We start from the raw sequence: 67,260 nt of genomic DNA on the forward strand, positions 1-67,260 counted from the left end.
CCATACTTCATTATATGCAATGGGGCCCACGCCATGTTTTACATAAATCTCATAAGTTGGAGTTCCAATTGGAGGAACCGGACATGAATCCTCTAACTGGAAATCCCTTCCACAACCCAAACAAAATAATCTTCCAAATACACTAGCACCAGGCATCTTCGCTCACTAGTCTAGTTCCAAACTTCAAAGGATTATCGATTACGATAGTCTCGTGAATACACGAGTCCTCTGGCTTTGGGGTTTGCAAACTCCAAATAAACCGAAATTATCCCGAAGGATACCAAACAAATTGGGAGACGCTCCACTTATACTTAACTGAATATCGATGATCAATGGCGTCACCAGAAGACTCTCTCGATTGTTTCGCTCTACCAAAATCGTCAAGGGTCCAAAACAGGGCGATTAATCAGGGCAGCAGTCCTTCGTAGCCGTCGGGACGCGGAGAACCTCGCAGAAAAGACTTTCGGACCACGTCGACATGCAGGGGTCGATGAAGTGGCGGCCTTCCTCCAGAATTTCCACACGAAGCTCCTCACGAACCTCTGGCTTGGACCGGTACCGCTGAAATCGCCCCACGTGGGGCGCCAACTGAAGTACTGGGAATTTTAAGCCCAGTGGTGCAGGGGAACACACCCATGACTTCGGGTTCTTCCTGTTTCAGACCTACAGAAACACAGAGTCTTCTGGGTGAAGTCAAAGATCAGTTTATTGGCTGCAGACCAATTACAGGCGTCCTAGAAGTACAACAGCGTGTATGTTCTCAGGAGACTGCTGAAAAGCACAGAAACGGGCTTCTCCTTAAATACAAAATATCCTGCTTCAGGCACACATTCCTTGGTTTACGATATGGCCATTACATGTATACATTACAAACGAAAAGGCAGAGTCATGATGACCATCCCACATTCCAGTTAAGCCAGCCCGCAATTATTTACCCAGCAAGGCTCAGATCCCACATCAGATATCGATAGGCCCCAATAAACATGAGCATCTCCTGTTTGGAAAACAAGCCATAAAGCAGGAACAGTCAGGTGAGAAAGAGATTAGCTGGAGGCTCGTGTTTAATGTAAAGGCTTTATGGTGTGTCAAGCCCTGATGCTAATCACAGGTGGCGAGAGGACGGGGAACTCGTGAGACCGGACTGACCTGGGGCAGCGGAGCCAAGCTGCCCAGGTCAAAGAAAAGTCAAAGAAAGGCACATGTGCTCTAAAAGGCCCGTATTTGCTTCATGCTATGTAGCCTATGTGAGGGCAACCATAAGATGGCCACCGCTCTAAAATGGAACCCACGTAGTGATGTATAATAGCATATACACAGTGCATTCATAGCTAAAATGTTACACAAAGCACTTGTACATACCGCATTAACCATTCGCGGTTCGCTAATACCGGGATAGACAGGGGTAGGGCCCTGCCTCCTACGCGGTCCCAAATTCTAAAGTACGACAAAAGAAGGAGGTTAAACAGCGAGAGAGGACTGTCTGTACCTAAGGGAGCCGTGATTGGATGATGGAACAGGGGACACTCTAGACGTGGACACTCTATTGTTTTCTGTCATTCCCGATGTACCATGGGAATACTTGTTGTTGACTTTAAAATGGCTGCTACCTTGAAAGTAAAGAAAGTTACAGCATAATCCTCGCCTCCGGTCCTGACATAGAATCACAATTCTAATTGTATTGAAATAGTTAATCAAATGCTTCATCGCTCATATTTTTGTTGTGATTATCGGTTTGAACGCTAGATGCATGATCTTACTCCTTTGCTTTAACCCTTGTATAGTTTTTATAACAAGATGCATGATAATGGGCTTCTGCAGCCACTGAGTCCCTACTACAAACTACAAAAATATTTGAATCACAAGTAATGGTTTCACACTCTCAAAGCCTTTTGTCAACTCTAAGGTCCGTGACCTTGATTAATTTCTCATGTGTTTATGTTCTCACTGTAGCATTTTAGCTAGCCACAAAATATACATTCTTCAGCATACACATTTGATTTTAATGATCTTCTTCTGTTTCAGCATTTACCCCTGCACTCACTTGTTCCAGCATAATCACTGACACTTGCTTCAGCTTTTCGCTTAATAGTCTGTAAATCTCTATTCATAGTAAACAGGCTCCTGCACTTCCTGTGGTAAAATACTTGGGGAACCGTGTTGCTTTCCACATTTCTCGCAATTACTAACAATGGAATGTAAGTCCTTACATGAGCTGCCTCTAACAAAGTTTTCCATGATGAGTAGACCTGTGGGCTTGTCAGCAAAACTCCCTGTTGGACATTAGACCATAAATGATTTATACACTGGGGCTCAGAGGGACAGGATGTGCTTGTTTCAGTCTTCTTCATGATGCTGCACGGTCATTCACCACTAGTTCTCGAATAAGAAATTAATTAAAACCTTTATATATTTTACTTGGTGTACTTTATATAATCATAATTACTATTATGATTATTACCAATTTATATAATCACATTTACTGTAATTGTATTTTTTAAAAAAAATAAAATTTGCAATAATAAAATTTATGAAAAAAAATCCATGTACATAAAGGTATCTTGGGAGTGGAGTGGTAGCACACAAAAGCAAAGAGTTAAGACTTGCTATCACTTATTTCCCATCTCTAGCATCCATACCTTGCCAATAAATCATATTAGAACCCATAACCCCAAGTGGTACCAAATAACCTCAAGGCCTACTAGTAAGTTAAGTTACTAATGGAAATGTGCTCGTTATTCAGGTAAAGTAGATGGTGTCCAGGACAGATCTAGTTTTATGCTGTCTTAGTGGCAGTGTGCAAAGTATAACTCCTACTGATGACTGTAACAGCAGGTGCACATTGGGAGTGTATTCTGCATGACAAAATACTGTACTAGTGTATTTAAATGTAAAAGATGGTGACAATTTAGTATTAGCACCACCAATTGAAAAAGATGCACTTCTATTAGGTTAGCAATGATCATAAGTAAAGTAGATAAAATCACTGTTACAGCCCAGTTGTCCAGTGGTGATTGTGAAAATAGCATGTAGTGATCTCTTCACTGCACGTCAATGCTTGTGATCGGACTTCCAGTTACCCACCCACATCCTCCACCACAAAAAAATAAAAATGCTTGAGGAGTAAGGTGCGCAACCCCATATTGAAATCCCAAAAATTATGAGATTGCGGCAGCAGAGTTACTCCCATGAAATAAGAAAACAACAATGGGACAGGGCTAAAGAGGCAACCGATAACACGGTGAAGGGCCTTCATTGCAAACACAGTTTGTTTCCAGGTCAAAACATGCCTCCAACACAGCATGATGTGCCCTATTAACTCTGATCCCTTTTGCCAATCTTTCCTGCAATAGATGAGTACTGGCAGTGTTGTGTAGGTCCTACTAATCCAAAGGACCTGCGTGTTTGTTTTGGACAACATAAACTTTGGGTGAGGTGCATTCTGGGCACCCCCACAGGATATGTTGGCCTAGAGACCAGCTAGCTCACAGTGCCACTGTAGCTAGCCCCCCTAACCTTACCACGAAGAGAATGGTTTCTGGCAACCACTAAACATGACAAACCTGAGCCCATCAGGCATCTTGGAAACAGATCCGAACCTTTCGCTCAGTCACTCATACTTACTTATCCTCAGAGAAATATACAGAATACACAGTGGGACATTTTCAATATATTTATTTAACCCTTGTTATTCTGGTATAAATTACATGTGCTCCGATAATCAGTAGACAGAAACAGATGAAAGTGCTTACCAGTACCAAAAGAGTAAATAGTAGGTACAGCCCAACTTTGGTGCTAAAAGAGTGTATATATGCAGGCATATAAACAAGGCAGTAACCAGGCGTACACCTACTATGCAAACCCTACTCTAGAGTACCTTGAGTGTGTGTAGGTGAAGAGCCAAGAATCTCCCCTAGGGACGATCCAAACCCAGGTCAATTTTTTTAGCAGCAGCAAATGGCCATGGTTTAGATGATACATTTGACTCTAATTAAAGAAAAATTCAATACTAGTTTTCTATATCTTGAATGTGCACGCCCTCTCAAACAATCAATACTGCACTCACAAATCTGAATACTCTCCATTGATATTTGCTGCTGGGAGGGTTAGTGATCATTCAATGTTTCCACAATCATGGATGTCAATTCACCATAATGCCAGGGTTAGCCTAAGTGACAACACGGATCCTTTGACTTTAATTACCTCATAGGAAGTGATATCATATGACCTTTGACCCTGGAAATTTCCAGGAAGTATCACATGACCTTAACCCTGCTGCCATCACACTACTTGACATCGCTGAAGTTCCCTAATAACTGCATGATTAACGTAGCAACACAGGTAAATATCTATTTTAGATCACATATATCAGGATGCTGACATGATATGCCAGCAGAGCATTGCTTGTTAATCTTTTTATTGCATGAAAAATTATGTGTTCACAGGAGCATATAATGCCACAAAACAAAGAAGTGCTGTGGCTACACATGATGGACGGAATGCTGAATCAATCAAACATTCACCCCCAGCCAAGAGATCTGAGTTAAATCCATCGTTCTTTTGCTCACTACGCCACCCCAGTTTCGCCACAGCCATATGCTAATGTAAATGTAAATGTAAATTGATACTTGTATAGCGCACTACTCACCCGCAAGGGTCTCAAGGCGCTTGTACGAATACCGCTGTGGAACCCATCCTGGCTTTCCCTGTGAGGCGTCCACTCCTGGGCACCCCCAAGGTGGAGGCCAGGCATCCTTAGCGTTGTGGGGGCCGTTGTGGAGATTAAGCAAGCTATTGCCCAGAGTTGCAGAGTGGGACTCCCTGATTGGAATGGCACCGAGGCGAGAATTATCAGGTCCGTGGAATTTTTGAGCCCAAGACCCGCCGAGGCGGGGAATTGAACCCTGGTCCCGGGCTAGACCTCTGCATCAGGGTCTGGCGCTCACATGTGTGAAACCTACGGTTTTTTCAGTGAATATATATACATATACATATATATATCACTGAAAAAACCATAGGTTTCACACATGTTATAGTTAGCGGAAATTTTACTGATAAAAAACCAGTGAAATTGCCCCGTTATAGTTAGTGCTGGCAACTATAACTCACGCGACCGCAATCCTCTGCTGATGCTAATACTGTATTTAGACACTTATTTGCCCATGTCTTCTTCCATACATTTTTAGCTATACATATATTACAAATATTTTTTTTTCATAAAGACACATATGTCATCAGCAGAAGATTGCGGTCGCGTGAGTTATAGTTGCCAGCACTAACTATAACGGGGCAATTTCACTGGTTTTTTATCAGTAAAATTTCCGCTAACTATAACATGTGTGAAACCTATGGTTTTTTCAGTGAATTTGCAAGGTTTTTTAAATGCTAATTCCTAACTATAACGTGTGTGAAACCTATGGTTTTTTCAGTGAATTTGTACGGTTTTTTAAATGCTAAGTTACTTTACGCCATTCGAGGCGTGCGCGCCCACTTAACGCAGTTCGTTCCGTGCACGGTTTTTATCAACCTTAATAAGCCCTGTACATTTGGTGGCCTTCGGCCACCAAAAGCACAGGGGGTGGGGTCAATGTGGATAGTGTTTTTTTTATTTCGATTTTATAATTTCATGTTGCCAAAATTTAGTTTTTTTTACCTATTAATAAGCCCTGTACATTTGGTGGCCTACGGCCACCAAAAGCACAGGGGGTGGGGTAAGTGTGGATAGTGTTTTTTTTTTTTTTTTACCGTACGCTTACGGTAAGCGTACGGTAAGCGTACTCGGCGAAATTGCCGAAAAAAAAATAAAACCGTTTTTGCTCTTGGGGGATGTTTGGGGACTCCCTCAACATGACTATGTGGGAGGGAGTTGTCAAAACAGCCCCGTAACATGTTTTTGGCCATGTTGTTTGATAAACAACACTCAGTGCGAGAGACAAAATGGCGGCCGCCGCTTCCTGGTTTCGGCCGATTCGAATGTTTACTAAGATCTAAGAGCCAATCAGAATCGCGCTCGCGCACGCCACCGTACGCTTACGGTAAGCGTACGGTAAGCGTACCGTAAGCGGGCTCAGATATATATATTGATTTAAAGGCTATTTTCTCAGAATCTACTGAACGGATTTACACCAAACCTACAAAAGGCACTTCCTTGACCTAGGGACTACCTCTCTGCCAAATTTCTAGTAATTCTGTTCAGCCGTTCGGGCTGTAGCTCGTTCTAAAGGTCCTATGGAAAAATGCATGGGAAAAACGCGTTTTGGGACCCCCCTTTTATCTCAGCCCCCGCTTGACGAATCCCCCCGAGACTTTCAGGGTAGGAGCGGAGCGTAGCGCCCCACCTATTTTGAGAAATTCGCGAGGATTCATCGACCGGCGCCAAAGTTATTCAAAATAGAATGTTGAGGTTTTCCTATGGAAAAGGGGTCCTAACTATAACTACCTACTGGCGACCGCCAGTAGGTAATATGTATATATATATATATATATATATATATATATATATATATATATATATATATTCACTGAAAAAACCATAGGTTTCACACACGTTATAGTTAGGAATTAGCATTTAAAAAACCTTGCAAATTCAATGAAAAAACCATAGGTTTCACAAATGTTATAGTTAGCTGGACATTTCGTTCGTAAAAAACCAATGAAATTCCCCCGTTATAGTTAGTTCAGCTAACTATAACTCGCGCACCCGCAATCCACTGCTGATGACCTCACATATTACATTTTTCAGTGAATTTGGAAGGTTTTTTAAAAGCTAATTTCTAAATATAACGCGTGTGAAAGCTATATACTTTTTTTTTTGCATGGTTTTTTGAATTTTATTTGCTAACTATAATGTGTGTGAAACCTATGTTTTTTTATTGATTTTTTTTCTTTTTTACATCATTTTTTTCCTTTTTATTTTTTCCTTTAAACACTATTCTACCTATGTATATATTCATGGTTTTAATTAATTCTTCAATTTATAAAGAATCACCTTTTTTAAATAATTGGTTAGATATAGTTGTATAACATAGTTAATATCTTCAACAAACCTTTTTTTTTTTTTGTAATTTTTTTTTTTACCGTGCGCGTATGGTAAGCTTACCGTAAGCGCACGGGTCGCTTTATGTACGGTGATTGTACGTAATATTTCTACGCTGTTTGCGTATGCTTACGCATTTTGCATAGGTGTCCGTACTTCCTACGCGACGCGTAAGCGCATGCTTTACACGCGCACGTGCGCGCGCACGTTACGCGGAAGTGTACGAGCGTGCCTGTAATGCGCATGCGCGCGTGCGCGTGTCTTTCGTACGTGCATGCGTACTTTTACCGTACGCGCACGGTAAGCTTAACGTGCGCGTACGGTTGGTCATGTGATCAAGAAACAACACTTTTGAGTTTTCAGTTCTGGAATCTTCCTACACCACACCCATTCCCCTCATTACTGCTTGTGATTTCTTAGGAGAAGGAGCTGAATTGTCTTTGGGATACAATGGCAGAGCAGCAGACCTCTTCTGAGAGTGAGCAGGGCAGCAGCATCATCAGGCAGAGAAGGAGGAAACAAAAGAATTCTTTTGTTTGGGAGTATTTTACTTTTCCAGAGGGGCAGAAAAAGGTAAATGCTCCATTAGTCACTTGCAGACTTTGTGAGCGTGTCTTATCTTGAGGTAACCCTAGGAAGAAGTATTCCTTTGGTAACCACACTATGCTGAGACACATTAGGGATGTACATCCCAGGACTTTTGCTCGACATTCTGAAGCAAATCCTTCAGAAAGTCACCCGAGCACACCCGCAGAAGCTCAGCCGAGTACATCTTCGGCAGCTCAGCCGAGCCCTTCCTCTGCGGTGGGAGCATCACCCTCTTCTGCTCCTCTGGAAATGAACCCTCGATTTCTGAAGGTACAAATGAGGTGCACCAGATGTTATGGTCTAATTGTTCATGGGGAGAGCAGTGTTTCCCTAATAAACAATAAGATAGACCAGCACATCTGTGGTCCTTGTTAATATTCCCATTCTTTCTTTCCTCTGTCCTTGTATTAACCCAACGGCTCTTTTAAGAGCCAACCTTACCTCACAACTTTTTTAAAAAAAATGTAATACATTCTTTTTTTTTTTTTTTTTACCCTACAAGGTCCTTGAGGGAGTACAACAGAAATGAGAAAAGCAGAGAGAGGAGAAGTGAAAAAAAGGGAGCATGAAAATAAATGTGTAATAAATACAGAAATTTCACACTTACCTGACCAAAAAAATAACATATTTATTAATAAATGCTTCATTTAAATTGCTAGAAAAAACGTTTAAAAAAAAAACCAAAATTCTCAATCTGAAAAAAAAGAAAAAAGTATTAATATTTAATAATACATTTTAGAATACAGTACACATAATTTCATATTTTAAAACAATTTTTTGCCCTTTTTTTGCTGTTTTCAGAATATATTGAATTTCACTGTAAATCGTGAAAGCAATAGCATTCATCACTTAACAGCGGGCAAAAAAAAAAACAATCTGAAAGATTGTTTAAAAAAAGCCCAGAATCTCTTCTCACTAAAACATACCTTTATAGAAATGTTACATATTTTTAAAAAAAATATCATCTAAGAACAATAACTTTTTGCACTAAATATCGTCTTAAAATTTTTGTTGTATAAGCATAATCTGACCAAAGTAATATGTGTCAAAGAAGTCCACAATACAAATTGTTACCTTTCCTTTAGGCCAAATGGTAATTTTTAAAACCTTTTTTGATTAAATTTCCAATGGTAATCCAATAAAATTGCAAAAATGATTTGTACAGATGCTGCAAATTCTATCTAAAATTTTGGTTTCAGAAAAATTAAATAGGAATTTGCCAAATCAAAAGGCAAACGTTGCTTAAAAACCAATTGAGAATCATTACACAGTGTCCAGCCTTTTTCACATTTAAGATAAACTGTGTAATGACCAGAAGTTATCGTAGGTCCATCATGGAAAATTATTGCAACTGTAACAAAAGTTTTTCCTGAAATTGATAATTGCTGTCCTATAAACTTCTTTATTAAAGTGTCCAATTTTGAACCATCAGCTCTACAACGTTGCATCATTAAAATTACATACTGTCCATATTTCTTTAAAAATAACGTTGAAAACATGTCAGATTTACATTCACAGCATTCCATGCTATGATTGGCATCTTTAACTAATTTACTAAAACTCACTGATTTACTTTCTGGCAATGTTAAATAGATAAACCTTTCTGAATCAACATTAGAGCTGCATGTGTAGAAACAGTTTTCACAAGTATGTTCCCATTTATAAGAGAGACCGAACATATTCTCAATATCTATGCCTTCATCTTCCAGTACCATAAGGACATACATCAAGAATTCCTATGCATCTTGCTGGACATTTTGAGTAAACTGTGTACGTCCTGAACATACGTCTAAAAGATTTCTAATTTCATTAGCACTTTCTATTTTATTTTTATCAATACTCAGTTTCTCATAAAGGAGACTTAGCACAGAACAGAATCTTTTATCATGATTTACTATTATCTGCTCTTGCAAACTTTCAAGATAAAATACAACATTTAGCACTACATTAGCGTAGCAGTTGACACCAGAGCTATTTTCAAAATGACAACCAACAACCTCTTCAACATTATCCTTTTTGTTTTTGCTTGCAATCACATGAGTCTCTTTTTGTTTTCTCTTCTCTACATCCTCATTACAGATATTCTCAAATCTCCTTTTCCGAGAAACAACACGTTTCTCCAACACAGGATACTGACCTAAATGAGGAGCATAGGTTCTTCTTAATCTATTATACTCCTTTACACAATTTGCATCTGCACTAACTTTTGAGTCATCAAAGTCTATCATGAATAAACCAGATAATGTTTTCAGTCGTGACAAAGCAACATATGCCATACCTTCTTTGAACACAGTAGATCCAATGTTTACAAAAGCACTATCTACAGTTAATCCTTGAGACTTGTGAATAGTTACAGCATATGCTAGAGAAAATGGAAACTGCTTCCTACGTACATATAAGTCTTTTACAAGCAAAAAACGGACTGAACAATGACTAATATCTTTAATCTCTGCAATCTGATCAAATTTTATTTTTAAAAATTCAATTCCATCTTTTTTCTGGTATTTCACAAAACCCACAACTTTACCCATAGCTCCATTCACTAAACCTTTTTCAACATCCAAATTCTCCTTAAAAATACTCGACAGTTCATGCAAAGATATAGATTTTTTTCTAATCCAGCTGTTTTCGAAATGTTCTTCTCTAGAGAATCCAATTTATTTTGCAGTTTGCCTGTTAACGTAATAGTAATTCCTTCATGCTGAATTTTATCAACTGCTTATATTTTCTTAATCTCTTCCTTTTCCAATTTCAAAAGTTCCTCATTGAATATCGAGCATTCACGTAGTGTTGGCATTAAGCAGATTACAGTATTATTTTCTGCAATATTCTTGTATATTTTCTCTGCAACTATTTCTTCCTTTGGAAATAAATTATGTAGCAACCGACTCTGTAATGCTTTTCTACCAACTTCTGTCAGTAGTCCAATTCTGATATCTTTCAGAATACTTGCATAATCTTCATCGTTTGCTTGCCTCATATTGGTAGTAAGTTCTTTGTACTCAAAGAACGACCAAATATTCGCATTACCAATGCTTCCTAATGACTTCTTCGTGTCTTCATGTGTCACAGTATTAAACACTGGTTGTCCTTTAACTGGAGTAAGCTGTAGAAGATCCCCAAAAACTATAACATGTTTTCCTCCAAATAACACGTCATAGTCTCTCTTTAGAATTTGCTGCATTCTTAAATGCCCAAAGGCAAGCATTAAGTTTGATACCATGCTTACCTCATCAATAATGAGAACTTGCATCTTCTTCAACACTCTTGAAACTTCGAAGCATGCTTCTCCTGTAAGCTTGTGATATTCTATTTTGTTCTCATGCTCCACTGGTAACATTAGCAAGCGATGTAAGGTAATTCCTTTTATATTATATGCTGCTAACCCAGTTGGAGCAGTAACAACACAAGACAAAGTTGAATCTGTTTTTTGCTGTAGGTAGCTTCTGATGACTTTAATTAGGAAACTTTTTCCAGTTCCAGCTTGTCCACTCACATACATCCTGATTGGTTCAAATGATGTGCATGTGCACTCTTTATTTTCATGTAGTATTCCGTGATCAATATTTTTTCTGACTTCTTCATAAATTTGTTGTTGTTCTTCATTCAGTTGTTGTTCCAAATTTGGTAAGTCTATTAAATCTTCTTGAGCTTGATTCATAGCTGTTTCAACTTCATTCATGGCTATTGCAGCTTCATTTTCTACAATTGGTTGTCCTAGAGGATCTTGACTGAGCGTTTCAGAACTTTGGCTGTCTTGAGAACTGTCTCTAGCTACTTCAGCTGCAATTGTTGCTTCCTGTTCAATTTCTTCATTTAACATTTGGACATAATTTATGAAAGTACTGCATTCAATCGTATCTTTACATGCATTAAAGGAATCTTCATAGCTTTCAAATTCTCCAAGTAGTTCGTCCTCTGTACGCCATGGTTTAAACAGCTGTAAAAGTGCCAAGTAGTAAAATTCCTTTTTGTCAGTAGTGTCGCAACTCAGCTTCCTATGATTAATCAAACTTCCTTTTGTTTGCTTCACCAAACATCCTTCTTCACCAATGACTTTATATTTTCCATTTTTGATGTCTTCTGTGGCTTTCCGTGAAAAAATGTAGTTCTGCAGCACTTCATAGAGACACATGTTCTCAAGATGACAACTTCTTTTTGGGTAATACGTGTCCAACATGTTGGTTTTCAAAATATCTGTACTTTCCGGGTCGTTCTCGGCCAAATATTCAATTTCTGCAACAGATTTCAGTACCCGATTTCGCATTGCTGCAAGGCCTAAACGTACCCAAATTATTCTTCTGGATTTTGAGTACAGACTTGCAGATGATAACCTATCTGAGCATTCGTAGGATCCAATTTCTCGATGCGATAACATCTTTAAACTGAAACTGTATAGTTTCTTACTGACAGTTTTCTCGTGAGAAATCTCTTCCCACATTTCCTTCAATTCCGTTTTCTCAGATTTAGTAATTTACGATGTGACATACCGAGCAACAGCAATAGAATTGTCTGCCACATACTGAATATCCATGTTAGCATTCCACATGGATAAAATGACTGGGTTGTAGTCATTTATATATTTTGACTCTTCTTTTCTTCTTAGGTTGTACGTATTTTTTGGAGATTTTCTTGTAATGGTATGTCGCACAGCTGACATAAAACTGTTGACTCTTCCTTTTGAAAGAACAGGTCGTGGAAATCCAAATCGACATTTTGTGTAGGATTTATCTTTACTCTTGTACTTCCGTCGACAGTATTTTCCACACCGATGACTTTGGAAACGTAAAACTTGGTCTTTTAACTTTTTCTCTTCTGTGCTTTTAGGTATAGCACATGTTGCATATTCTTCGATGAAAGATAAAACTGCTTCATCAGCATCTGTTCCAAATTTTGGGGCATCCTTGATCCACAACAGCATATGAATATGAGGAGCACCTCTTGCTTGGTACTCTTTTCTCCAAAAGAAATCCACAACTTCTCCAAGAGGTGGATTTTTTTTATTGCAGATAAAGGACATCATAGCCTCAAATCTATGATTGAAATATCTGCAAACATTAACCGGATCCAATGAGCACAGTTCTCCTGCTGTCTTGTATTCGATGTTTTTAATGTTTGCATTTGCCTCTCGAAGAAAATCCAGAAGATCATCCCAAGCGTACTCAGCACAGCTTAGGGTGAGAAACCATGTAGGAGTTCCTAAATTCCGTAACATGCACTTCAATTCTCCATGGCGTCGGTACCAATATTCATTTGTCCCACGCTGACAAGCCATCAGATTGATCAATTGTGATTCCAAATGATCATCTCGCTGCTGCACTTTGTTCATAAAATCCTTAGCAGACACATTATGTAGATGTACTCCACTTTTTAAAATGTGATTTACTGCATAAGATAGTGCAGACAAGTCACTTTCAAATAAAAGATGGAACAAATAAGGAATACTTTGACGAAATCTGGGATCTTCTGCATATAATCTTGTAGTCCGATACTCCGAAGCAGGAATCTGGACTGGACGTTCATCATATCGTCCACCTTCTCCTGTAGGAAACAGCTGGGGAAAACAACGAGCTTCCAAACTCTCCTCCCATACACTTACAGGAGTTCCTTTGGCTTTTTTCATCTGAAATAGATCAATGGTGTTTGCCATAACTTCTTTTGAATGAAGAGGATGTATGCTGAAATGTTCATAAATTTCTTCTTCTTTTGACTTGTCCACTTTTTCAATTTGCCCAGTTGGTGTGTCTGTGTCTCCTACTAAATCTTCTTCATCTTCATCTATATAAATTGATTCATACCATTTATTATTCCTTTTCAAATATAAATTTGCTCTTTGTACTTTCCGTACATCTACCAGCTCCTGCCAAATTTTCTGACTCTTTGTAGGTACACCATTAACCAGAATAACTAATGGTTCAGTTTCCAAAGTATCTGTATCAATAGTTTCCATATTTTTTTTCAAATCCAACGGCAAATAGACAACTCTTCCTTTTAAACCTCTCTGTAAATCTGAAGGAGGTAATTTGCCTGTTTTTGGCTCCATACGTACTATGGTCTGGAACGGATGAACACATTGAATGAGTATAGACTCATACGTATTTAAATCCGAAAGTTCTGCAGGAACTTCAACTAATTCTAAATTATTATGTACAGCTCTAGCTGGCATTTTATTTTCTTCTAACTTGTGTAACAGTATTTACAAATACGATGATCTTCACCCAAAACAAAACAATTTTCAAGAAATATATATGTTGCAAAATCCTTCCACTTATAATTATCTTCTTCTTCACTTTTTTTGTGGAGATCAACATTCCTTGTTTGGATTTTATAATGGCTTCTCCGGCAACAAATACAAGTAATATTTGGTCTTTCATTAGAGATGATAGCAAATTTTGTTATTTAATCTTCAAATTTCTTATTTACGGAGGGTTCTACATTCTCTTCCACATTTTCCTCAATAACTGTATCATTCCCTGCACTTTCTTGTTCCGGACCAAAGTAACTTAACTGAATTTCATCAGTAACCTTCTCAACATCTGCTACAGTTCCACGGAACAGAGCCTTATTCAACTCATTTAACTTTAGTGCTGGACTTTTAGCAAAATACAATCTTCTCACAAATTTTCTAATTTGATGAACTGCCAGCATCCTAAAATGGTGAAAAACACTTTGACAAACTTTTCTAGATAGACAAGCCAGAGAGTGTCCTTGCAAACCAGTATTCTCTCTCACTCTGCATGGATCTAGTCCTTGAAGCACCTTAATCTTCTGTTTAACACTCTTTTTACTATATTCTCTTAAAAACTCACGTAATTTATCAATAGATTCCTGTCGCAAAGTACAAATACTACTACAATTCCAAGTATACACTGGGGCTTTAGGACGTCTCCCCATAACCTCATCCGCAATCACTTCTTCCTCATTTCTTGGAACCATTTTCTCCTTTTCCATTATACAACCATCTTTTACTTCATAAGCTCGTCCAGTGGTGTCAACTGCATGCAGCAAACTATTACTTTGAAGATAACTCTCTTCATTAAAAAATGGTTCAGTACTTGAACTATGCATCCATTCTCCTAAAAACACTTTACAAAAGTTATTTCTTTTCACTACTCTTTTCGTTTTGCTTTGTGACTTCATTACATTGACTATTTTTTCTAATGTACGCATCCTGTTCAAAATTAAAATGAATAGTTTTCTTTTTAATTCTAAAGCCTTAGCTACAATGGCTTCAATATCTTTTTTTCTCTTGTAGAATTTCGCTATTTTCTTATATTTTTTCACATCCTTTAGCAAATTGGACATCACTCTTCTCTGAAACATTTTCCTACGGATCTCTTTAAATGCTGATGCAATTTTTATTGCTTCTGCTTGTACATTAGCATTTAGTACATTCTTACTTTTGTCCTGTTGTTTTCTACTTGAAACAGTTTTTCCAATGGGGATATTTTTTAAATTTTTCCTTTTTTTGAATATATTTTTAACGAATTCCTTTGTCTGCTTACCAGAAGACTTTTTCTTTTTTCCAACATGAGCATCTTCAACTAACTTGGGTCCTCCAGTTGTCTTCAAATATACATGTTTTTTCTGTTGTTTTCGCTTTCTTGATTTTATAGGCATCTTATATTTCCTTCACTGCTCTGCAGCAATACCTGAAAGAAACTAAAAATAAATACCTTTTTGTAATTTAAATATATTACTATATTTTTTATGATCTTTTCTAATCTTATAATACTATCTACCCCTTTCCTACAAGTGAAAAACACAACAAAACCAACACAAATTAAATCTGTAAGAACAATTCCTGTGTGCACACAGACTCTTGGTGTGATTCTAGGCAGAACACGATATTTGATTTGCAATTCAAAAGCACACTTACTTTTTTTTTTTTGCAACTGTTAATTACTCTAACAGTCTGACACATTATCCTTATAGTTTAGAGAGGCAGAAAAGAGCACATGTCCAAACAGCTTTTTCAGAGCATGTACATGTGTAACCTGGCTGAATGACTACACTCCAGCAAAGGTAATGAGCCTTGGTGATGTTCAATGCATTAGCGTTCCTCACTCCTACCTAAAACACCACGCAGTGCTGATTATTAAGCATGAGTGTACAGGAAAAAGAGCTAGCTCTCTGCTAAGAGTGTGGTTCTGGAGACTGTCTACTGTCAGGTGCAAGAGAGACTTGAATGGACCCTTACATAACTGCTTAAACACTGTAAACATGTATGTAAGACTACATGTGTGGTAAGGGTTAATATGAGTTTTTAGCATGTAGCAACTACATGACCCATTGCAAGAGTGGAAGAAAAATCTACCATGTTGATTTCAAATATGTTAGCATTTGCCTCTTATTTGAGATACTGTTTTGGGCTGAATGCTAACCATCACATTTCCAGAAAACAAGCTTCCCCTTTCATACGAATGCAATTCTAAATGAAGCAGAGTGTCACGAAATAGATCTCTGAGAACAATTCCTGTGTGCTCACAGACTCATGGTGTGATTCTAGGCAGAAAACGAAATTTGCTTGCCAATTTCAAAGCACACTTACTACTGTTTTTTTCTGCAAGTGTTAAGTACTCTAACAGTCTGATACATTTTCATTACAGTTTTCAGATACAGATAACAGCACATGTGCAAACAGCTTTTTGAGACCATGAACATGTGTGACCTTGGTGACTGACTACACTCCAGCAAAAGAAATCAGCCTTAGTGATGTTGAATGTATTAGCGTTACTCACTGCTACCTGAAACACCACTCACTTGTGAATACTAAGCATGATTCTACAGGATAAACTGCTGGGTGTGTGCTAAGAGTCTGCTTATGCAGACTGTGTATTTTCAGTTACAAGAGACATATGCATGGATACATCCAAAAAGAACCAGAGTGACACGAAATACATCTCTGACAACAATTCCTGTGTGCTCACAGACTCATGGTGTGATTCTAGGCAGAAAATGAAATTTGCTTGCCAATTTCAAAGCACACTTACTACTGTTTTTTTCTGCAAGTGTTAAGTACTCTAACAGTCTGATACATTTTCATTACAGTTTTCAGATACAGATAACAGCACATGTGCAAACAGCTTTTTGAGACCATGAACATGTGTGACCTTGGTGACTAACTACACTCCAGCAAAAGAAATCAGCCTTAGTGATGTTGAATGTATTAGCGTTACTCACTGCTACCTGAAACACCACTCACTTGTGAATACTAAGCATGATTCTACTGGATAAACTGCTGGGTGTGTGCTAAGAGTCTGCTTATGCAGACTGTGTATTTTCAGTTACAAGAGACATATGCATGGATACATCCATAACAGCATAAACATTGTAGTAATGTATGTAAAAGTACACGTGTGGCAAGGTTTAATTGGAGTTTTGTATATGTAGGACCAACCTCACCCATTCCATGTTTAGTAGCAAAATCTGCTATATCTATTTCAAATGTGTTATCATTTGCCTCCTATTTGTGTGATACTGATTTATAGTGAATGGAAACCATCACAGTACCCAAAAAAAAGCTGACCCTTTCATACAAATGGCATTCTTACAGAACCAGGCCAACAGAAATAAAATCTCTGACAACATTCAAAACCTCCCCTTTACTACCAATGCAATTCTAAAAGAACCAGAGTGACACGAAATACATCTCTGACAACAATTCCTGTGTGCTCACAGACTCATGCTGTGATTCTTGTCAGAAAACGAAATTTGCTTGTCAATTTGAAAGCACACTTACTGTGCTGTTTTTTTCTGCAAGTGATAAGTACTCTAATAGTCTGATACATTTTCATTACAGTTTTCAGAAACAGAAAACAGCACATGTGCAAACAGCTTTTTGAGACCATGAACATGTGTGACCTTGGTGACTGACTACACTCCAGCAAAAGAAATCAGCCTTAGTAATGTTGAATGTATTAGTGTTACTCACTGCTACCTGAAACACCACTCACTTGTGAATACTAAGCATGATTCTACAGGATAAACTGCTGGGTGTGTGCTAAGAGTCTGCTTATGCAGACTGTGTATTTTCAGTTACAAGAGACATATGCATGGATTCATCCAAAAAGAACCAGAGTGACACGAAATACATCTCTGACAACAATTCCTGTGTGCTCACAGACTCATTGTGTGATTCTAGGCTGAAAACGAAATTTGCTTGCCAATTTCAAAGCACACTTACTACTGTTTTTTTCTGCAAGTATTAAGTACTCTAACAATCTGATACATTTTCATTACAGTTTTCAGAAACAGAAAAGAGCACGTGTGCAAACAGCTTTTTGAGACCATGAACATGTGTGACCTTGGTGACTGACTACACCCCAGCAAAAGAAATCAGCCTTAGTGATGTTGAATGTATTTGCGTTACTCACTGCTACCTGAAACACCACTCACTTGTGAATACTAAGCATGATTCTACAGGATAAACTGCTGGGTGTGTGCTAACAGTCTGCTTATGCAGACTGTGTATTTTCAGTTGCAAGAGACATATTCATGCATGCATCCATAACAGCTTAAACATTGTAGTAATGTCTGTAAAAGTACATGTGTGGCAAGGTTTAATTGCAGTTTTGTATATGTATGACAAAGCTCAGCAATTGCATGATTAGAAGCAAAATCTGCGATATCAATTTCAAATGTGTTAGCATTTGCCTCCCATTTGTGTGTTACTGATTTATGCTGAATGGAAACCATCATATTTACAAAAAGAAAGCTGCCCCTTTCCTACAAATGCCATTCTTACAGAACTGGACCATCACTAATAAAATCTCTAACAACAATTCCTGTGTGCACACAGACTCATGGGTTGATTCTAGGCACAAAACAGTATTCCTCAGTGATACCAGTACACCTTAACTTATGGTAAAAACACACTCCATAATATTTAACTAGTTAAAGACAGTTAAATATCTCCCAAACCACAAAATGTAAAACATAACTTTTAAAGAAGAATCACAATTCTAATATTTATATCAAAAATCACCACATACATCCTCTCTCAAACTCATATCTCACCTTTAAAATTACTTAGTTGAGAAAGAAATGTGGCACTCAAACAGCAGACTATCAGAGTCACAATATCAGAGCTCTACACCTCTCTCCTCTCTCCAGAACCAGTAAATGGCAATGTTTCCCTCTCTTTTTTCACACATATACATGGTAATTACAAATCTCAGTGCTTCCCACATTTTTTCAAATGAAATCACACATTTCTATTGGTTGAAAACTTCAACCCTTTTCCAAATGTACCCTTCCCCCAACTTGACTTCTGCCTGCTACCATAGCAACAGCTCATGGAACACTGCTGTGAGCAGAGAGGTCAGAAGTTCAGCACACAATGTTTCAAATCCAAAGAGCAAGAGTGCTTCACCTGTCAAACCTAACAGCAAATCCAAATTAATCTTCTGTGGGAACACAATTTTCTGAACCAATACAAAACATGCTTCTAAAAATGTACACATACAGCCTACTTTTTACTGTAAAAAGATTTGAATCAGCCAATGAGTTCTTTTTATTTTAAAAAAATATGTATGCCTCCATTTTACAACTGTCTTTCATTTCATATTGCCATTCTACTGAAAGACACCTCCTGAGTGCATCCAGATCTCCTTGAAAGATGTTCACAGTGTGGATTGTAGGTCACAGCTATGTCTTCTAGAGTGAAAAGTATGCAGAAAAAAGAGGTATGGTGAGAGACCTTGCTTTGCCAAATGTAGACATTAAATGGATTGGTCAGAGAGGGTTAAAGTGGCACCAATTATTGCCTTTGGTGAAAACCTTTCAACATCTCCCACAGCCTAACCTTATTATTGTGCACTGTGGTGGAAATGACCTAGGCACTTTAACTGGGGTAGGTCTGGAAATGCTTATTAAGGACACCTTTGTGCAATTGATGTCGCTTTTTCCTCAATCTGCCTTTGTATATTCTAACATATGCCAAAGGCAAAAGTGGAACTGGTCCAACCAATTTTGTCCGCAGATTGACAAAGCAAGAAAGCACGTCGACAAATCAATTTCTGCTTTCCTCAGAGACTATGGTATGGGTTCTATATACCACAACAACTTGCGTTACAACATGCAAGGCATTTATAGAGGAGACGGTGTACATTTCACTGATGAAGGCAACAGAGTCTTCCTCTTGAACTTTAGACTCTGCATCGGTACTTACTTGTAGGTACCGAAAAACACTTCATAAACACAACAGCTCTTTTTAGAGCCCCCTAATATCTAAACACTTAAATTTGTTTTTTACTTCTATTTTTTTTATTTATTTTTTTCTGCCGTACGCGTACGGTAAGCTTACCGTACGCGCACCCCGTGATTTTAAAAAAAAAAAATTAAATGTATTTTTAATACTTTTGTGACCTTCTTGGATCCCCTGACAAACGCTAGGGGGTCTGCAACTCTCTTCGTTGCCCCCTTTCCACGTTCTCCTCCTTTGTTTATCAGTGTGAGACACACAAAATGGCGGCCGACACTTCCTGATTTTGACCGATTCGAATGTTTACAGTCATGTAACCACCAATCAGAATTAAGCTCGCGCACGGCAGCGTGCGCGTACGGTAAGCTTACCGTACGCGCTCGGAGCGCGCTTATAGATATATATATTGATTTAAATGCTATTTTCTCAGCAAATACTGAACACATTTACACCAGACCTACAAAAGGCACATCCCTGACCTGAGGACTACCTCTCTGCCAAATTTCAAGTAATTCTGTTCAGCCCGTTCAGGCTGTAGCTTGGACTAAAGGTCCTATGGAAAAATGCATGGGGAAAACACGTTTTGGGACCCCCCCTTTTTCGCAGCCCCCGCTTGACGAATCCCCCGAGACTTTCAGGGTAGGAGCGGAGCGGAGCGCCCCACCTATTTTGAAAATTTCGCCAGGATTCGTCAATCGGCGCCAAAGTTATTCAAAATAGAATGTTGCGGATTTCCTATGGAAACACAGTCCTAACTATAACTACCTACTGGCGACCGCCAGTAGGTAATATATATATATATATATATATACACACACAATGGATTTTGAACTGGTGAACAGTTGTATGAAGAGACAAGTGATATGGTCACAGGAGGTGTGGCTAGAGCAAATTATGAAGGTGGCGGCAGCAGATCTCACAGGATGCTGTGTGGCAGCTGCTGCATGAAATCTAAGGATATGAATTGAAACCTATAAAATGATGTCTGCAAGTTCACAATAGGACAGAGAACTGTGCCGTTGCGTTTTGTTCTATCTGACACGATCAGAACGATGTGTGTAATTCTGAGGTTGTGTCAAGATTCTAACACTGTTATGTTCTGAGTTTATCAATATGTAACTGAGTACATATTAACTTTCAACATGGAACCACAGAAAGCCCACCAAACCTCTTAGTAAGGTAAGTTAGGGGTTTAAGTGTGTTGGCCGCTTCAAAGGGTTGAATCATCCCCCTTTGTTTTTTACTATACCGTATGGGGATGTGTATAAAGAGTTTTTTTGTTCACCATAAGGTATTTTTAACTTCTTCCTTTCTCTATATTTGAGGTAGTACAGAGACTTTCTCCTCCATCAACTTGTTTGGTTATCCCCACCACACAGATTAATCATAGGCCCTCATGTGTTCGAATACCTTTAGGAACTCTACTGTCATGCAGGATTATAGTCTACAGCGGTGACTGCTGTCATTGGCGTGAGGAACAGCCCTATAATGAAGCATGCCACCAACTGGTGTGCAAGGGCTTTCCTTCACTCCACTAGTACAAGATTAACAACTAAAAATGGATGTGGCTGCAGCAATTTAGGAATCCTCTCTCATCCTAATGCTGTGCTCGACATGTTTCTGCCTCACAAGTGAGTGTCAGATAGTCAGGGGGCATTACTCAGGACCCAGGAAACCCTATTCACACTTACTTTATGTCTTCCTTGTAGGTGTATTGAAAGTGGCATAGTGACAGAAAAATAAGGGGGAGGCAAGCTATTACCAGATTTCAAAGGATTACTCCTGTATATAATAGTCCTGTATGGATTGGCCATTGAAATATCATCAAAATAGACACTCGCACAGGACGCTTCTTTATGTGCACCTAAATTATAATACAGTTATATGTTTAGAGACAAGGCTCGTGTAAAATTAACAAATTAATAACTTTATCGACCAGCAGAGCTAACCATCTATGGTTGCCATTGCAAACTCATATGTAGTGTGTAGGGATTGTAAAGTGCTCCTGCTACAAATTCAATATACAATAGCTTAATGCTACTAGTTTTGTGGCAAATTGTATTAGGGAGGCAAAAACAACATGTCAGTAATGTGAAGGACAAGCCAATTATGTGCATGTAACAGGTTTCCAAACTAAATCATTGTTAAACTCATAGGTTATCATGGATATGCAATCAATCAATCAAATAGCTTTATTTCCCATTTAATAAATGCATAAAGGTACAAATAAATAGCACAATACAAATTGATCAAAGGATAATTCAAGACAGGTACTAATTAATATTATACATTTCCTTTTAAAAAGAACTTAATTTAAGTGCATCTGCATTTCAGGAGCTAGCAGCTATATGTTATAAATGGAATATTTACAATAATCAATTTCTAAGTAATTCACCCTCGTATAGGCATTTCATTTCTCTTTAACAGTTTCTTTTTAGCATGTACGATATCTATCAGCAGTTTAATTAAAAGAAGTATTCAAAATTGATCACGATTGATAAAAATAATCACATAAAATAACACCCCTATCTGTAGATATTCCCCTAGTCCGAAGGACTGAATATAAAAAATTGGCTATCATGAAACAAATATGGGGTGTTTTCAAGGAATACATAACTGTACGAGCTGAGGAATAAGAGTGTATCATCAGTTTTTTTAAGAGAGGGAGGATGTACATCTTCCATCTTATAAAAGCCACAAAAGAAAATAATGTGTGGCATTGATTGGGTGGACAGGCCATCACAGGGACAAAGTGTTAGGTTGCTTAGTGAATGTTCCATTGCTGGGTATCCTACCATGAGGGGGAAAAAGTTTAACCTCATCCTTGTTAATAAATATCGATGCATATTGTTGGTCACAAAAGAGAGATGTGAAACGTGGCCCGTGCCTACTCTGGACATCGTCTGGTAATGCAGAACCGTAATTTTGCTTTGGTTCCGTAGCCATCTTTCTGACTCACATTTAGTCAAAAAAACCTCTTTTAACTTATTCTTAGCAAAGAACATACACTGACTAGGTGATCTGTACAAGAAAGCCAAACCCAGATCTGTAAAGGACGTCCTAACATATACAAGCCAGGGAATACTATTGGCTCAGTCAAGGTTGGTAGTAGCTCTAATTATAGCTTGATGCAACCCAACCGAGTCCCTTTTCCATATGCCCAACCATAAAAGCAGCGGGCCAGTTTAACTACGTCAGTGATAAAAGGGAGGCCTAGTTCATTGTGAGCAATCATATTTGAGCAGCCTGAGTTAACTGAAAGCAGCTTTTTAACGAACTTATCTTCCACTTTCTGCAATGTGCCCACTTCAGCTGTACCCCAGAATTCTGCGCCAAAAGCAGCTATGGCGACAGATTCTGCCTGGTATATTTCTACCATTTCCCAAATGTATTTTTTACTTAGTTTGGAGGAAAATTTCCACAGTGCTACTATGTTTTTTTGCAGCATATTTATTCGATTAGCAACCATGGTGGACCCGTTAAGTTTAGAGTCAAAGAAGAGGCCTAAGTACATTAAGGACTCTACGCGTTCCAGAGAACCTCCATCTAAGTTGAATACAATAGACCTTTTCCTTCCCATTCCTGCTGTTAATATAAACGTTTTTGATCTATTGACCAACAGACCCAATTAGTCCATAAAAGATAAATAGGAGTTAATCAGGCGCTGTAGGGCCATAGGTGTCCTGGCCATCAAGACCGCATCATCTGCATAGAATAAAGCTGGCAGCGAATTGCCGTCTGCTGATGGAAGATACAAGCACCGTGCAGTCAAGACTTCATTGCATTTGTTGGTATGTAGGGAGAACAGAAAGGGTGCGAGGACGTAGCCCTTTCGCACCCCCTTTTCAATTTTGAAAGTCTCTGTACATCCCCCCTGTTTTCCAAATCTAACTACCGCCCCAGCCTCTCTGTATAGTTCCCTGATAAAAAGAATTATAGGATTTATCCACGCCCATCAACTCCCAAAAAAAACATAATTTTAAATGGTCCACGCAGTCGAAGGCCACGGACAAATACACAAATGCCATATAGAACTGGTCCATATTGTGTCTCTGTTAAGATATTGTTGGAGGATGCCCATTCCTCCAACCTATTTAGGAGCAATCTGCCCATTAATTTGGCAGTGCTATCCAGCAGAGAAATTGGTCAATAATTTGCTGGATTCATGGGGTCTCCTTTCTTATATATAGGAATGATCACCGATTGTTTCCAGGACACTAGAGATCCCATTTTAGAAACTGCATTAAAAACTTGTGTCAAAAGCGGGATCCATAAATCTTTATGTGTAAAAAAAAAAATCCAGAGGGACCCCATCCAGCCCTGCAGCCTTTAGGGCTGGTGATTGGGAGAGTTGAAAATCAATTTCCTCTATGGAAAATTCCTTTCCTCGGAGGACGATCGTTGGTTCTTCCAGGTGTATTGTAGCTGTGTCCTATCTACAATAAAGAATTTAGAGAGCCAGGAGGATTCATCTATATGGGTGTCAAGAGAGGTACCCTCCTCTTCCTGTAGGTAGGGGGCATTTACTACCCGCCAGAATGCCTTACTAGCTTTACTTCTCGATGCCTCTCCCAGTTTTTCCCAAGCTTCATCCCGTAACTCCCTTTTCCTCACTGATCTAGCTCTCTTATAGCCAGCTCGGAGTGACCTTATTAAATCTTTATTTCTAGGATTTGAATTTAGGGCTGTATGAAGGGCTCTAGAGGATTCCGAACAGTTTGACTCGAAACACCTTTTCGTAGATGGAGTAGTGCTCTTCGGTGTACATGTAAGATTAGATTTTATAGTTGGTAAGAATTTGTTAAATGATATTACTACCTGTTCATTATCAGTGTTAGGGTCTAAACATTCTTCAAGCTCAACTAAAACCTCCTTTACGGCCTTCGGGAGGAAGTGGGTTATATCAATTTTGTTCCATTTAAGTGTGAATCCATTTTCTTGCTCAATCTCGGTTTTGGGGTACATAGAGGTCTTATCTTAGCATGAGAATACCATACAAAATTAAAGGTAAGGAAAGCATGGTCACTAAACTCTGCCATCTCTACCATAGCAAACTTAATACTACTTATATTGTTGGACTGAGTGATTATAAAGTCAATTGTCGAAGTGGCTCCATTGCGTTGGAAAGTAGGGAGGAGTTGGCCTGTTGTTTGGTGACATGGATTTATTATTTTTAAGTCCCAGCTCAATAAAAAACTGTTTAAAATATTACCATAATTATGATGCACAAAGTGGGTAAGCAGCAAATCATTTAAGTCAGTAATACCGCAAATACGCTGATCCAATTTGAGACAACAGTGTGTATTAAAGTCCCCAGCCCAGATTAAAAAAGGGGTTCATGGGTGATGTGTTAATAGAGCTTCCAATATTACATCTAACCCATCTATCACATGTGTAGGATTCTTAAAATTGTTACTATCAAAATTAATCAATAAAATATCAACTTTCCCAGGGGCTTCAGCCAAGATTACGTGAAAGTGAGGTGAATTGTTAATGACCTTCACTTTGCCTAAGGTGAGCGTGTTTGCAATAAGGGTAAGTAAACCCCTCTTAGATCTGGCAGCAATTGACTGGACTGCTGGGGTAACATACGAGCAATAACCATCTACAAACACAGGCTGTTCTTTCCAAGTTTCCTGAAAACAAATGATATCTGAAGTTAGGAACACTTTACGCCAGTTTGACTGATCCTTTGTGGATTTGTATCCCCCTATATTCCACGATAGAAACTTTATGTCCCTGCTGGAGTCATGTGAGAGGTGGGCCTTCATTACCAGAGAGATAGATAGAATATCATTAGGTTGTATTGGGGCGATGCTATTTACTAAATCGGGACCAGCAAAGTAAGCCTGTTCTACAGAAACATGTCCAGAGACCGTTTGTTCAAGGGGCAGTCAATCACAGACCTCCATATCTTCCAACGTTGAGTACCTGTTAGATAAGGCAAGCGGAGCGGGAGCCACCATTGCGTGCCTTAGACTGGGTCTTACAGATTGGAAACCCTTTTTTGCGCATGCTAGGGTGGGTCTGTAAAAGAAACCAAAAGAAACTGCATAGATCTGAGAATGGAGAGAGGGGGCGGCTGGTAGGCTTCCAAGTAAAACTCTCACAAGGTGTTTGTTATCAAAATTTTAAATTACACAGTCATTGTTAATTGATTTTATATCAGTGCCTAACCATTGTGTTCTTCTGGCCATTATCAAATGATTTTGTATCAAATACCCCATTTCTGAGTTTTGGTTCAGCCAATGTCGGGCCTTGTCCATCAGTTGGATGGGAGATTCATTTAAATGTGGGTACAATAAAGGCATGTTCACTAAAATTACAACAAAAGGGCAAGCAGCAGGAGGAAGATTCATATGTTGTTGGTTTGGCCTGTTATGTACCTGCGTAGATGGTTCATTTGTCTTGACCTGTGAACTAAGTATGTGTTGTAATTACCCTTTATTCCTTGAGTCTTGTAAGGTCGCCTGCGGTAAACTACACCTTGGATCAAGACTTACATGTGTAGCCCTGGTAGATGACATCTCATTGAGTACACTAAGGTGACCCGTCGAGATTGGGATAGGCATAACATTTGCTTGCGCACAACCTTGAATAGTATTATAACAATTAGAACTCAAACTATTGATTTCACAGTTATTAATATTGGGAGTTGTACAAACTTCAGAAGTAACAATGGGTTGGAGGTGGCTGAAATAACCCCATGGCCTACCTCCGGTTGTTGTACCAGCTTAGTTTAAGATGAACCTTGTAAAATACAATCTATAGAATCTAAACATACATAAATATGTTGCAAGAGTTGTTTAAAGTTTTCCAGAAGTGCACCCAGTTTGGGGGAAGAGCAAAGTCTGTGGGTTGCTGATTGTTCGAGCAGGATGAATTCAGAGGCGTGGCGACCTTTCTGATCTTTTTAGCTGGACCTTTAGGAGGTAATGTCGCGTTGCCTCTTTTTCATTTCCCATTAACAGAGGTAGGGACTATTACTTTCCCCCTACGTGTAGTAGCAAGCTCTGTGTGGTCCGTGGGTGATCTTGCAGCCGCAGAAGGTTCTATATGGGCACCCCCAACTGTGGTGGTTGCGTCCCCCTGGTTAGTTTGATTGCACAACACCTAAGCCCAACAAGAGTCTCCTTTCTGTAAGGCCAATTTATTTTTTCTAAAACTGAGGTAAAAGTAGTCACAGTTACCTCTTCGGTTGCTGAAGACTTTTTCTTCCCCATTATGGTTCAACAGCTAGCATCCGTAGGTCATAGATGTTAAGGGTGCGACCCAGCCCAGCCTACTCCGGGGCCTGAACTGTGTTTGAGCTCCTCCGTGCGTGGGCAAAGATCGTGGGCGGATCCTACCACAATGCCAGTGGCCCCAAGTAAGTGCGTTGTACTGGGAGCAATAAAGGGCTCCAGATCACGAGTGGGAGCCAAAGGGTGTGGCCCAGCCCAGCCATGTCCGGCTGCGAGAGCCCTGATTGACTTTTAAGCGCCTCCTGGTGCGTGGAGCTGAAGATGGCGGCGTGTGTGCGAGCCGCTTTGCAAGGTGGGTCTCTTTGAGTCCTGGACCCCCGTGCCGGTGAAAAGCACAGGAGTCCGCAGAAATGGGTTCCCGCGCTGAAGGAGCCCGGATTGACGTTTAAGCGCCTCCTGGCCTGTGAAGCTGACGATGGCGGCGTGCGTGTGAGCTGCTTTGCAAGGTGGGTCTTTGAGTCCTGGACCCCCGTGGCGGTGAAAAGAACAGAAGGCTGCTATGCCATCCTAGAACTCCTTTGTGCTCCTTGAGTGGGTGTCTTTTGAGCTATGCAAGCGTATTGAACAATCATATGATGAACGAGTACACAGCGTCATGAAGCCAGCTTTTGTGATAGTTAATGTGTATAGGGCTTACTCATTGTATATGGGACAAAAAGTGTTTATGGATGGGTCTTCTTAAAATCCAACGCAATTGTTTTAGATACTGCACCAGATGCAATAATTATGTGCTATTATGCACTGTATAACATTTTGTGGGTGCAAGGAACCACCGCCCTACAGCTTGCTTCTACGGCACTCCTTTGTGCACTGTTTTTTTTCCCTTCTATGTAGCTTTTGCCGCACCTCTTTCCCTGTGATTGACTGTTACACATTTCCAAAATTATTTCATAGCACTTGACATTCTAACAATGAAGTGGTCACTTTGGGATCAATCAGTCGGTTAAACCGAGTTTGGACTAGTACCTTGAATTTGGAAATATTGCACTTATGAAATACTCTGCAGTACGTCTTCACAGCTGTCATGTAGCCCAATTTGAGCTGTAACACCCTCAACAAATTCTGACTAGGAGTATGCGAAATTCTCATCATTTTCTTTTGCGTATTTATGTTAAATTTCAAAAAATTGGCGTGAAATTGCAAGAAATACAAATTTGGCATTTAGCTCTATATTTTAGCGAAGCAAGGACCTATTTTGTGTTGCAAAATAGTGCTAAAAACACACGTACTGCAAACTACAGCAGCTTGTGTTCTGGTCATTTGGGTTGTTCCCTTGCTCCTGTTCATAATTATTGAATGACGTGGATTAATGGTTTGATTTCGGAAACTTCATGTAACAAGTGTAATGTGAAATTCCCAAAATTACGAGAAAAAGTTAGGCATAATTAAAAGTTCACCTGGGCCTAATCATGACCATTTTGTCAACTGTGCCAACCATGTTTGGACTTAGGAGTACATACTTAAAATAGGAAAATAGAAACTACAGGCCAAATACGACACAGTGCTGCTGGCTGCAGTACCTACACACAAGTAGGACAGAGCAATATGGCAGCCAGCTCTTCTCTGTATGACTACCATATTCCTAACAGAAGCTCTTCAAAGATGGCTGCGGTCGAACTCTGCTGTCCCAGTCTCAGGTATGACTGCGCATGCCTACTCAGTCTGCCAGCTCTGCTCCCCTCTGACTGACACACCACATAGAGAGCGGCATCAGCTGACCACGCGCAGCAATTACTCAGGTTCAAGTTATGCAGAGCACTCTAATTGGATATTTGGCACTGCATTCAGACACGTGCAGCTTCAGTCATCAGATATTTGATCGCTGTCATTAACTGGTGCAACTGGTGAAAGAGATGTGTTCTCTAGTTTCAGAGTTCAAAGTGCGTTCAATCTCCAGAAATCTCATCTCTGTGGGCTAATTGGGCACTTGGCCTGGCAAAAAAGACTTTTTAAAACGGAGCCAGCATTCCATCCACAAATAACATAAAAAGAATGGATGTCAGGAGCGTGATTAATCTATGTAACATACATAGCTTTATTTGAACATTTAATAAGGGGTGGCTGGTTCGGGAGCCAGTGACCTCACATAGAACAGCGAAGTCAGGGACAGATACATGGACACATTGAATGTTTCATTGAATTCATCCCGACAAGAGACTGGCACATCCATGCAAACTGACCCAGAGAAGCAACATGGTTTCCAGTTTTACACTGCTTTTAAACACTCGATGGCTCTCGCACATCTTTCCTAAGGAATTGTGAACTCAATCACTGGCTTTTGGACAAATACTCATAAACACTCGTGCAACATGCAAAAAGAATAGTATCCACATCTGTAATATAACCAATTATGTACGTCCCGCGTTAGACAAATCTATTGATCCTATTTCATTGAAAGCTGTAAGAAAACTATACAAATGAACATAGTTCTTACTGTCTTTTAATGTACCAAATTCTTATGTAAATATATTTTCATATTTACTCATGGGGGTGAAAATGCTAAGACACCAATGGAGCTGCTCACAAAAGTAAATTTACATGTGGGTAAATATATACATATAAATTTGCTCTTACACTTTGGGGTCGATTACGATGCCGGTCGGAAAGCATTCCGGCCGAATCGGTCTCTGAATGGTTTAGACCAGATCAGATCCGAGGAGTCCGACCGACCGATCATGATACTTCTGGATGCTTCCAGATACGATTCGGTTGGACTCCATTGACTTCAATGGGACCCTGTGTTCCGACCAAATACACAGGCTCCCATTGAAGAAAGGGGTGGCTGGGGAAAATCGTGCACCACTTGGTGCCTGCTACACTGTGCATGATTAGAATGAGGGGATACATGAGTACCCCCACGGGCCCGATTCGTAACGCCCCGGGTGAGGGTGGCCTGCTACGGGCCCCCAAAGTCAGATTGGAACAGCCGATCCGAGTCGAAACAACCGATTTGGAAAGGCTGTCCGAATCTGATATCGTAATCGGTCAGAAACGCGGTCCGTAGACCTGTATGAGTCGACTCCGAATGACTCAGTTCCTCCAAATGCCATCCGGAACCGAGTTGGAACCTACTCGGAAAATCCGAACGCTTTACGAGCATTGTAATCGGTCGTTCAGAGCCTTTCAGAACGGAATCGTATTCGACCCCTTTGTAGTAAATTTACTGCTTTGGGCTATTCAGCTGGGTCTGGTGGCTCAGTGGACTAAAGCAGCCACTGCAGGGGCTTGTGTTTGACCTCATGGTCACAGGTTCAAATCCTGGCTGGTCCACTCAGCCTTTCATCCATCTGAGGTCAATAAAATGAGTACCATTGAGTTGGGTAACAATACACATCTGTTATTCAGCGCCAGGACACCTACGGGTAATTGTGTGCTTTACAAATACACCTGTCATGTTATCCACCGTTTATGAGTGTACATTTACTAGAAAGTGTAGGCATACTTTTCTACATCTCTGGTAACAGGCGGTGGAGTCAAAAGTATGAGTATAAAGTTAGCACTTGTAACTTTTCACATGTAGGTGGAGAAGTCTGCCATTGGGGCACAGATTTTCCCATGCTAAAGTATATGGGAATTGCAAAAAGCATATTAAAGTAAATAAAAATAATTTTATGTTAAAAATGAATGCAAATGAATTGTATATTTAGCTGACATGTAGGGCAAAAACGTAACTGTAAATTAAATATGTAATTAATTTAAATATATTAATTTAATCTAAAAGTATTTTTAAGTTTTTATTTAAAAAAAAGTCACCTAATCTAAAATGTTAGTATTGATTTATTATGTAGTATAAAATACTAGGAGTTATGTATAGATTGCTAATTGAAATGATTTATTTTTAAATGAGACTTTATTCAAATATTATATAATCAAATGATATATATTTATATATCTCATTTTGTTTTAACATTTTCAGTCCATGCCTCCATTATTCTCTTTTGAAGGGTATTGCAGTACCAGAGGTTTGCCATATATGGTGCTGGACTTACTCTAGGTAAGGGCTGGAGAACATTTACTACTGTTTTTGTTTTTTTTGTCTGTAGTAACCATTGATGTGCAGTTTGTGAATAGAAATGCGCTTATTTTGTGGGTGGGTGCATGTCACACTTTAGTTCCTCCTTACCTCTCTTTAAGCCTCTCCCAGGTAGTAGTATGAATTCCCCATTTTTCTGCCACCCCCCTGTCTCTTCCACATTTTCAAGTAAAATGTAAGTGAACATGTGTGAAGATCTCTATAGTCAGGGTAGAGATCTTCACACATAAAAGACAGATGAGATAGAGACTTGAAGGTTTGTGAATATCACTTTGTAGTGCTTGAGTAGTACTATTGTAGCACTATGAAACACACTACAAAATGTATTTTTTAATATGCCCCTATGTTTTGATACTGTATGTGTGCAATGATTTAAAGGAACTGTGTGAGGTGACATATAGAACAGAAGATGGAGCAAATAGCATCCATCAAGGAGCATGATACTATATAGTAGAGAAAATAATCCTACCTGAATCAAGCGGGTATACCTCCAATGAATAGACTGCTGTTTATTTAATAGGAAGCCCAAATTGATGTATTTGACATTGGTTACTTCATTTCTGATCCTGTTGTAGTGATCAGACAGTAGAGTTCAAAGAAGTGAATACTGCGTCAAAGCAGTTCAGTTTCATCATACAAGAATTAAGCACTGTCTTTCCTAGATTTTGCTTTGACAGAAAGCAGTTATTCTGAAGCCACAAACAAAGAGTACTAGTAACTTCTGGAAAATAGTTTTGAAAACAAAAACTCCAGCAAGAGAACAGCACTGGTCTTAATACACAGAGTAAACAAACTTTGAAAAATTCGCTTAAGCACTGACTCCAGGTTCATAAGCATTTTATGAGGCAAGTGACAGCACCTGCATGCTCAGCCCAATGGGGGGTGAGCTCTCTCCACTGGACCTGGGTCTTTGACGGTGATTCTTTATTAGGAGCCTTTGGAAATGCAGTATCCATCTCCGTAGCTGCCACATCTTCCACAAGACCTACATAGTGCATAGGGGAAGAGGTATTGTTTTATCATCTGTGTAGGTGCACTGTACCCCTAAAATCTTATACCTCAAAAGAACAACTAACAGCTAGATGGATCGGCGATGGTGTTAGCCTCAGTTTCATGACACAATGTATCCCAGAGACAAGGTATAAATCAGCATATCCAAATACAGTCAATCAAGAATAAACTGACTCAATAAGTGAGTTCTAGAGTGGAATTTAGAAAACCATTAAAGTTTATTACAAAAATCCAGAAGGTACAGTGAAAATAATGGGATGCAAAATGTGTTGTTAAATATAATTTATCTGCCTTAAAGGCAATCAATTCAGAGATATACAGAAGAGGGACAATATCAGAGCAATGCTAAATCCCAAATGTGCAGCAAAATCGGTAAGAAATTGGACAGCATACCCAGTAGAAACCAAAAGATCTGACTCGCCCCACATTCGAGGGTTTATATTGCATATTTGTCCATAGAGAAGTATTAAACTGTAAAGTTACTTTTGTGTGAGCAAAGAAAAACATTTTCAGCAAATTAGAATACAGATTTTAAAATTGTCATACATCCCTACCACCTAAGCACTGTGGTAGCGTTTTTCTGGGGTTATAGTTTTAATAGAAAAAGAATATTGATTAATGAAGATTTTTATGATGGATAAAATATGCAAATGCTGATATAATATGTTTGCAGTTAAAACATGTTTATTATGACAAATAGAAGTGTGTTTATTAACATAATCTAGTAAAGTCACATTTTTCTGAAAACTCCCTTTCGGATAAAATAAATTCCCATTTTGATGCTGCTCTGTCATTTACTCACCTCTATGCAACCCCTCCCGTCTGGCCTCCCTGCCTATTTTCTCTCTTTACAAAGCTCTGCAGAATGAAGACAAGCGGATATCCTGGAGTTTTACCACCATACTCTGAATAAACTTTCTAGTTTTCCTCTTGTTCTAAGTTATCAAGGCCTTTCTGCTGTAGTTTCATTGCTGGGCATGTTATGAATGGTCATTGTTCAAATGTTACATATGAGTTTGAACATCTACGGGCGGCAATAAACATGGGGACCTGAAAATATTGTTAGAAAGAGCTAGCGCTTAAAAAACTTAGAAAGTGACGTAGAACATTTTGATTTCCCAGGAAAGTTGTTACTTGTGATCCTGCCATGATGAATGCACACTTCTACTTTGTTAATCAAGAATTGTGTATAAGACCCCCTTTATTTTGAAGGTGAGCCAGAATTGTATGATTTCATATAGGGATGTTGCTCAATTTTCTTAAGATTTTGCTTCTTATTTAGGACTTAGAATTTTTCTGATACTGAGTACTCTGTCTAGCTTTGTCTTCCAGCCTTCATGGAATTATTCTGTACCAACTGATTTTTGGGAATGTTCTGTAATAAAACTCTTTAACTTTTCCCTGGGTCTCAAACTCAGTTATTAAGTGGTATTTATGATTTATTATGCTACTTTGCTAAATTGACGTTGAGAAGGGTGCCTTTAGCGCAAGATAAACTCGGACTGGAACCATCTGAGGTAAATCGTGGCGATCTGATATTTTGAGGTGTCATGGTTATTGGGGTACATTCTAACTATTGAGATACAGGGTTTCACTTCGACAGCACTAACCCACTACTTGAATATTGATTCAGCTCTTCTGACCTAATGTTATCAGGAGGTGTCAGAACAAACAGTGAACTATTGTGAATGATGTAATACTGTGTACAAGCGGAAGATCCTTGAAAACATGTTACTATAGTGAGCCGGTGCTAGAGAGACTTCTTGTTTCTCTACATACAGCATAAACAAAGCATCACCATGATAAGACATCCATTCTGAACAAGTTAGCATTGGGGCCTAATTAGTAAAACATACTTTAACAAGTCATAGCAAAATCGTTTCAACGACAATAATATCATATAACATATGCATGTGAATTCAGGTGCAAATGATTATTTTGCCCAGTGTTAATAATGCACATTCTTGATTAATGCATAAAAGCTCCCCTAGCTGCATGCCAAATAACACTAATAACTGATACTGGGCTTTGCTTAGAATTTGTTAGGTTGCAAGAACTTCCATAAATCAGCGGTTCTCTTGCCATGCCAAACTTGCTGTTCCCCCATCTCATTTACAGGTGGGTAAATCACCAGAATTTCTATGGTAGAGCTTTTGCCAGCTCTACGATGAAAAAGCTTCTTCTGGTATGTAGTCTACCCCAGGACAACTGACTTCAGACCATCAGAAGGCCCACACTACTTGGAATACCTAGTGGTTACAATTTGGAAAGAGAACTGGACTAGGACATGAGTCCTTAACAAGGTACCTTTATACAAATGAATACATAATGTTTCTCTTCTCATCTCTCATAAGCATTGAAACTTTATTTTATTTGAACCTTAAAGGTGATTGTCCTTACCTTGCTTTTCCTGACCATTTCTTTTTTTTGCACTAGGCATCTGTTACCAAGGTACCTTAACCTTATGCACGGAATCCATCTCTTCCATCTCTCACCCTCTCCACCAGTGACCACACACACACACAGGTATATAAGGACCAATCGTAGAAACAGAGAAATAGTAATGGAAAGTAGAGAGAAAATACAGACATCGGGGGTCATCCCTCTGACTCCTACACTCCAGTTGATCAAGGATGTTTTCAGGATGCAGTTGATATCTACAAGGCAACAAGATACCGTAAGTAACTTGCCATAGTATTTTGTGTGCTTAGCAGTCTTTGGGAATGAATATAATTTAGCAACATTTCTGTATAACAGTCTCTCTATACTTTTATATTGAACTTGTACATTCTGATAACTAAACACACAAAGAATGAGTGCCTAAAATATATATTTTATAGAACTTGTCCCTATAATTTGAATAACTACCTCAAGCTTGGCCACTGAGCACATTCTGTTGAATCTTTTGAGGTTCACTCCTCAGCTCAACTCATGGTAGATAGTGGAAAAATGGTGACATCTTGCATTTGTAGCACTCTGAAATTGATCAACTTCCACGTACCCAAAAGAAACCTCCTATCTTCCAACCTCACACTGGCTGAAACCCCACGCATCCACAGAGCCAGAGCAGGCGGAATATCCTTCTCTCACATTGCAGCCAAGTCCCGGAACGAGCTCCCGGCAGACATCAGACTCGCCCCCTCCCTGAACACCTTCAGGAAGACCCTCAAGACCTGGCTCTTCAGCTAAACTGATCTACGAGCCCTCAGCGCCTTGAGACCCTCACGGGTGAGTAGCGCGCTTACAATTCCCTGATTGATTGATTGATTGATTGATCAATATGGGCTTTGTGCAGTAGGGGAGAACTCGTTATTTGCATAATTTAATTTATCAAAAATGCAGGCATATCTCTTACAGTTCCACCTGAATCAACTAAAGTCTTAGGAGTTCTAGTTATTAACATTCCGTTTTATAGTCCCGCCACATGGTGCGTGGTATACAAATTATGATCATCAGAAATGAGGTGCAGCCTATCATTCTCACTAAATCACCTACCCCGGCGGTGGTTCAAATTAGCGGCTAATACTTCTTGAACCAATATACTGGAGGAGAAAACCTTGAAAACCTACAAAGTAGAAGTCTCATCGAAATAGTCACAGGAGGTCGGGATTGGGTTCGCTCACTTTAAACTGGCCCAGGAGATCAAAGGTATTAATTATTCCCTTGTTTCTTTCTGTCACATTTCTTTTCTTTCTCCTTTCATGGCTACCTTCATAGTTCCCTCACCTCCCTCGCCCCTTTTTCTCTAAGAGGATAGTTTTTTTTATACCTGGGATTAGAGGCCCACTGTTATCCTCCCCATCTGAGGTTACATAGGGTAACAACAGTTCTGTGCCAAAGAAAATAATACTTGTTGGATGTGGTTGCCCTACCCACCCCTTTTCCGTCTTCCCCTCTACTGTCAGGCCCAGAGATCGTGGCTGGATCGGTATGCCTTGAGGTAACATCATGCCTTTTCCCTCGTGCCTGTCTCGGTGGAAAGTGGGGGCTTCCAGACACTCTTCTGTCCTAGTTTCTGCTCTGGTGAGTGGTGCTTGGCGTTTATCTGCATTTCTCCGGTGGGTGGCTCTCTGGGTGTCCTGTGGCTGTCTTTCCCTCTGCTTTCTGGTCTAAAGAATACCTATTAGCCGAGCATGAGCTTATAAGACAAACTGATAACTTACAGGTGCAATTAGAATTGGGGGTAGTTCCTGACTTGCTAGAAGAAATGATTATTGGTACTGATACTCATCAATTCTTACTTTCTTACTAGACAGTTAACCAATGATGAACTGTCATTGTTTGAAAGTGTCCTGTATGCTCAAGAAAAGTTGAGTGGGAATATTCCAGGAAGGCATACCAATTAGTCAATGCCCAGCACGGAAGCAGTCGGTGTTAGTGCTGAGAAGTAATCACCAGGTGGATAGTAAACACTGGGGAGTGGGGTGCGGGGAGGGGGTGGGGGAGATAAATGTATATGTACCGGTTAATGCTGCTGTTGTTCTTGTTTTCTTTGTTCTTAATCACACCATCTGTTTAGAAGCTCAAGGTGAATGAATTGAAAGGACTTTACACAACGTCATTATGATAATACATTGTTACTGAATTCTAATCTCTGCAATTTGTAATATGTATTGAATGCCAAGGTCAAACTTGATCCTGTACAAACGACACCCCAGGCGCTCATGATATGCCTAGCATCCACACAACAAAGGAACTGTACACCAAACTGTTGAATGATGGTCTCGTGTATAAATGTACATCCAAACGTGTGTAGCCTATCATAACTATGCATTAATTAAAATCAATAAAAACAGATTTAAACAAAAAAAGAAGAGTTATGTGGGAGAAAACCGAAAAGACATAGCAGTAGGAGGAAACCAAAGAACGAAAGTAGGAATGACTACAAGAGCTTCTTAATTGTCTAATTTAAGATACCTAGAGAAAATTTAAGGAGTTGGCTTCAAGAAACGATTTGAATCTACAAATTGCATGTTATAATATGTTTTGTTACTTTACATTCTTGTTATTTGTAGGGTGCACATATCACCCAAAAGGGTATCTTAGTACCTGTGAAGGGGGGGAGGTCCTGGCCTTTCTAGGGCCTAGTGGAAGAGCCAGGTCTTTAGTTTCTTCCTGAATTCATGGATGGCGCTGGAGGCTCTGATGTGATGGGCGAGTTCATTTCAGGCTTTGGGAGCAAGGTAGAAAAAGGCTGAGCAGGAAGGCAGAGAGGAGTTGTTTGGCCGGTGACTAGAGCTGGATGCTTCTGTAGAGGCAAGCAGGGCCTTGATTGTGAGCTGCCTTTGGACAAGATAAAGAAGATTAAACAGGTACAGAGGTAGGACCATACTTTATTATTAAAGGGTGGGCTGTTATATAGTAAAGCTGGTTCTAAGGCATCTCAACAATTATTTTTTCCAATGCCCTTTCAGTAACAAGTTCTCTTCCTCGCACATACACACCTGTTAGGTAGGAATTTTCGAGCCATTTCATATCACTTTTAATGGCCTGGAATGTTTGGGCACGTAAAAATATTATTGCCTGGAATGTCCCACCTCTCAAATGGTATATCCTTATCCGCCTCTGAAAGTTCCCTGACAACAAATGTCTTTCATTGACATTCCCTATATGAGATTTGCAATGGACCTTGTTGGACCTTTACTGCCTTCCAGTAAAAGCTATAAATATATTTTAAGTATCGTTAGTTATACCCACAGTATCTGGAGGCTGTCTCGCACAATCAAACAGGAACCAAGTAAATAGTTACTCCCATAATTGAGGTATTTTCCAGAATAAGATTTCCTAATGAAATATTTACCACTCAAGGCACCCCCTTTGCTTCTAGGTTGATGAAACAGGACACTAAAAAGTATATGAAATTGGGGGAAGAAAAAGGGATGTGATGCATCCCTTGCCACTATTTGCTATTAATTGCCAAATGCAAACTAGCTTGGGGTTTTCTTCCTCTACATTACTCTTTGGTCGTAAACCTGGAACTTTGCCATAGATGATTAAAGAAGCCTGGGATGAGCAGAAAGATGAAAATAAAACATAATAGAGTACGTATCATAGTAACGACGTAGACTTGGGAAGCCAAAAGAACTAGTAAGAGAACATTTAGAAAATTCCCAAAGCAGGCAACAGACCAGTGGCATCTCCTCCGCTAAGGCAGAGGAGTGTCACCCCACTGCTCTGAGCAATTAAAAATAGAAAAATAAAATGATATTAACTTAACGTTATATTCATTTTATTTAAACATACTGGCTCAGTTGTTTGGGGGTGGGACGCGCTGGGCTTTTTAGATGCTGGGGTAGGAGTGGTAGGCACTTCTTAGTGCGCATGAAATTTTGGCCGGCCGTCTCAAGCTGGCCAAAATGTCATGCGCACTTTGCATGGTCTCGACCCTGGCTGCATTACAACCTGGGTGGAGAACATGTCCAGGGTCCCATTCCCTGTCTGAGGGCCGAACCACGGTGCTCAGACCAATCACAACACTGCATTGTGTCATTGTGATTGGCTCAGGAGAGACTGGGTATTTCATGCTTTCACCAAAGCCAGGAAGAGGATGGCGAGGATGGAGGAAAGGAGGCGGGCAGCCGCATCCAGGAAAGTGGTTTTTAGAAATGTATTTTAAATTCCCTTAGCTCCCCCAACACCCGTTCGGTAGCAGCCACTAGTGCAACAGATCAATTATGTTGACAAAACCCAGAGATTGTGTTGTCCAACTTTTACCCTTGAGTGGTTCGAAATTATTAGTCAGGTGGCTGGGTCCCTATATAATAAGTAAAATGATAAATGCAGTCAATGATCAACTTAGAGTTTTAGGGAGAAGGAAAATGACTCAATTATTCAGTATCAACCATTAAAAAAAATTGGAAGGCTTAACTCCTTCAGGCCCTCCTGCTGCCTTACAAGGGACTCCTACAAATATCATACATGGATTGACCCTTGACCACGACCTTAATTACCGCGAGCAAATCAACTTAAAGAAACTCTAAAACCTTGTTGAGAGATTTTTGCCAAAGAACTTGGGTACGATCACCTGATTACTATATCCACACCGACACCAGCCAGCGGGTTAAACAAAAACTTTATAGCATACCCAATGGGGAAATGCCAGGCCAGTGCGGAGGAGGTAGAGAAAATGTTACAGTTAGGGATCATTGAACCCTCAAATGGTAATTGATGTTCTCCCATTTTTCTTGTTCCAAAACCAAATGGAACGATTTGTTTTTGCATAGAATTTCTACAGTGAACCAAAATATCAAATTTCAATGCTTTTCCACTGCCCGAATTGATGAGATAAGGGAACAGTTAGGAGAGTCCAAATTTATCACCACCTTGGACCTTATCAAATCCCCTTAATCCTTTCTGATAAAGAAAAGCAAGCTTCTTCTGCTCCTGACAGCTATACTACTTTACAATTCTCCCTTTTGGCTAACATGGAGCCTCAGCTACTTTTCAATGGATGAAGAATCATTTACTACAGAAGTATCAAAAGTATGAATCAGCCTATCTAGATGAAAATATTACATAAAGCCGGACTAGAAAGAGCATCTAACTGAACTAAGTACTGTAGTTGTACTTTGAAAAAGGCTGGTTTACAAGTCAATCTGAACAAAAGTAAAGTAGCAGCCAATATTAATGAAGTATTTAGGATATATATTCAGCAATGGAGAAATAAAACCTCAGGAGTAAATGCTTACCACCATACAACAAATCACTTTCTCTAAAACAGAAAAAGGTTCCATATAGATTTTTTATTTTATACCCGGGATTAGATGTTCCCCATTATCCTCCCTGTCAGATGTTAAATAAGGATACAACAGCTCCATGCCAAGCAAATCTTTACTTTTAGGATATGGCTTTTCCCCTCACCCCATTTTATTCTTCCCCTATGATGTCTGGCCAAGGTCTACCTGGGTACACACATGGTGAGCCACAGCCCTCCTGTACATGGTCAAGAACTTCACAAGACTCAATGGGGACAAAACGGAGGTCCTCATCTTTGGAGACAAGTTGGATATCTAGTCGGAGGCCTGGTGGCCTGAAACTCTTGGGTCCTGTTCTTGCCCCTGTCTCAGTGCTAAGAATCTAGGCATCATTGTTGATTCCTCCCTTTCCCTGGGCTCACAAATAAATATAACTGTCTCTACTTGTTTTGGAATGATACGGACTCTCAGGAAGATCTTCCGTTTTCTCTCTCTTTCATCACGGAAACAGGCAGTGGTAGCCCTTGTGGTGTCTAGATTAGACTACTGCAATGCCCTTTATATAGGGATAAACAAGGGGCTTCTACATCGACTCCATTGGTGCAGAACGCCGCCGCTAGGCTAGTGATGGGTCTCCCCAAATTCCATTCAGTCTCAGCTACCATCAGAAGCTCACACTGGCTCCCGTTGGGGAGTAGAATTGTGTTCAAAGCCTTATGCCTGGTCCACAAGGCTGTCCACAAAAGGGGGTCAGAAGGCATTAACAAAATGTTTCAAAGATACCTTCCCGGCAAGGGTTTGAGATCTGCAAGCAGGAACTTGGTAACTGTTCCCAGGGTCAGGAAAGCTAGGTGGGGGGCAGGGCTTTCTCACTGATAGGGGCCAATTTATGGAATTCACTTACCTCCCCAATTGCCACTCTGGAAACTCACTCTCTATTCCGCAAAGCCTTGAAGACCTGGCTTTTCACTTGTCCTAACATCTAAGCCATGAAATCCCTGGACATCTCTTACCTTGATCTTTTTCCGTAGCACCTTGATACCCTTGGGCTAAGTTCACGCTCTACAAAATTTATATTCATTCATTCATTCTTCCCTCGAGCCCTTCTCATGGCAAGTGGCTCTTCTAGCCTCTGGTCCGCTGTGGTGCGTGGTACTTGTTGTTTGTCTGCAAGGTCCTCTGATGGGCGGCTCTTTGGGTCTCGATCCAGTATCTGCTGGAGAGTAAACACAGTACTGCTTTTATAGTCTGTTTTCTCTTTCTTTGTCTTCTATTCTCTCCATCCTTACCTTGAAACCTATGACTCATTTCTCCTTTATAACTCCCATCGTTTTTTGTTTATTCACAGAGGGGACGGGGAGCTGATGTGGTGTCATGGAACCTCTACGGTGGTTGCAGGTACGTTTTTTTGACAGAAAGCTAGTTACCAAATGTGCCTGTACAAACACAAGAAAAACATGTTATGTACAGATGATTTGTGCATATTGTGCAGTCATCGCATAATGTATAGTTGTACACTGACACCAATGCATCAGTGATCTTCAAATTGTCCCTTGGCATCAAACTGTATAGTGATTTTGACTTTAGAACTGCACCAATCCATTCCTTTGAATGTAGTGAGAAACTGATGTTGTGAGTTGTTTATCAATTTCCTTTTGTGCCAAACATCATAGTTTGTATCAGAGAGCAAATATGGCCTTGCATACATGAAGCAGGTTGCTCTTGTTTTCATATGTTGTCATAAGTAGTCAGCTGGTCTTGTTACCGTGTGCACCCGACATGTCTGGACTGTGTAGTCAAGCCCAGGCATTAATTAATCTTGCTGAGCATAAGTATCGCCTGCATATCCTGTTCTGCCGGTTCTCAAAGAATGAGATCTGGCACAGCAGAAGTCAGATAGGTTGCCTGTCTTTGGGAAACCCGCCATCTTTGAACATATACAGCCTCAAGCATTACTTTTCTACAGTAACACATAATCATTTTCTGGATTGTCAGTAGCAAAGGATTAATTACTTTACATGGAAGCAAACAATGAGCTGCGCTTTTCTGATTATTGTTTCACAGTCAAAGGTTACATCCAATGTGGACAGCAGGATCACAGCGTGAGCATTGGGTGCACTTAGATATTGCAGCTCAATGAACTAATGTATTCAGTGAAAAGGCAACAGTGTAACACAACATGACAGCGGTACCCTGAAAAATGTGTGGTGGGCCGAGGAGTCAGTTTCCATCTTTCAAAGTGTTTTAACTTGGTGGAGATCTATCTCAGGTACGATCTAGGTCTCAAAAGTATGGTACAAATTCTCCACAACCATTTATTGGACCAAATGTCAAGGTGGAAATTGATGATCTTCTCTGACTGTCAGTGGTCCTCTTCCTTTATAACTAGGATGTTCTTAAAGGGATCTTTGTCGAATCCACTTGGTCTCAGTTGGTCTTCATCCCTTTCTTCTTGAAGGCCTTCGACCATCACTTGTTCCCCACTTACCAGGGCTGCATTATGGCCTTTTTAGATGCAGCACATACACAGTAGGTGGTGCACAACCTCTCTCTCCATTTTCACAACTGCTCCTGTGTCGTTGCAGAAGACAATTGCCGGTGACACTCCGCTATATATCGTTCTGGCCTGTGTATATTGTCTGCTGGGACCAGCCACTGTCTATCCCCTGCGCATTCTGTCTGCCTGGATCTAATGTGCTCTGTTATTTTCAGCGCTGTTTAAAATGATGATTATTGCATGTCTCACACTACACTCTAAATCCTGGGGGATAATATTCAAGGACCATCATCTTTCTTTAACTACCCTAATCTCCCCGGATTGATTCAGAGTCCCTCCCTCTGACAACTTCATGAGTCCATTGTCTTGTCCTCTGTGCCTCCTTAAAGGAGTGTAATGTTGAGACCACCAGCCATGGCAGGGAAAAATTTGAGATATACCTCTGAGCAACACGAGCACATCATTACACTAATTGGTGTCCCCTGGCAGTAGGGCAAGTAAGCGTTCTGTGGCAGTGATGCAAAGATGCCCCACCATGCCGAACCCTATGCTTAACTGAAACCCCACTGCTACCACCCGAGTCAGCACCCTATAGGTGTTGGAAATTGCAGCAGAAGGCACAGTTGCTGTAATAACAGGAGACCAGTGCTGACCAGAGTCGGACACTGTGGCCATTTTTGGGATACAGCAGCAAGGTGTTGTGTAAAACAGTAATGAGGACTGGTTGGACCCAAATCTGCCTACTTTCCAACTGTGGTCACAGTTGTGTGCAACTGCCACCTCCCCAGGTGTTAACTGCCCGACTCCCACCGAATGATTGGTTGTTAGTAGTGCACATGTAAAGACAATTTAGGAGAAATCAACACTGTTGTGTCAATCCATTTTTAGTACCTGCTTTAATGTGGCTATCAATGTTTGAAGCAACGTTTTCTGATCATGTCTATTCTTGTCTAGTCATGTAAAGAAATTGTAATCATATGGAGATCTTTTAGTTATAAATGTATTTTACGTAATGTGCCTGATTAAAAAATATATTTTCACTGTAAACTTACGTTTATGGCTAAAAAGATCTCTATTCGTGCCTGCCGGAAATTTACAAAAGGATTCCTGGCAAGCATAAATTGATTCAGCACTCCAGCTTTTTCCACCACGTAAGAGAAGAAATCTGCAGTAGTAACTCACCTTTATGGGGTGGCTAGGGGGCGTTACAAGACTTGGGGGCATATTATCAAGGGCGGCGTTAAAAATAGAAGTTCATGTTCTGGTGTGAACATGGGCTTCTATTGGAATTCTCTGCGGCATATTATCAAGCCCATTATCACCGGTTTAGCGGCAGTTTTGTGCCGCTAAACCGGCGATAATTTTAACGCCGTCCTTGATGATATGCCCCTTAGTTTGTCTTGCAAGTTCAGCAATACGCAGAAATTTATATTTGTAGTCAGTCACTAATCTGTTCTGATCTGCTTGGAAATGATCGTAAATGTAGTGCAACCAAGGGCTGGAGTTACTTCCCTTCACAATGGAAAGGAGACGGGATCACCCCCTTATTTCTCTATAGGGAAAATGTTTTCCTTGTACAGATGAAATAAAATAGCATTGGATTTGCAGACTCAATTCCCCGTGCTTCAATCTACACTTTATACATTTCCAGATATGGGGATTAAGAATTTATGTGATATGTTGGTACAGGACATTCCATGAAGTACATCTGTAAACCTGCATCTGGTATGGCTGTCCAGGTGTATTAGTGGGAATGTGGGTGAGTTCAAAAAGTAACGTAAAAGTACTTTTACATCATTTGTGTGACTCAGGACCATAATCTGAACCACTTACCAAAATTTGTTAAGCGTAGGACATACATTACATACATTAGAGGCATCTTTTATGAATATTGGGCACACCTCAAATTCTACTTCATAGAACACATGACTAAATAAAACATTTAACTTTTAAAGAGAATATTAATATATATATGTTAATTTAAAGAATAATTTGAATAGTTGTTGACAAGTTAGCCTGATTATCTAGTAAACATATACTTTTTGTAAGTCGTTTTTATGACATAATAAAGAAATATATATGTATAGAAAAAGGTGTGATAATGACACACAAAAGCTTTTGGTGTGATTGTATGCATAGCAGGGCTAAAACGATATGAAAAATGATAGTAGTAAAGGTTATTGAGATATTACTTGTAATAATGCTTGAATCATTATAGGCGAATTTATGAAATAAAAATGTATGGATATTGCATCTTTGATATGTCCAGTAATTGGTACTGAGAGTTAACACTTGCTTAATCATGTATTGCCTCAGTTGCCTGCAGCTAGGCCCATCTTAGTCAGTCTATGCATGGCATTGAATTATCTTGCTGCTAAGTGGCAGCCATTCAGCTCAGTTGTTTTATGACACTTTATTGAGGCTGATAATATCGACCTATAAAAATTAGCGTAACCTACATCGCCTACACTCCATTGTGATGGTAAATATATATTTGTTACTCATAACGCTTCATCTGATTACCTAGTCTTACCCTGCGCTGTAGTAGTTAGGTTGATGCGGTGGATGCAACATTTTTGTAATGCAGTATAAGGTATGCGCTATAGTGACTCTATACCATCTCCACATGGTAATGGAAGTGTGGGACTCATCCAGCTTGTAAGGGGTGGGCTTGCTGTCAGTGGGTCGAGAGATTTGAAGGAGGTAACTTAACCCTACTTCTCTTAGAGAGCAGGGACGGACAGCTATATTTAGTGTTGGGCCTGCCCACCCACACAAAATGGTCAAGACCATCATAGTCAAGTCTACGGCTAGGATGTACCAGGCCACCTTATCATAACCTCCTAGGAAGTCAGTGATTAACGTTGGCAACAATAATCGCCACCCCTCCTTGCCTAAGTATCCCAAAGTATGTCCAACATTGCCTTCCAATGTGTTCAGAAAGGAGTCCCAAGCAAGAAATAAGAGGGCTAATCAACACTGCTGTGAGCTATGTGGCCTAAGTGATAAGGAACTGGTGAACCGGATACCTGAAAACTGATATCTAGTGGGTGTCACGCATAGCAGGAATCGGGAGCACTGGGGCAAGGATACACTGGAACTGGCTACAACGGACATAGGAGGGTCCTCTATGACTGCAGGATGGGTGCTCAGAGTGACTAAGACTCACATCATAGACTACAACACAGCAAACCGGACACACCAAACCAAGCACTAAGATCTCATAGGAATCGTGTGGCTGGTCCTAACTTTCAGACCCTGGATAAGAAATGCAAACCACAAGACCAGAATGCCTCTCACTCAACCATGACAGTAGAAGAGCAGGAGTGCCTGCCACAGCAGCACTCCTAAAGACCACCTGTGACTGTCTAGCTAATAGGCAATACTTTATAGCTGTTCTGAGTGAGGTTGAGATAGCACAACACAAATCTCTATTCCAACAACCCAGCAGTGGCAATCATCAATGTACATTCACCCTGGAATGATGTAACCCCTATGGAGCACCAACGTGTGGACAACTTGAGCCGTTTAGACCACATCCTCCCCAAATAACAGGAGTCAGGGAAGTGCCATGGGCTACCCTTGGTGCAACATCCAGTAGGAACCTCTTTTACCACAGACCATAGTTTTCATGCCACTGAGCAAAAATACAAAGTGATAGTAGTTGCATCATTCTAGTAATCAGGAAAATATCATAATAAATGGTCTTTGGTGACTTCCTTACAAACAACATCCACACAAAGACTTAGATAGGACACCAGGGCTAGCTTAGCTGGCTTTCATGCTTCCAGTGTTTAATTTGTAAAAGAATAAGTGCCAGGACCCAAAGGTTTGCTCCGAAGCTGGTGCTATTGAATGTGGAGGGTGGCAAATACCAAGACAGTGTCGCATGGATTCCAACTCATTCCTCTTTCACCCACCACCTGCCACTCCCTGTCCCTTATCTCACACTTTCAGTTTCTTTTCCATCCCTACTTTCTTTCTTTGTCACTGTTTTCCCATATTTATATTCCCCCTTTTTTGGGCCAAAGTCTAATAAAGAAAAAGAAGTCCTGGTTGCCACACCTGCCCGAGGAAATAGTTAAACATGCAGTTGTCATGTGTGCCGGCTGAGGGATAGTAGTGGGCATTTGCAGTGTTCAGCACTCCTACAGTAGGGTCCATGAACAACCATGTCAGCTTACTCTTGTATTGTTCTTTTTTTTTAGGTATAAATATAAAGAACAAGAAGGCGTATGCAAATGTTACATTAAGTTACCTTCAGTCTGATGTACAGCGCAACATTAATAAAATGAGTAGGAACATTTTGAGTACCTGCAGTAAGAGTAGACTAATAAAGGGGTAGGAGATAGTGAGAGCAAATAAAAATGGAAGATATCAATAGCAAAGTATAAAATGGTGAAATAATTCACTTACATCCAAAGGTTGTTTTAAACTTTGTGGAATTATTGGTTTTACATTGCAGGTTGTAAGTCAATCGTTTTAAGAAGGCATTGATTATCATGTCTGAAAGCAAGCTTTCTATGGAAAGCTTGACTGTGGATATCCACAATTTCTAAATGCTAATTTTTGCAATGGTGAGAATTTTTTGACAGCTTGACGACTGGAAAATTGTTGGGGGAATTTGGTGAGGTGGGGAAAATCATTGAGGATGATGGCCACCATTTGCAAATTAGGAGGGAATTTGTGATCAAATATTAGTATTGATTTAATTTCTACCCAACAATCTGGGCAAGGGGCATTAGACAAATGAATATAGCCAGCATTGTATCGACAATATCTCCAACAGTCCAATTGTCTGTAAGATTGAGATCATGAAATTTGAGTGGAGTCAGGGAATACCTTATGACCATTTTTGGGAATAGGAGATGAATTTGAAGGCTGGGGCTAGCTCTTCACTAATTCTTAGATTAATTGTGCACAATTCAGACTGTAAGTTTACATTGGACATTAATTAGTGGCGGAAATCACAGCCTTGAAAAGAGCAGAAGGTTCTGGAACATGGAAAGTCAATCTTGAGACAAGTGGTTTTGAGATTCAGGAATTTTCTGACACCACTGGTTATGTGTTTGATTAGCTTTTGTAGGGGAATGATTGCGTAATCTGGTTGTATAAATAACTCCTTGATTAATTCAGTTTTTCCAGAGAATTTCCTTCATCCAAATTTTACTAGCTGGGTTGTTCCAGACAGTGTCAAATTCATGGTTGCAGATTTCAAAATGTTTGTGTTTTTTTTTTTATTCTGAAAGGTCTCCTGACTGTCATAACGGCATTTAAGAAAGCAAAGGTTGTTTGCAAATTATTAGTCACAATTGTGATTTTAATTGTCATATTTTTGAGTGAGAATTATCAAATGGTATTACCATATCTTTTAAGGAGATGTCCTCTTAATTTAGGAGACACTGGAAAGTTGAATCCATACACTGCATGATATTTTTGTCTGCATAAAGATATTTTAATTTTACCATAATGGATAGTGAGTAATAAACTGGCTGATACTTCTGGATGTTACTTACTACATCAGATATCCACTGCTATTGCAATTTATTATCACAAAAACACACTACACTCTGTGGACACATGATCATCAAAATTATTCTAGAGATACAAAAATTATTTTCAATCCCTCTTTGAGACATACATTTCAATGTAGAAAACATTCCTTTTGACTTTCTTCAGCACATTTAGCATTATTTGGTTGTTTAAACTTCCACAACAAACACGTGTTTTAAAGTTGAGCCTCTATATCAAGGCTAAAATTACTTCTCCAGATGACAATCTATTACTGCCATGGTTCCTAGAAGAAATGTAGTCAGTAGAAACATGGGGGCTGATTATGATGGAGGTCGGACTAGCGTTCGACCGACATCATTCCGGGAATGGGAACGGCTGACAGATAGTTGGCAGTCCTGCCAGCCAAATAATAATCTGACCGCTGTGGAGGAGGTCGGAAACATGCCTCTTACCATTGAGGCTTGTGCTGTGGTCTGGAAAAGGGCCTAGCACAAGCCCCAATGCCAAAAGACCTGTTTGTGAACATCCCTGCACCCTGTGACAGGCACCATGTGGTGCCTGCCACACCATGCAGGAATGTGTAGGGGGCCACCACAAGTGGTACCCAGGGCGGGGGGACAGGGACCTTACTAGGGGCCCCAACGATGTGAAATGGCTGGCAGAAAGGTGGATCTTAATCTCCACAGCAGTGCCTGGGAAAGTTCCGCCTCCATTGTGGGGAATGCGATCTGACCGACTTTCTGACGGGCTCTTGAGCCCGTCAGAAGCTGTTGGTCGGTCCCTGGAGTAAAGCGGCTGACTAACCGCAACGTAATGTGGCTCTCTGACCTCCGTTGTAGATGGCGGTGAAACTGACACCGACAGCATGTTGGTGTCTGTCCCGCCAGCATCGTAATCGACCCCCATGGTCATTACTTTGCTCACAAGCTGTGTTCTCAAAATTCTTCAATACAGTTCGGTCAGGTGTTTTGTTCCTTAGTTTTACCAGTTCTGGACTGATGTCTCCATTTGCAGATTTGGAATCATGTGGGTCGTGCTTGACTTTGATCAGATTTCTCTAATGCCTTGAGACAGCTTCCTGCATTGGAACTGGGCTGAATATGTCACAGCTTTTGGACTCACTCCAGTTTCTCTTGGTTTTATTAGAGATATTAATGAATATATAAACCTGATACCTGCTATTTATATTTTAGTAATCTTTGCTGGGTATTTCTGTGGGAAAACGTTTTTTCGGAGAAATGTAAGTTGTTTAGTAATTCCATATCCATCATGGAGAAATACTGCTTCTGGTTACTAACTATTTCCTGCTCCAGGTGAACTATCTCTGAAGTGTATTAAAGGAGACTGGTCAGCTCATATGTCAATGTTGCTCTAATGCTAGATGCTTGCTCCTGCAGGATTCATATGACCCCTGTTTACTTCTATGTTATTATTTTCTCCTGCTTCCATCTGGTAAGTTCTAGTTGTTCGTTTTACTCTCAGTGAAAAATCTTAAATGCTTTTATTTGCTTGTTAATAAGTTGTGGTACGAGCACAACCAAATTTCATCTGACAGTTCAAACAATGTTCACAATATTTTTCTGTGCTCCTGGGGTAGCGTACTCCAGTCCAGTACATTATCTCATACTATACAACTGCGTATCCTGTAATAGGATGCGTTCCCCATGGGCACTACTAGGACCCATTAGTGGGTTATTCAATTAATGTGGTTCTTTGATATCCACTGTAATAAGAACCAATAATATTCCAAGTGGTTTATGATCTTTACAATGTTTAATCAAATATACATGTATTATTCAATTCATACATGAGCTTGATATGTACATGGCTATATGGCTGTTCCTTTGACGCTCCAATGCATTTCGGGTACACTACCCTTCATCTGGGAACAAAACTAAGCTACGCACTCCTTTTGTTCCCAGAGTAGGCTTTGTTTCTGACCTCCGAGAGCACAAAGGTTTTTACCCAGTGAGGTCAGAAGCCTGTCTGGTGGTGGCTGGCTGGTGGGGACGAGTCAGCCAATACACTAGAGAACGGTCAAGATGCCCTCTGAGTGTATTTTAGAATAAATTCATCAGTGCCTTCAGTGTGGGTTTATTATGCTGAGAAGTTTGATACCAAACATCTCAGTCTTCAGTAAAGCCATCACGGAGCTGTGGAGTTTAGGTTGACAAACTCCCAGCTCATGTACTCAAAATGGAGTCACTGCACTTACAATGTCTGTGAATTGCACAGGCACTGTAGGGGCATATTGCTCATGCAGCTATGCCCTGTGGTATGTGCACCCTGCCTTATGGGTGTGAGGCCTGCTGCAGAGGTGACTCACCCATGCCACAGGCAGTGTTGTTGGACATGGCATGTCGACTTTTCACTTTGGTCTGCAGATAAACACGCAGCCAGCAATGGCAGTGTGTGTGTGCTAGGGTGAGGGGTCTCTGAGGGTGCATAATACTTGCTGCCCCCCTCAGAGGCCTTCTCTGGTCAAAAGGCTCTTTGGTACCAGGGTTACCTTTTACAAGGCACTTACATGTGGCCCAAAGGTATGCCAATTGTGGAAACAAAGGTACAGTTTTCGGAAAGAACACAGGCCCTGGGAACCTGATTGGCAGGGACCCAGTGAACACTCAGTCAAGTTAGCATCAGGTATCTTGCAAAATGTTAGGGGGTAACCATGCAAAAAGACACACTTTCCTACATTAGTTATCTTGAGGGTGAAATTGCGTTTATTTAACCCAAAATTACAAAAATGTGTCCTAGGGTGACTGATACTCATACTGGGATGTCGTAGGTATCCAGGAGAGAGATTTGGTTATTGCTACCTGATTGGTACCCTGACTCCTATTGTAAAATTCACTATTTCACAGGCGTAGCTGAACGGGACAGTATAATAATCCCCGCCCTGGTATCTACTCCCACTTGATTTATGTTTTTTTAAGTTGGCTCTTAATTCAGCAAAAATTGATATTTTCACTCTCAACTGAGATTTGTAAATATCCTGGGAGCCCAAATCTTAACTGTGAGGCGTGATATTCCCAAATTTATATTTACACCAACATTGTTTTAATTCTTTTCAGAGCTTCTCTCCTGTAAAGGGAGGAAGTAAAACTGCAATGTCAGCAGAGCGGTCAACGCTTTTGGTGCCACAAAATATTGCAAAAGTGTATTTCTGCAATTTAAATGTAACATCAACTACATTAATAATAGAATCCCTTTATGTGGAAATCAGACACACCACTCCTTGTGAACTTCCTGTCAGATTTAAGATCTAGGTTGCCCTTCTCCTTAACTATTTGAAATATAATTTCAGAGGAAATGAAAATGTTAACAATAAAAATATATATATATTTAACGAAATTATACACTTAATTCCTATGGTTAATCTCGCTATGTTTCTCTCCTGTAACTGATCCTTGGTGTGCTGCTGTATTTTGAAAAAGAATTAAAAAAAAAATAGGGAAAAAACCGACAGTAAAAATATCTTTATGAAAATGTCCAGTTGCTGCGGTCATACCACCGACTGGTAGAATTTTCATGTCAGTAGCCGCATCAAGTTGGGATGCACTATTTTTAAAGCTCGTTATGGCAATAGTCCAGCTTTTATCTTGTCTAGGCTTCAACGCTACATTCCATCTCGAGACCTGAGGTCTTCCCATTTGAGCCTGTTGGCAACCCCCTCCTTCAAACGTAAGAAGCTTGGTGGGCTTAGGTTTGCAGTTTTGGCCCCACAATTCTGGAATTCCCTCTCTGTGGAGATGAGGTCCTTGACTTCCTTTGCACAGTTCAGAAAACAGCTTATGACCTGAGTGTGTTCCCAGGCATATGATGACTAAGACAACCCCCCTGCCGCTGCCTCACCGTGACTCTAGCGCCATGAAACCGTTTGGTGTACGTGCACTTAATAATGATTTTAACATAACATAACATGAATGCCTGCAGAGGACGAGAGGTTTTGACCCGAAATCCTTAAGGCATATAATAGATGAGGAAAGAACAGGGATAATTGCATGGCAGGGAAATAATCTTAAGGCTGTTCTTAGTGTGTCTATATAAAACATGGCAACAGGTGAGGTCACTGGTTGTGGGATCGCCTGACCTGATTTCCTGACCATGAAAGCCATCGTGTAAAATCGCCTGTGGATCAGGCAGTAGCGAGGAGTACACGCGCCTTCTGCCCATCTCCTGGGGCAGAGGGGGAGCATGTGAGCCTGCCATACTTGCCTCTGGTGGGCACAGCCTAGCTGACCCCAGCCACTCTGCCCATTGGCTGCCCTCACTTTTACCTCATATAGGCCCCAGCTCCCATTTACACCGGCGCTGTGAGTGCTCGGAGCAGGGAGGTGCACACGGGAGAAGAATTATAACCAGAACCCGAAATTCGCATGTGTAAAACGTCTATTCCTGAGATCGGCTACCAATTACATGTAAATTTCATAGGCGCCAGGATCAATTACTGGATAGGGCCTGCTAGGGGAGCTCTTGTGTAGTGAGGAAAGTGGTATTAAAGACCTGTGTCGTTTTGTGTTATGTTGGCACGTTTGTTACTGTTGGTATTGGCATGTGTATAGTGTGTTGCATGCTTCTGACAGGCCCATCTCTAACCTTTCCGATGAAAGGGAAGGCGGATCCAACTCAGGGTAGGCAGGCGAGTGGCAATTGTGTCCAAGTCGCAGAGGCGTAGCTAGAGCTTGTGGCGCCCGGGGCTATCCCTCAGGTTGCCGCCCCTAGTGGGAGGAGGGGTGCTGGGGAAAAATGCAGGCGAGCACTTGAAAGAGGTCCGAGAGATACATAGTATCGCCGCTAATACTTACCTTGATCATGCAAGTTACATGCACATACATGACACGGTCCAAGGCTACACAGTTGAATATACCGGTGACCAGCAGTACAAAGGAGAACACACAGACTGCATGATCTATCTGGGGAAAAACCGCATGTGACATCCATCAGAGAGCTGTGTGAACGATTACCTGGTAATTCCCTCAGCACAATGCAAACATGCACATACATGACACTGTTTGGGGATCCATCATCTACAGCTGACATTAAATGACCAAACATCATGGTTCCCCCATTAAAGCAGTGGGGACATGCACAAACGCGATGTGCTCTGACTTGAGGTACAATAATGCAATGACGAACTCGGAACAGCATGAACTACTGAGGGGAGGTGGGGGCGAGGTGGTACACATAAAGCCTGGCCTTAGAACAGAGTCACACCAGTCTCAACAGTCAGACCCACACCATTGCAGCCAGAGAGTTTCTGCCAAACTCCTAGTGCCTACTGTTTGGTGCCAATCTAAGTTGGAGTGTGTGCAACAGCTAAGTTCAATTCAAGTCAAGGGAGATTTCTAAGATCTCACTATCTTGTCACCAACCTAGCACCAGCCTGCATTAATTGAGAGTCGCACTGGTGGCCCACCACAGCAGCAAGCCACTATAGCAACAACAAGGTACGACCCTGCAGGGTTACAGCATCACCATCCACCAAAGCATCCATGCCTATCAACAGTGCCAGCTTCTTAACTGATGTCTTCTCATTCCTTGGGAATCCCAGGCCCTGCCAACTTGCCTTACCAGCACTGCCTCATTGCTACAGGACCTCAGGAGTATGGCCTTACCACAGAAGGGCCTTATCAGTGTTGAGGTACGCATGATCTTCCTCCACTAATGCCTTATCAGTGCTTTCAGATTCCAGGTATTATTAGCTTTCTCCAACAATGCATTATCAATGCCACAATAAATGCTTTGCTACTAAAATCTCCACACTGTTGCTTCCCCAAAATTTTCAGATTTTACACTCATGACAGTGACATGTCTTATAAATAAAAGGATGTTTGTGGGATTACCGATCCATATCATGGTAAATCTCGAAAATGCTTTAATGGTAAAGAAAACTAGAAAATAGCATACTGGGACCCATGTTAATGGATGCTTGTATCCTTTCAGGCGCCAACCATCACTTGTGGTATTGAGGGGAAAAACTGCCATTTGCATAATTTTCAACACGCTTGCCGCGTGAACATACCTGTCTGCTCCTCTCCTTTCTTTCCTGTCTTCAGACGTTCCAAACGAACAACTGTGGAGATACCTGTGATGCACTGTAGAAGTTCCTCTTGGGTTGGCTCTGGTCCTCCACTCGCCCCTGGGACGTACCCATAAGCAACCACAACAAACACGGTACGTCGGGGCGGCAACAATCAGAGAACAATTCAAAGCGTACTGTAGCAATACAGACCCTTGCACGCCTACATCAGTGTTGCCAGATTTTTTCACAACTTTCAAGCCCAAAAGCAACAAAAAAGTAGCCTAAAATAGCCCAATGTTGCCACTCCATTAACTTACGTGTAGCCTGTCTACAACATTTAAAAAATATACTTCTATTTCAAGGATATGTTTAGTACCCACATTAATCAGATTACCTATATTTTATACACTAAAATCAAAGTTGGTCTGTCAGGAAAACTGTCACTCACTTGATATCGCATGGTGTGGAGAAAGCTGCCCAAAAATGTTCTTGGTCCAACTTTGAGGACTGCAACTGCGGAAACGTTCTTCTTGGGAAAGGTGCTCTTCAGCATGAAGCTCCTTTTGCATACTCAAGTCAGGCCCCTCAGAGTAATGGCAATATAGGCCAATGCTCCATGTTTTTTCACACTTGTTTGAATGCTCCAAGAGCAATGCTGAACATCTCTTTATATACGCAAATTACATATGTTACGTACTTTTTGGTACTCATCTGAAGAGAGCAGTCCATGGCATGGGGTGCAGAGCTTGCTGCTTGATGTTCCCATGAGCTAATACCCGATAAAGTGCAAGTGCATTCTGAAGACTCAGAAGAATCTCCATCTCCTGTTCTTTGCAAGGTATCAGTATGGTGGATCCTTGTTCAGCCAGATGAAAGGTAAATGTTTACTGCCTTAAAGACGTATACTATCATTAATGCAGTAGGTGCAGTGCCAACGGGGTCCGTGGGTGTGAGAGGCCTACTTCCCTCCAATTAGGGGTGAGAAGCCTTTCCTCCATTAGTGCGCCCATCTCAACGGCCACAGTGGTTGCAAGAACCTACCTACCTTATGACCCTTCTACTTACAGGAAAGGGTGTTTTAACCCACAAACTCACCACAATGTGAAAGGAACACGATTTTTAAAGTGTGCCAAGCTTAATACAAAACATAAACCTCAAATGAAGGTCTGCGTGCATTACAAACCTGCCAAATAAGCTAGGAACTACAAAGACACCAACAATGAAGTATGGACGAATTACACTTGGACATTCACATTGCCAATAGCACCAGCTCCAACAAATATGAGAACAATTGAATTCCAATGCTTATTTCACACAGCTAGCACGTTTCTGTGTGCGAGGCAACATGAAGTATTGTGGCCTGATCAAAGAAAAATGGTACGAAGGCAAAGAAAAATGGTACGAAGGTGCCTGCAGGCGATTCATAGCTGCCAAGGTTTCAGATTGCTTAAGTGTGACATTTTCACATTTTTTGTGTAATTATGAGTGACATTCAACGACTACGAGTGACATTTTCTCAGGAACAAAAATCAAGTAAAGAAGATGAGGGAAACATATAAACATCAGAAATTATAGCTATTCCAGCAACAAGAAACTCTATGAATTTCTTAAAACTATTTCAAAGCACCAGAAATAGAAGGACACTATCCGATATGGAAAATAAACTGCATAGTTGCCACGTTTTAAGAGTGCTTAGGTGAGCCATTTTCAAAGTTTCAGAGTACTTATGAATGACATTCAACTACTAATGGTATGACACTAAGAGTGACAAGGCAAAATCAAGAAATTAAGTACATGGAAACAGATAAAACAAAAGAAATTACACTGATTTGAGCAAGGCCAAACTATAAAAAGAACTGCTGCAGAGCACCTGATCCTACTGTAAAATGATCGCATGCCCACAATCTACTCACATTGTACATGATTTTACTCTTGTGATCACTACTACTGCTTGCGAAACCACAGACAAATTGCACGAACACCGTGACAGGAAGCTAGTCGAGTATTTCATATGATTTTGCCTTGACCCTGCCAGCGTAGCAGCAATGTGTTTATGGGGGGCCAGCAGGATTTGTTTAAAAGAAAAACCTGATCTGTATGGTGCTAGTCACACGCTGACCAGTGACAGAACCAGGCAGGCTGCTGAGGCATGAGTGCATTAAAAGGAGCCTGCCCTGCCAATAAACGAGTATTTCATACCGTGTGGGGTGCCTAAGTCTGCTGTTCATAATCATCAATGTTATTGTTGAGTGTGAATGATGTGCACACATCTGTCACCCCAGCATCCTTCTGTACTTATACCCTCCTTGCCCTGTATTTTAATCACAACGTCCTGTGTTCCACTCTGTGTGCTCAGCTGCCCCCTCACCCCTCTAGTCATCCCTCTTTTTGCACTGTGTTTTCATCATCCTTTCCTGCCCCCAGTGTTGCACTGTGTGCTCATCTGCCACTCCTCGCCCCGCCTATTACCCTCTGTTCTCATCCTTTTCCTTGTCTGGTGTTATCTCGCCCTTTTTTGCCCCCTGTGCTCCACTTCCCAGTGCACAAATCTGACACCCTCTGTTCTCACCCCCTCCTTGACCTGTGTTTTCATCACCCCTTCCTGTCCCCGGTTTTCCACTCTGCGCTCATCTGCCACTCCTCGCTGCCCCCTGCACCCCTCTGCTCTCATCTCTCTCCTTGTCCAGTGTTTTCATCACCACTTCCTGACTCTTGTTTTCCACTCTGCGCTCATCTGCCACTCCTCACTGCCCCCTGCACCCCTCTGCTCTCATCTCTCTCCTTGCCCTGTGTTTTCATCACCCCTTCCTGTCCCGGTTTTCCACTCTGCGCTCATCTGCCACTCCTCACTGCCCCCTGCACCCCTCTGCTCTCATCTCTCTCCTTGCCCTGTGTTTTCATCACCTATTCCTGTCCCCGGTTTTCCACTCTGCGCTCATCTGCCACTCCTCGCTGCCCCCTGCACCCCTCTGCTCTCATCTCTCTCCTTGCTCTATGTTTTCATCACCCCTTCCTGTCCCCGGTTTCCCACTCTGCGCTCATCTGCCACTCCTCGCTGCCCCCTGCACCCCTCTGCTCTCATCTCTCTCCTTGCTCTATGTTTTCATCACCCCTTCCTGTCCCCGGTTTCCCACTCTGCGCTCATCTGCCACTCCTCGCTGCCCCCTGCACCCCTCTGCTCTCATCTCTCTCCTTGTCCAGTGTTTTCATCACCACTTCCTGACTCTTGTTTTCCACTCTGCGCTCATCTGCCACTCCGCACTGCCCTCTGCACCCCTCTGTTCTCACCGCTCTCCTTGCCCTGTGTTTTCATCACCCCTTCCTGTCCCGGTTTTCCACTCTGCGCTCATCTGCCACTCCTCACTGCCCCCTGCACCCCTCTGCTCTCATCTCTCTCCTTGCCCTGTGTTTTCATCACCTATTCCTGTCCCCGGTTTTCCACTCTGCGCTCATCTGACACTCCTCGCTGCCCCCTGCACCCCTCTGCTCTCATCTCTCTCCTTGCCCTGTGTTTTCATCACCTATTCCTGTCCCCGGTTTTCCACTCTGCGCTCATCTGCCACTCCTCGCTGCCCCCTGCACCCCTCTGCTCTCATCTCTCTCCTTGTCCAGTGTTTTCATCACCACTTCCTGACTCTTGTTTTCCACTCTGCGCTCATCTGCCACTCCGCACTGCCCTCTGCACCCCTCTGTTCTCACCGCTCTCCTTGCCCTGTGTTTTCATCACCCCTTCCTGTCCCGGTTTTCCACTCTGCGCTCATCTGCCACTCCTCACTGCCCCCTGCACCCCTCTGCTCTCATCTCTCTCCTTGCCCTGTGTTTTCATCACCTATTCCTGTCCCCGGTTTTCCACTCTGCGCTCATCTGCCACTCCTCGCTGCCCCCTGCACCCCTCTGCTCTCATCTCTCTCCTTGCTCTATGTTTTCATCACCCCTTCCTTTCCCCGGTTTCCCACTCTGCGCTCATCTGCCACTCCTCGCTGCCCCCTGCACCCCTCTGCTCTCATCTCTCTCCTTGTCCAGTGTTTTCATCACCACTTCCTGACTCTTGTTTTCCACTCTGCGCTCATCTGCCACTCCGCACTGCCCTCTGCACCCCTCTGTTCTCACCGCTCTCCTTGCCCTGTGTTTTCATCACCCCTTCCTGTCCCGGTTTTCCACTCTGCGCTCATCTGCCACTCCTCACTGCCCCCTGCACCCCTCTGCTCTCATCTCTCTCCTTGCCCTGTGTTTTCATCACCTATTCCTGTCCCCGGTTTTCCACTCTGCGCTCATCTGCCACTCCTCGCTGCCCCCTGCACCCCTCTGCTCTCATCTCTCTCCTTGCCCTGTGTTTTCATCACCTATTCCTGTCCCCGGTTTTCCACTCTGCGCTCATCTGCCACTCCTCGCTGCCCCCTGCACCCCTCTGCTCTCATCTCTCTCCTTGCTCTATGTTTTCATCACCCCTTCCTGTCCCCGGTTTCCCACTCTGCGCTCATCTGCCACTCCTCGCTGCCCCCTGCACCCCTCTGCTCTCATCTCTCTCCTTGCCCTGTGTTTTCATCACCCCTTCCTGTCCCCGGTTTTCCACTCTGCGCTCATCTGCCACTCCTCGCTGCCCCCTGCACCCCTCTGCTCTCATCTCTCTCCTTGCTCTATGTTTTCATCACACCTTCCTGTCCCCGGTTTCCCACTCTGCGCTCATCTGCCACTCCTCGCTGCCCTCTGCACCCCGTTCTCACCGCTCTCCTTGCCATGTATTTTCATCACCCCTTCCTGCCCCCTGTTCCAATCCCTTTGCTCCTCTGACGCCCCAGTCATTCCTCTTATTGCCCAGTGTGTTCATCACCCCTCTGCCCTCTTTCCCAACTACACTAAGCCCTACAGCTGGAACCTCCGACGTCACCATACCTGCTGCTGCTGCATGCGAATGGAGGCGGGCCTGACACGCCGATCATTGAACTGATCTGACCCTGGATTAGGTCAAACAACTCCAAGGCCGGTCGGAACATTACTGGGGGCAGGTCAAAGGTCACTGCAGATCTTGCAGGACCCTAAATGGAAAGAAACTTCCCGCCCGCATAGATTTATTGCCCTGGCGGTGTTACTTGTGGGCAGGGGCCGCATGGCATAGAGCCACAGACGCACCTAATTTAGGAAAGAGGTGTGGGATGCAAGGCATCCATGTGCTGCAGCGCGGCGGCGCCGTAGGCGCCGCACAAAGCTTTGAATCCGCCGCAGCCCAAATTCCAGTAGCCCGCCCAACACAATTTTTCCTCGCACAATCGGGCAAAATAACGCCCAATTGTGCATGCGAGAAGTAGCCCAATCTCTCTGCCAGCCCTGGCCTCCGTTCGATTGCCTGCACACTACGAAGGGGCGGGCTCGTCGGCTGGATCTCTGAGCTGAGACAGCTCATTGGCTGATTGGAGTCTTTCCCCTCTGACCTCGGTTCGGTCGCGCACCACACCACCACGCTAGGAGGTGATGCGTGCGCTGCAGGAAGCAATTGCGCTTGCAGTTGCAATCAGGGGCACTTGTGCTTCAAACGGAGCCGCATGCGCTGCACTGCTGGCCCTTTGCGGCAGCCTTTATAATTTATTTGGGAACTCTGACACTACTGTAATGACTGACAGTAGTGTCAGTAAGTGTCACCAAATAAATTATAAAGGCCTCCGCAATGGGCCACTAGTGCCGCGCGGCCGCCGCCCCGAAAATGGTGCCGCTTGGGGCGGACCGCCCCCACCGCCCCCCCCTAGCTACGCCAGTGCCAAGTCGCCATTATTAGGCGAGGCAGATCTGTAGGAAGCCTGCTGCTGCTCAACCCCCTTCATACTTCCACTCATGGCCATATTGGTGAGTCAGGGTGTTTTAATGCAGTTTGGCCTCAGTTACAAACGTGGCTACGGTGAATAATGCGAGTAAGGAGATGTTGTTAAAACATGGGTTTGTATTTATTTTGTAACGGAGAAATATTTATGTAAATTTTGTATTTTATCAGTATTAAGCCAAATGGTTCATCAGTGTTTAAGATATGGCCATTCTCTAAAGAGCACTGTATTTTTTTTTCATCTCGACAAAGCACCCATATTGTTTACAATTTGAAAATGTCTTTCCTGTATGGATGCATTTTGCCCGACATTCCTAAAATATGTACGATGCCAGACCCACTGGAAATAAACATTCTGGATGAAATGGGACATTTTTGAGCAGACACTACAGAAAGCTGGGAAATGAAGTTTGGCTTTGTTGCTAAATTTACTTTAGCTGGATGAGGTAGTTTCAGGAAACCCATCATATTATAATGTCTTTTCTCATGCTGAGGCACAGTTTGTAATTGTGCGTGAGGCTTGTAGGTTTCTTTTGATGTGTCTACAAACAACTAGAAATATAAGAAAGTTATTTTTAGCCTTCTCAATAAATAATTGAAAAGCCATGCATGAATACCAGTGAAGTGGAAATGAAGTATATAGCAAATCAAGAGGTTCAGACCTGAGGCACTCCTCTTGCTTCTTAGGCCACATAAGAGAACTACTGCTAAACATTTTTTTTTTTTAATTTTCTTTATTTGGTCGGAAAGCCAGTTACATATCAGACATACCATGTTACTAATTTGTATTATTTTTCCAGCAGTGTAAATCAGAAACAAAAAAAAACTGTCAGTGTACGTTAATAATACATGCGACAAAGATATACAACTCCCAGCTGCCCAAGGAACCACCATTTCTACATTGCATGACATCCACAGTCTCAACTCCAGTTTCATCAGCGTACCATTTTGAAATAGGATAATAAAATGTTTGATACCTGGGTTGTGGACAGCCGTCCCCTCCGGGCAAACAGAGAGAAGGAGAAGCCACATCCAAATGTCATTTGTGTCTATATCGTGTCATCTATTTATATATCTACCGTGTCTTCCTGCATGTTTAGAAGATATTGTTTCAGTGGCTCCCAAAAATCTCGCGGTCTGGACAAAAGAGGTAGCTCTTCCGAATACGTCTCAACTACTGCTAAACATTTTAAAGTAATCCTTCACAAGGCAGTGCCATTTGGGAATAAGTCTGGCTCGGTCACACCACCAACACCTGGCACCAGATATCTCACCAGTGTCTCATCCCACCCCCCTCCCTTACAATAAATGCAAAACAACAACAACAACAAAAGGGTAAAATCCAGCCACTAGTAGTGCATGCTTGCATTAACAAACAGAAGCGGTGCAAACTGGGCAGCAACAGTACAAGCAGCCCTTGCAGACCGAACAGATACAATACAGCATGCTGTACTGCAAGCTTTCTACAGCTAGGCTCTCAGATAGTGCCCTCAGTCACACAAAGCAGAGGCAGCACAGTAACAGCAGTGCCAGGATCCTCATGGGATACACAGCTCAGGCTGTTGTAGTAAAAGGTGTGTGTTACACAAGACAGGCCTGGATCGAGCGCCAGTAGTAGCTATTTCAAGCAGAAAATTGATACAAGCTGGGCATTAGTTACTCAAGCTTCAGCCTACGCAGAACAAGCACAGCCTGGGGGGCAGAAGAGCAAGCTTCCTTCACAGACAGGCCGAGAAGGCCAGAAATCAGTATTGCAAGCTATACACACACACACAACTCCCCTAACCCGAGTGGAAAAAAGCTCGGGGCTTATTTATGAGCCCTGGCAAGACTTTTGGGCCACCGTTGGGTCACTTTTTGGGATGCAGCGACGGCGTATACAATGCACCACGTGGGCCATATTTACAAGGTGACGCATCTAGGCAGATGTGCCACTTTGCAAACCCCTGCGCCACATTATACCTGCATCAGGTATAATGTATGCAGGGTGGGCGTTCCCCCACATCAAAGCCTCGTAGAAGTGGCATATTAAAATCTATAAGATTTCAGTGTGCCACTTCTAGGACGCCATTGCGTCAAAACCAGGGTGACGCAGTGCATTAAAGATAGGTCTGCCCCACGCATTGCTGGAGTTGCGTCATGCTTGCGTTATGCTTGCGACAATTCCAGCAATGCGTGACTTTTACGCCGACAGATACGTCAGGATTCCTGACGTATCTGTCTTACCTTGCGACATGGAGCACCGTGCAATAAATATGGCGAGTTCATTGTGTCGCAAGGAGGGCACAGTGAAAATTGTTGCAATGATGCAACAGTTTTCATAAATAAGCCCTCTCATCCTCACTTTAATGTATGCCTAGTGACACAGTACATCATCCAGGTGTATACTTGCAACGCATAATCTAGGGCGTTTTACACTGTTTGCAATTTCCAATGGGTCGCAAGGGGCCTGCCTCATTAATATTCATGAGGCAGGTCGCAATTTTCGACCTATTGGGAATGGCCAGGACTCAGGGCCGTACTGGCCATTGTGGGCATTAGGCATTTTCCTGGAATGGAGGCTGGAAGAGTGGGGTCTGGTTTTGCAGCAGTGGGGGATGTTTTTTGTTACTGGGGGCGGTTTTGGAGCAGTGCTGCAATATCGGTCCCTCAGTAGCAAAAGCAGCAGTGCTTCACACTTGCACCACCCCCCACCCCCCCACCTCACCCCCTGGTGTGGGGACCTGTTCCTACAAAATTGCCAGGGCTGCTTTGGGTTCCTAGTCTGGCCCTGCCAGCACTCACAGGGATGGTGGCCTGCTGGGGTCAGCAGACCACCATGTCTGTGACTGATTTTTAAATAAAGCCAAGAAAGACAAGCACAATTGGCAGACTAGACTGGATAACATACAGGGGTAGGAGAGCAGTTTTAGTAGAGGGGTTAGAATAATGTTTGCCAGGGAGGGTAAGTGGTGAAGCTGGAGTGCCGAAGAGAGAAGGTGAAAAACAGAGGAGTAGAGCAAGTGTTTTTCAGATGCCTGAAACCTTTTATGAAAATAAGAGCTGAGAGGCAGGAGCGGGCAACAGATAAGTGAGAAAGAGATGATATGGCATTAGTAGGTTGGGTAAGACATTGTTGATGTAAGCGAAATAAGAAGATTATGGGTGTGTCCTAGGGTCTCATCAGACCCCATCCTACTTGAGGAACAAATCAGTGCTGAATTTGTAATATAATAAGTGCCAGGGCTCAAAGTTTTGCTTAGAAGTCAGCAGACGGTGCTATGAATATTCACCGGAAAATACATGCGGTCACATTGAAAGGGTCACCTGCAGTGGTGTAACACAATATTATGGAGCCCTCCTGCAGAATGTAAAGAGAGGACATTTAGTCTCTCATAACTGACATTTTCCATTGGTCATGAGCTAAATGGGGCCCTCCTGCACAGCAGGGGCTGCAGTGACATGCGTTACGCCCCTGGTCACCTGCATTGTTGGCTGACAACACATTGGCAGCTGGAGATTTAGGTGGAGATGTTGTATCGGAATATATGACAGAACTTCCAAAGTTTAATCTGGGCTGGTGATTAGTTTCATCCTAGACGCCCTTCATTCCCTAGCTCTTGTACACCACAACAATTTGTGTAGATTACTCAACTAAAAGCCAATGATAGAGCAAATGCCAGATAAATTAGGAATGGGTTGTAATCTTAAATTCGGAGACCACACCAACCCACGGCCCAACAATGTCCTTAAACAATATTTAAGCCTTGTTTCGCAGTACTTTCCATTGATCGTCACTTCCAATTTTGACCTCCAATTTTGAGTCTGGAATTTTTGTCATTTCTTTTTATTTCAACCAAATTTACCCATCTTTCCATAGACGTGAATGAAAGACTGGATTTAGGAAACTCACCTGTTCCGCGTGGCCAACTCCAGATTTTTCACCTTTTGCTCAACCCAATATTATTGCTGATTCAGAACTCTGTGCCCTTCACCCCTGCAAGCTAGTAGTAAAATACATGTGTTCCACCTTTAAACATGGTGCAATTGGTGTTTTTCTAATTGGCATAATTAACTTACATATAAGTCCCTAGTATATGGTACAAAATGTAGCCAGGCCCTGTAAGTTACATCTCACTAGTGGACTGCAGCACCTATTATGCCATCCACTACAGTAGCAGTGTAAAACATGGCTTCAGGCCTACCACTGTCGCAGTATAATAACTGCAATTCGACCTGTCAAAATAAACCCTTCTGATAGGTTCAAAGGAAGATTATTGTTTGGTTAATTAAATCCATTACAATAGTAAATATGTTTACATTGCATGAAATATTAAACTCATCCAATCAGTCAAATTACATAAATGCCTATTCATAATACAATTCAACATACTCTCACAATTATCCTCCTACTATCCTTACCTTCCCTACTGCTGGCTAGTGGTACCAACTTGTCTTATACTTCTTGTCACCCCAACTGATATTTACATAGCTTTTCATATTAGACTCCTACATGTACAAATTCTCCATTTTAAATACGAATAAGTTACCTCTATGTAGGCCTTGCCCCCCACAAGGCAGGGTGCATGGTTTTTAAAAGTAGGGCATGCAGAAAATTATTGTTAACATGTCCGTACAGTGACTAGCCCCCAAAAGCTATTTTTCACTATGGCAGGCCTGCCTATCCTTTGTAGAAACCCAGAGTACAGATACATTCTAATTCTGAAATCAATTTCAATGGTGACATCAGATGTTTTATAATTATTAACGAAACTTAATATTTAGAACATTACCGTTTCTTTGCCTGAAGTTCCTCGAAGGTAAATTTGCATGTGCTCTTCCACTTCTACCTGTCAATAATTAACATTTGAATAGGTGTGAAAAAGGTGCAAAGTGCCTCCCAGGTGCAAACAATGGGTTGACCTGAATGGGCAGAGTTGACTGCTTTGAGCCTATATACAGGGTGGTGGCAGGGACCATACGTTTTGACATTACAGTGTCAAATCCTACTTGACAGTTCTGCCGGGTTTTAAATATAATACTGGGGGAGCACTTGAAAGGAAGGGAAACAGAATGCCAAACAATTCTTGTGTATCTACTGTCTGGTTGCTGGAACCCCTACTTTTGTTCTACCAGACTGTCTGTGGGTTTATTGTGGGTATAGTGAATGTCCCAAACTTGATTTCAGTGTTATATGTGGGAGGACACTAGAATTACCCTAGTACACCCTCCCCCACACACACACATCCATCAGAGCCCACGTCTAGTTTGACAGAAGACTTTTGCCGGCTTGAAAATGCCCAAAGTGGGTCGGGTGGGCTCCAAGAAATGTTACCCTATTAGTGAGGGTGTGCATTCCCATTGCTAGCTCCTAATTCAGAACACTTTCTGGACCTGAGGAAGAACAGATGAGGACTCGCCATGCTGTCTATGTCCTGAGAAGTGTCCTGAAGTACTGGAACTGCTCTCTTTTATGCCTAGGACAAAAAAGTGGGCTCCAAGTGTCATAAGGCTGACTTCCTGTTCAAGCTACAGGGATGCAAAAAGCTACAAGAGCCTTTTTCTGCAACTTCCCAGTCAGCGGATCAGTGGGAAATGGATCTGAATTGGACTCTGCTCTTTCGCCTCTGTCTCTAGGTGCCTTCCCATAGGTCCTGGGGGGCTTTAGAAGTGTACTGCTTTGGTGGGTTGTGACTTAAAGGTCTAAAATCAGAGGGTAAAAAATTCAACCAGAACAAACCTGATTGGTATATCTGACCCGCTCTCCTTCTTGATGTTCAATTGTGCCTAGGTCCTGGTCTACTGTGAACATTGACTATCATTGCCACTTCATGCTTCTTGGCACTATTCCTACTTAAAACTTTAAAAATGCATATCCCTGGTTCCCTTTATTTGTTTTCGTTATTTTGGTGTAGTTTGAGATTTTTATTGTGTCACATTTTGATATTATTACTATTTTGATACTGCATAAAAAAATCTACACATTGTCCTAAGTTAAACCAGGCTGCTCTGTGCCGTAGCTTCTAGGGGTTCAGCTCAGGTTAATTTAATGACGTTTATTGTTCACCCTGACAAGGGTTGTGATTGTTCCTTCAGTTGGACTGCCACCCTCCCACCTCAAATATTAATCCAATGTCTTACACTGGAGACACCACACCCAGGAAATTATTATGAGTATTGTAGAATTTGGTGTTTGGATATATGAGAGGCGGAATTTGTTCTTCCAGCTGGTATCCCCACACCAAATTCTGGCAGTTATGAGTTTCTCTCCAAGAAAGGGGAGTAATTGCTATGACTCTGTAATATCAGATCCTTTTCTGGACAGTTTTGCCCGATTTTGAGGGAAAATGCAAACATTTCTGCTAAAGTATTAGTAGGACGGCCAGTGGGGGTAGCAGCAGCAGGGCACTGGAACCGGGCAGCAGGCATGTGCACATCTTGGGACAGCATTGTTAGCTCTGCCTATACTGCTGCAGGGGTCAGACAGAGGCCATGCTATGATGCTGCCCATAGCCCGTTCGCCCGCAGCAGTGCAGACAGGGTAGGAATCTCCGGGTTTGGAGTTTTCTAGTCTAGAGACACTCAGAATTATGAGATGCAGAAATTCAGCTGAAGTTATTACTCTGAGCGAAATACTACATCTTGATGAGTGCCTCAGTATTTTTTCCCTTGCACATTTTTTCCAATTTTCCAACGTTGACTGATGTGCTGGTAGAAATGCTGTTATCATAGTCTGAAAATTGTTTGGGTTTGTTGCAGTTGTTGCCACAGAGGATTTTGAGGAAATGGACCCAGGTTGTATGACTGGCATATTGGGGGCTTTGGGTCGGAGTCACAGGTAAAGTAACTTCAGTTTGTAGCATTAGCTTTACAGTTCTTGGTGTCTGTGACTGGATTAATATCTTCGAAGTATGGATGAAATCCTCTCTTACTTGTTACTAAAGTGAGCACTGGTTTCTTCATTTTTCTCTTAAATCATCCTGTAGTGCTATCACTTTTTTGGGGATTCAATGAGATTAGCCAAGTCATATGTGGATTGGCGTGAGTACGTAGGTGACGGGGAATTCAAAGTACATCTTCACTGCCCATCTAAAGCAGAACTATTCCATCAGTAATCCCCTCAGCATTCTCGAATGCCCATGCAGAATGGATCGCCACACAAGATTGGGTCGCCAGACCTTTAGTGGCATATACATCTCACGACTGAGATACCTTGTGCATTCTATCATTTGAGGTTTAATGACTTCTTAATTGCAGCCCTCCATTCTCACATATGGGATTTCCCTGAGCTGTAAAGACACTACAGGACGCATGTGATGAATGCTCTGCTTTTTGTCCTAATTTCTTCCTTTTCCAGTCCTGTCCTCCTTGTGAAACTCCTCTAAGTGATTGACGTGACTGGCAACAAAAAAGTAAATCTCATTCGACTCACATTCTTGATGAATACACTCTAGGTCGCTAGGTGAGTTGTATTTTGCTTGATACTGTTTGTAGGAGGATTTTTTTTAAAATATATCTGGGGCCTGTTAAGATGGAGCCACTCTATGGGACCCATTTAAAGAATCAGAGTTACCTGAAGGCTGGAAATAAGCTGGAAGCAGAGATTTAGGGTAAGCCGGACTAAC

The 67,260-nt window shown here is 41.6% G+C and overlaps 1 long non-coding RNA gene across 2 annotated transcripts; it reads right to left on the minus strand.

The window, feature by feature from the left end:
* Nucleotides 1-32,313: 32,313 nt before the first annotated feature.
* Nucleotides 32,314-59,197, minus strand: LOC146867011 (uncharacterized). Of its 2 annotated transcripts, none has more exons than XR_014966053.1 (5): nt 58,738-59,197; nt 41,098-41,244; nt 40,822-41,024; nt 37,164-37,397; nt 32,314-34,771 (listed from the first exon to the last, which is right to left on the minus strand). It is a non-coding gene; the product is annotated as an uncharacterized LOC146867011 (long non-coding RNA). The 2 variants fall into 2 exon arrangements; XR_014966054.1 differs by having other exon boundaries at nt 40,822-41,021; nt 58,738-59,182.
* Nucleotides 59,198-67,260: the final 8,063 nt, after the last annotated feature.

Source organism: Triturus cristatus, chromosome 1_2 (assembly GCF_964204655.1).
Source record: "Triturus cristatus chromosome 1_2, aTriCri1.1, whole genome shotgun sequence".
Classification (NCBI taxonomy): domain Eukaryota; kingdom Metazoa; phylum Chordata; class Amphibia; order Caudata; family Salamandridae; genus Triturus; species Triturus cristatus.